At 37.9% G+C, this 72,089-nt stretch overlaps 3 protein-coding genes and 2 pseudogenes across 5 annotated transcripts; 1 reads left to right on the top strand and 4 right to left on the bottom strand.

Moving 5' to 3' along the window:
• Positions 1-20,969: 20,969 nt before the first annotated feature.
• Positions 20,970-22,282, bottom strand: LOC143541554 (ubiquitin-conjugating enzyme E2 28-like). The gene is made up of 3 exons (XM_077034351.1): positions 22,126-22,282; positions 21,916-22,020; positions 20,970-21,212 (listed from the first exon to the last, which is right to left on the bottom strand). The coding sequence occupies exons 1-3, from the start codon at positions 22,234-22,236 to the stop codon at positions 21,069-21,071; spliced, it is 360 nt and encodes a 119-aa protein (XP_076890466.1). The 5' UTR covers positions 22,237-22,282; the 3' UTR covers positions 20,970-21,068.
• Positions 22,283-25,126: 2,844 nt separating this feature from the next.
• On the bottom strand, positions 25,127-34,104 carry LOC143541583 (putative inactive receptor kinase At4g23740; annotated as a pseudogene). The gene is made up of 3 exons (XR_013136776.1): positions 33,709-34,104; positions 27,915-28,835; positions 25,127-25,857 (listed from the first exon to the last, which is right to left on the bottom strand). The product of XR_013136776.1 is annotated as a putative inactive receptor kinase At4g23740 (transcript).
• A 12,916-nt stretch (positions 34,105-47,020) lies between these two features.
• Positions 47,021-48,347, bottom strand: LOC143541551 (putative glucose-6-phosphate 1-epimerase; annotated as a pseudogene). Its single transcript, XR_013136770.1, has 6 exons — positions 48,228-48,347; positions 48,048-48,104; positions 47,794-47,957; positions 47,494-47,731; positions 47,295-47,394; positions 47,021-47,212 (listed from the first exon to the last, which is right to left on the bottom strand). The product of XR_013136770.1 is annotated as a putative glucose-6-phosphate 1-epimerase (transcript).
• A 1,139-nt stretch (positions 48,348-49,486) lies between these two features.
• LOC143541553 (hydroxyproline O-galactosyltransferase HPGT1-like) lies at positions 49,487-53,265 on the bottom strand. Its single transcript, XM_077034350.1, has 12 exons — positions 53,171-53,265; positions 53,038-53,101; positions 52,323-52,372; positions 52,003-52,196; positions 51,234-51,295; positions 51,079-51,153; positions 50,876-50,999; positions 50,690-50,777; positions 50,557-50,607; positions 50,396-50,467; positions 50,186-50,298; positions 49,487-49,632 (listed from the first exon to the last, which is right to left on the bottom strand). Exons 1-12 carry the CDS (start codon positions 53,263-53,265, stop codon positions 49,610-49,612), a joined length of 1,011 nt encoding a protein of 336 aa, XP_076890465.1. The 3' UTR covers positions 49,487-49,609.
• A 3,452-nt stretch (positions 53,266-56,717) lies between these two features.
• Positions 56,718-59,598, top strand: LOC143541552 (V-type proton ATPase subunit E-like). The gene is made up of 6 exons (XM_077034349.1): positions 56,718-56,901; positions 57,931-58,031; positions 58,126-58,294; positions 58,377-58,570; positions 59,203-59,302; positions 59,387-59,598. The coding sequence occupies exons 1-6, from the start codon at positions 56,800-56,802 to the stop codon at positions 59,420-59,422; spliced, it is 702 nt and encodes a 233-aa protein (XP_076890464.1). The 5' UTR covers positions 56,718-56,799; the 3' UTR covers positions 59,423-59,598.
• Positions 59,599-72,089: the final 12,491 nt, after the last annotated feature.

Genomic DNA, 72,089 nt, shown 5'->3' with positions numbered 1-72,089 from the left:
AAACCTTTTCTTAGTACAAAGAAAAGCGTAAAGACGTTATGAAGCTAAGCTTACCTGCGACAACGCTTCTCGTAGAAGCCATTCCTTGGTAATCAGAGCCTCCTGGAGGGCAGCTTGAGCTTGGTTACGGGCGCGTTCGGCTTCACTTTTGTTAAGGTTGGCAAGCAACACTTCTTTAGCCGCAGCCTCTTCGACGCCCTTTAGCTTACGCTCAGTATGTTCAAGCACGCCCCTCTGGTCCAAGATCTCTTGGAGCTTCTTGGCGTCTTCCATGGCCAAGGCATCATGAGCCTGTTGGAGCCTCTCTAATTTGGCTTTAAGCTCCTCATTCTCGGTGCGTAGAGGCTCAGCAACAGCTTCAGCCCTGGTGGCCCTCTCAGTTGCGTTCCGAGCGGTTTCCTTAGCTAACCGAAGCTGTTCGTTAACAGCTTGGGCAGCCTTGGAACGGGCCTCGAGACGGGCCTGAACTTCAACCTCAAGGGCCTTGAAGGCCTTCTCCTTCTCCGCAGCAACGGCGGAGAGCCTCCTGTTCTCCTCCCGGACAGCCCGCGCTTGAGCTACTTCTTGGATACGAGCTGCTTTTAACTTGTCGTTTTCACGACAAAGCAGCTCGACGCGCGGCTGCATCCGGACAAGGAGAATTCGAAGCTCGTTTGTCAGCCTACCCTCCTGGTAGCTTGACATAGCTTCTCCCAGTGCACCACTGGGGGCGGCGTGGCGCGCCCACTCGACGCAGTCCACAGCCGCCCGAAGGGTGATTCCCCGGCGGATGTTCCACCGCGGAACAAACACCTCATTCGAATCCGACACTGCAAAAACAAAAAGCAGTTAGGAAAAGATAAAAAAAAAAACATAACAGGCCAAATAACCCTACGCACCTGTAGGGTCGACGACAGGCCTGTAGCCGCCAAACCCATCACCCGAACCTAACGGATATCCATCCAAGAGGTCAGGCAGATGGGAAGGAGGCAGAGATTGGCTAGACGCCCCAACCCCAAACATACCTGCTGAACCGGCCGGGGGCGAGGTGGTCGCCGGTGCCGGAGGCGCGGTTGAAGCCGCCGTCGTAAAAACCAACGGAGGTGAACTCACCGAGGTGAACTCACAATCGTGGTCGCCGCTGCGGAAGAGCCCGCAGAAAAACTCACCGCCGGCTCAGTGAAAGAATCAGTGAATATGGCACTGACAGCCGGCGGAGACGACGTCACAGTTGGAACAGTTGCCTCAACCGAGTGAGCAACTGAACCAACACGTGAAGCAGGCGCAGTCGCCTGGGTCATCGCCTCAGGTAGGTTGACCAAACCTACCGTCATGGGTCCGGAGGTGCTCCTCCCCGCTCCACCCTGGAATGCGGTAGCATCCACGCCTGCACAAAGGATATATAAGTATAATGGCGGAAAGTTATGCAGTTAAAAGTAAAGGAAGTTTGTACTTACGAGTCCTCTTGAGCTTGAAGGTACGAACAGGCGGGGACGAACCCGATGGAACCGGCCTCTTTACGCCGGTCACCGTCGCTGTACTGGGCTGCCCGGAGGTGACAGCCGTCTCAACCTCCGGAGCAGTGATCTCAACACCCCTAGGGTTCCCCGCCACCTCCTCGCTTTCGGTCTCTGAGTCAGACCGATTCACCGGATCGGCAATGGAGGAAACCTTCGCCTTCCCCTTCCCGCCAGCAGCCTTCTTCTTCCTCACGAAGAATGGACCATCTGCGGATTCCTCATCAGAAGATGACAAGATTAGAGGAATTCCAGCAGAGGTTTGAGCATTGACAGGTCGAGGGTTAAACAACTCCTTACCTGGCCGCGTGGCGCTTAGAATCGGGTGGCCCGGCGGGTAGACCTCCACGAACCGATCCGCCGTTTGCTCAAGGATGGGCAACTCGTTCTCATCTAGAGCACGAGTACCCATCCGAGCGGGACCATCACTCTCCCGCGGCTGCAGGAGAGACTGCAAGTCGTTTCCCTCTGAAAACAAAAAGAAAAAACGGTTAGAACAAAAACCCTAAATTAACGGATAATATGAAGCATACCGTAAGGGACAGAGTTCAAACCGTATTCGAGGACGATGGGAATCTGTGACGCCTCCTTCCACACCCGGCTCATCCCGAGCATCACCATCCCGGACTCCGCAAAGCGGTAAACCGGAGACTGGATCCGGGAAACCTTGGAGAACCATTCCGCCTCCTGGTAGTTTGGAGGCGTGAAGGTTCGGGAGAGCTCTCCCGTTCTTGAACGTCATCGCTATGGGGACGACGCGAGCGGAGATATAGAAGAACTCCCGCTTCCAAGATCGAAGACTGCGCTCGGTAGCGCAAATCTTCAAACCCTTGATCCGATTGACCAAGGTATACCACCCCTGGATGCACCTCCAGGAATAGAAGGTCATCAGGCGGTCAACATGGGGCTCCACACCCAGAATGAGACACACCCACTCGAAATGGCGGATCTTAGCGATGGCCATTGGGTGTACCTCAGTCAGATGCACACCGTGTCTCTCCAGAACACGGTATACAAACTTCGTCAATGGGAACCTGAGATTCCCATAGACGAAGAATGCAGCGTACACCCCTATCTTGCCCTTGGGGGCATCGTGCACCGTCTGATGAGGTGCAGGAAACTCAGGCTCGAAAGGCTCGAGCATGAACTTCCTGACGACGTACTGATAAAGGTCGACCGGAAGAGCACACTGGCACTCGCCAACAGTACTCTTGTCATCCTTGTCCGACGTGGACGACGGATTCTCGGCATACACGTCAGACTCCTCGGCGGTAGCCTCAAGATCATGAACAAAAGACATGTTTTGGATGTAAAGAAGAACGATTTCAGGAGAATGCTCGACAGAAAAGTTAGAGTATTTGCCGGAAATCGTTTAGAAGAAGAAGAGAGGTGAAACTGTGAGTTGAGATGCAACCTCTCCTCCCTTTATATACTCATCGCAATGAATACGATGAATTTAATGCGGAAGAGAGAGGAAAACGCTGGTGCAATGAAACTATGACACGTGGAAAAAGCAAGCTGACAACAGCTGTTGACAGGACGCGTGCCGTAAACTTCGCGGCTACGCGCCCGAAAAATCGCGCCCACGCGCCTGAAAAAGCGTCTGGAATGACCATATACTGTCACGTCGTCATAACTTCCTGCACGTCCTGACACTGCCAGAAGAAACCGTCGGACGACGTTTCAACAGTTTGGACTGTTCTTATCCTTTCACCAACTCTTCGAATTTCAAAAAGATTCAAAAGTAAGCGGGACTATACCCCTTACCTTGGAAACCAAGTAACTATAAGACGTGTGTGGGTACAGTGTCAAGGCAAAACCCTTCACATACTTAGCACCCGCAGGGAATTGAAGCCAGGAATACCTTGAAAGTAAAGTAACTATAAGACGAGTGCGGGTACAGTGTCAAGGCGAAATGTTGGTACATAAATGTCAGTAGTTCATAGTCTAGCGTTTGTAATCGAGTCTGTAATGTAATTATGTTTAAGTTTAAGTTTATGTATGTAAGCGATGTTATCAACAAGGTCGCTTAGGCGAACTTGTTGAACAAGCGAAGTTGTTGACAAGTTCGCCTAGGCGAACTTGTTCAACGAGCGAAGTTACTGACAACTTCGCCTGAGGCGAAGTTGTCGTGTATTTAAGTAACCTACGGGTTTACGAGATTAGGGTTGGTCAGTTAGTGTTTTGATTATTCACGTGTAATCCAGTAGTTCAGTGAACGTGTCGAGAGTCTGTAATAGACGTGTTTCAGTTATATTACATAACGTGTTCGTTTGTATCGCGTGTGTTTGTTATTAGTATTCTACGCTCGTATCTACCCACGCAGGGATTCCGCACCTGCGTAGATAGCGATATCCCGTGTAAGATCCGTCCGGGAACCTACAATTGGTATCAGAGCGTTGGCTCGATTGTGTGGTTCGGGATTTCACGCGGGTGTAGAAAACGTCTCGTTTGACCTATTCGCGGGACGCGTTTTCGTTGATATTGTGTTATACTCACCTTATACAGTCATATTCAAGCCGTTACACCGACCGGAAACTGCTAAATCGTCGAAAACAGATCTGAATATTTTCAGTGTTCTTCGGGCGAAGTTGTTGTTCTTCAGGCGAAGTTGCCGTCACTGGAAGTAGGGTTTCGGCGAAGATATAAGGTTGAGCGAAGTTATCCACAACTTCGCCTACCTCATAAGTTCGCCTAAGCGAAGTTATCCTCAACTTCGCTTACCTCCTAAGTTCGCTTACCTTAAGCGAAGTTATTCTCAACTTCGCCAAGTCACGCGAATTTAAGGTTTTTCCAGCGAAGTTAACACTTAAGCGAAGTTATCCTTAACTTCTCCTATAGTACTGTTTGGAAGAATTTTTGATTTTTTCGGGTTTTTCGTGTTTTCGAGAAGATGTCGCCGATTAACATCTCAGAGTTAGTCAAAATGGAAGTTGAAGCGGGGTCGGCCACTAAGGCCCCAAGGTTGATGAAAGGAACAGACTTCGTAGCGTGGAAAGATAGATTCATTCAGTATATTAAATACCAGGATGCAAAGATGTGGGTGTGCATCCAGGATGGATATATTCCACCGACAATGGAATACGAAGGTCGGGATGTGATAAAGAAGTACAGCAAGATGGAGGAAGAAGAGAAGAAGATGTATGAGACCGAGAGCAAGGCCCATGCTGCAATTACTATGGCTCTTCCTCAAGAGATTCTCCATACATTCCGGAAGTACACTTCTGCACGAGAGCTTTGGGATGCTCTTGAGAATAGATTCGAAGGGAACGTGGGTATTCGTGCCTCGAAGATTAAGCTGTTAAAGACCCAGTTCTCTGTCTTCAAGTATTTGAAGAACGAATCGCTCGATGATATTGTCACCCGATATTATCATCTAATGACAGTGCTGAACAACTATTCTATTGCTTACAGAGAGGAGGAAATAGTTGAGAAGCTTCTCGATGCTCTCCCACCGAAGTGGGAAATGTACACTGTTCTAATGAAGGAAGACAAAGACTTTCCTAATTTTGACTTGGAGATAGCAGTAAACAAGCTCAGAACCTTTGAGCTTAATATGGTTCGTAAAGAGACACCAACGGATCAGGTTCAAGACCCTGGTATGTATGGTGCCAAAGTTAACTCATGCTCAAGTTCGAAGTCTGAATCTGCTGCTTACTACTCCAAAGGAGAGTCAGGATCTAACTCTTCTCATGAAGGAAATGTGTCAGTAAACATGAACGGTGATGTTTGCTTTGTTGCTGGAGGATCAAGTGCTTCGAAACCTCAAGCATCCAAGAGTAGTTTCTCTCCCAGTGCTTCAAGCAATAACTACACTAAGATGCCAATGAGTGTCAAATCTGCTGAAGAGCAGTTTGCACTCTATGCATCTTTTATTGCTTCTTACGAGAACTACATACAAGGGAAGATTGTGGACCCTGCTGCTTTGGAAGAAGACTATGACCAGATCGATCCTGATGATCTGGAGGAGATGGATCTGCAGTGGCAGATGGCGATGATAGTCAGAAGAGTGAAGCGTTTCATGAAGAAGACTGGCAGAAAGTTCGTAGGTGGAAAGCCAGGATTTGATAAGTCAAGGGTGAGGTGTTACAATTGTCAACAAAATGGACACTTTGCAAAGGAGTGCACTAATGCACGGGTAGAACGTAGTCAAGGGAGGACTACACAGCAAAGTGGGAATAACAATGGGAATAATGCCATGATGTCTGATGCTGGTGAATACAACTGGAACATGTTCTCTGGAGAACTCTTTGAGCAGGCACACATGGCGAAGGTTGCAGCTGAAGAATGTATGAAAGCTGCTGAAAATGAAGAAGCTTTTATGGCTAATGACCAGAACTCCGAGGTATGTACTAAACCAATCTGTACTAAATGTGAGAACTTGTCTGAACAGCTTGCTACAATTACTGATCAGTATGTTAAGTTGGATGCTGAATTTAAAACCTTGAAAGAAGATCATCACTTCACAAAGACAAGAGAAAATAATTATAAAATAAAAATTAAAGCTTGTGAAAAAGACGTTAAAAGTTTAAAAACAAAATTGGCTGAAAAAATTGATGTGATCGATCTAAGCTACGAGGTTTTAGAAGAGAAAACCAAGTTAATCGCTGAGAAAGAAAAACAGATTGCTGATCACCAGGTAAAAGTGGTGGAACTAAATAGGAAACTGGAGCAATTCCGGAATTCCTCTGCTATTCTTGATCACCTCGTTAGTGATCAAGGTTCCTCACCTAAAAGGGGAGGAATTGGTTACCATGAGGTTCCACCACCTTATAACCATAATTATACTTTCAATCCTAGTGTTCATGAATCTGTTAATTTTGTAAGTGATCAGACAGGTCCTGCTAAGGAAACTGGTAAAGTACCGGAAGTTAGTAAAGGCGAAACATGTTCGCCTGTCTCAAAAGTTAAAATTTCTATTTCGAGTCCAGTCTCATCTGATTCGGATAAGTCATCCGAGTCGGGTAAGACAAAAGAGAAGGAAGTATTACCCACTAGTGGAGAAAAAGTTAATTCAACTAAAAGGAGTTCTCCACTCAACCCATATGTCCCACCTTATGTGAGATGTACGGTTGGTAATACTGCCTCCACATCTAAAACATCTGCTGAAAAGAAAGCTGAATATAGGTGTTGTTTTAGATGTAATCAAACAGGGCACCTTGTTGCTGATTGCCCTCTGAAGCAGCGTTTCAGAGAGGTGAGGCCCTCGAAAACTGAGACTAAGGTTTTTGGTAATCGTTTAAATGTTAAAAATGAAAACCACTCAAATTTGAAAGATAATACAGGTTTTCAAAGAAACACATCTCGTTTTTACACTACTAATAACCAAACCAAATGCTATAATTCTTTTGATTATCTTAATGTACGTCGGTTTGGTTGGCCTCACTATCAGTCTCCAAGAAGGTATCCTGTTAGGACTCATGGAAATTTTTCTAATGCTAACTTTAGTCAGCCACGATGTGTGAGTTCTGTTAAGAAGGTTAATCGACCCAAGACCAAGAGGTCTTGGGTCCCCAAATTTTAATAATCTCTTTTGTTTGTGCAGGAACAGTTGAACAGGGCGTCCAAGAATCTTTGGGTTGTGGACAGCGGCTGTTCCCGGCACATGACTGGTAACAAGGATTTGTTACAAGATTTAAAACCTGTTCAAGGAGCAAGAGTCAGTTTTGCCGGTGAGAGTGGTGGCAAAATAACTGGAAGGGGTACGGTAACTAACGGGAAGATGACGTTAGAAAATGTGAACTTTGTTGAAGAACTGAAGCACAATCTGCTGAGTGTGTCGCAGATTTGTGATAAAGATTATACCGTACACTTCACGAAGACTGATGCGATTGTGTTGAAGCCTGGTTTTCAAATACCAGAGGAGTGGATAGTAATGAAGGCTCCACGTGATCGAAATACTTATATGATGGATTTAAGTTCAACTGAAATGTCAACGGAAGAATCGTGCCTTTTGACGAAAGCAAGCGAATCGGAATCTGAACTGTGGCACAGGAGAATGGGGCACATTCATCTTCGGAAGATGAACCATATTGTCAGACATGGGCTTGTGTTGGGTGTTCCCTTAAAAAGTTTCAATTTTGAAGACAAATGTCTTGCGTGCAAAAAGGGAAAGCAGCACAAGAAGTCCCATCTCACCAAGAAAGTAAACTCAATTGCCAGTACACTAGAGCTGCTTCACATGGATCTCTCCGGTCCTGTGAATGTAAGAAGTCTAGGTGGTACAACTTATTGCTTGGTGATCACTGATGACTACTCACGATACTCGTGGGCATACTTCCTGAAATCAAAGGACGAAACGGCTCAAATGGTGAAGAATCTAATTACCAAAGTTGAGAACATTATGGATAAACGAGTGAAGTTCATCAGAAGTGACAATGGTTCCGAGTTTAAAAATTTTGAAATGGAGATCATCTGTCTGTCAAGAGGGATTGAACACCAATTCAGCGCTCCGTATACTCCGCAACAGAATGGAGTGGCTGAAAGGAAGAATAGAACTTTAATTGAAGGAGCCAGAACTATGTTGGCTGATTCGAAGCTTCAGGTGGTGTTCTGGGCTGAAGCTGTTTCTACAGCTTGCTATGTACTGAATAGAGTTTTAACCGTAAAAAGACTTAATAAAACATGCTACGAGCTTATGCATGGGAGAAAGCCCAATTTGTGTGGACTTGAAGCTTTTGGGTCCCCGTGTTCGATTTTAAAGGCACATTCAAAGTTTGGTGAAGCAGCCGCTGAAGGAATCTTGGTCGGCTATGAAGTTGGGACTCCCAACAGGCGTGTCTTTAATACAACGAACGGCAAGGTTGAGGTGGTATGTAACACCGACATTACGAGTTACAGATCACCAAGACCGAGCATCGGACCTCCTGGGATTTTCGACTATGATAGGCTCTTCAAGTCTTTTAACATACCTGATTTGTTTTGTACAGAAGAAGAAGAACGTGTTGCTACGAAGATGATTCTAGATGAGGAGGAAAATTTGGCACATAGACAGCTATTTGATGATAGTCAACCTTCCTCATCAAATTCTATCGATTCCCCTGCTGTCTCTCCTGAAGAAGAGTTTATCAATCCATTTCACTCTCAGCCAGAAACAACCATTGATGAGCTCTCTTCTAATTTAGAAGATAATTTGCATGTCGGTGATGTTCCGACCACGAGAATTCACAAAAATCACCCTCTGGAGAATGTTATAGGTGATGTGTCCTCCAGTGTACAAACCAGAAGTAGCTTGAATCAGCACACCTGTGTTTATACAAGCATTAAGGAAACGGGTATAATGAACGAATGTTTGTACTCATGCTTTATTAGCCAGATTGAACCGAAAAATTACCAAATGGCTCTTAAGGACAGCTCGTGGGTCGAGGCAATGCAAGAAGAGTTGGCTCAATTTAAGAAGATGGAAGTTTGGACTTTGGTTGAAAAACCAAGGAATGTGCATGCGATAGGCACAAAGTGGGTGTTTAAGTGCAAGAGAGATGAAAAGGGGATTATAATACGAAACAAGGCGAGGCTGGTCGTTAAAGGTTTTAATCAGCAGGAGGGGATAGATTATAATGAAGTGTTCGCTCCGGTGGCCAGGTTGGAAGCGATAAGATTGTTTTGGCGTTTGCTGCTTTCAAGAAGATGAAAGTGTTTCAGTTGGACGTGAAGAGTGCGTTCCTCAATGGAAAAGTTGATGAGGTTGTGTATGTTGAGCAACCTCCGGGTTTTCCTGACCCAGACTTTCCTGATCACGTATACAAGTTGAGCAAGGCGCTGTATGGATTACATCAGGCACCTCGTGCCTGGTATTCAACGTTATCGGACTACTTGCTAGAGAATGGTTTTGAAAGGGGTTTGATTGACAGCACACTGTTTGTGAAGAGAGATGGAAGTGACTTCCTGCTAGTTCAAGTCTACGTGGATGACATCATATTTGCTGCATCAAGGGTCTCCATGTGTCAGGAATTTGAGGCCGTAATGAAGAAAAGATTTGAGATGAGTGCCATGGGTGAACTAACGTTCTTTTTAGGATTGCAGGTTGATCAAAAGAAGGATGGGATGTTCATTCATCAAACAAAATATGTTCATGATGTCCTCAAGGGCTTCAAGATGGAGGACTCTTCTCCATTTGACACTCCAATTTGCGTCAACCACAAGTTGGGAGCTGAAGTAGACGGTGACGCAGATGTGGACCCAACTCTATATCGGGCTATAATAGGTTCTTTGATGTATTTGACTGCTTCTAGGCCTGATATAATGTTTTCTGTTTGTCTTTGTGCTCGTTTTCAGGCAAACCCAAAGGAATCTCACATGAAGGGTGTGAAGAGGATTTTGAGGTATCTCAAAGGCAAGCCGAAGCTAGGGTTGTGGTACCCGAAGGGAGGAGACGTGGAACTGGTTGCTTATACGGATTCTGATTATGGCGGGTGCAATCAGAGTCGGAAGTCGACAACAGAAGGATGTCAGTTTCTCGGTGGATGATTAGTTTCCTGGCAGTGCAAGAAACAGACATCAGTCGCAATCTCAACGTGCGAAGCTGAATATATGGCAGCATCCAACTGCTGCTCTCAGGTTTTGTGGATTCAGCAACAATTGCGCGACTATGGTCTGAATTTCTTACTCACTCCTATTTTAATTGATAACACTGCTGCGATCTCAGTAATTAACAATCCCGTGAAACATAGTAAAACTAAACATATTGACATTCGTCATCATTTCATACGGGATTGTGCTGAGAAGAAACTGATTAAGGTCGAAAAGGTCGATACGCTAGAAAATTTCGCTGATTTATTTACAAAAGCGTTTGATAAATCCAGATTTCAAAACCTAATTGAGCTGAACGGGATGATCAATCCCGAGTAACCATGTTTGTGTGTTAAAAAAAAAAAAAAAAAAAAAAAAAAAAAAAAAAAAAACGTCACTATTGCTTAAAATTAGTCGGTTACATCAGTTTGATGGACATATCCTCGGATATGTTTTGGTCCTCGTTTCTACTTGTAGAGAACGAGGGTCGCCATTAACCAGATGACTGAAAGTGACCGGGGCGGTTATGATGAGTTTTCTTTCTGTCGCTGAAAATTAGTCGGTCATACTTAGTTAGAAGGACACATACTTGTATGTGGTCGGTCCAGTTGATCCATTGGATCTTCAGGATTGCCGTTTACCTGAAGACTTTGACGTGATTGGGGCGATTGAAGTCAAAATTCTCAGGGAAATGAAATTACTTTTCATGTCTGTTACTTCATAAGAAGTTAGTTAGCTATGTTGAACGGAAATTTGATCCAACCCTGGAAAATGATATATATACTGATTGTGTGTGCTTAACTAGTGAAGTTATTAGGCTTAAAAGGCTTTAGGACAATCATTGTATGTCATGGTAACTTTCTATGGTGCGTAAAAGTAGATGTGATACAAACTAATTTTACTTGATTTTATGTGGAAACTCCTTAAGAGTTTTGCGTGTCTTCATGTATATCTTTTCGAATGATAGGCAGAAAAGCGATTACCCAGTCCTACACGAGCCCATGTGTGTTCTGATTCCCGTGAAGAAAGCGTTTCAAGACACTGCAGTGATCCAGATTCGGGACTTGCAGTTGTTTATTACTCCGAAGTCTATAAGTATGTTTGTAAGAAAAAAAAAATATTATTAGTACTTATGAGTTATTGTAACATTCGAGAGTTTAAGATATCGAGACTTCTCAATCTTAGAGTAAGAAGAAGAACGGGAACCAGAAGAAGAGTACATACAAGTCAATCAGACACTATGGGTCGAAGTCAATTCGGGGTGACTTGGGGAAAGCCAAATACGCTTTGAGGATAGATAGGAGGCATCAATATTTCTGAGTTGTTGCCCACTTAAATTTTAAGGATTAATTGAACCTAACTCGTATCACAGAAACGATGAAAACCATTTTAAGTTATACCTGCTTACAACCTGTCTCTATATGTCATAATACAGCTAAACACGAATCTATGTGACAGTCACGGAGTTAGTATGATTCCTGTTCGGATCTTTTCTAAAACGTAGCAGTCCCTACCGAGACTGAAATTTGATCCCTTATACTTTAAATTTTTAAGTTTTTAAACTTAGATAGTTTTATGATTGTTTATCTGGTTACTTAGAATTGATCATGTTGTTTAATTCTTAAAGGACAATTTTTAACTTAAAGGACAAATGTTAAAATCTTAAGGGTTAATTTTTGAAATTTTAGGCGATGTTATTGAATAGGCGAAGTGCCTAGGCGAAGTTATCCGTAACTTCGCCTGTATATCAGAGCCTCTATATAAAGGATTTTAAGGATTGAAACTGTTCATCAGAACTCCAGCGAACTTATACGAAAATTTCCGGCGAAGATATATAGGTTTCCGGCGAACTTGATTCGTTTCCGTTTCGATCCTTTTTCTCAGTTTCATTCTTAGATTCAAGGTGTGTGTTATCGATTAACCAAAATATCCAAAGACGGTGGTGCTTTTCATAGGTAGTTTTGAACGGTTACGTGACCTCGGTTCGGTGACCTTTCAAAACCGAGATTTACAAACTTGTGTTACGTGTTCATGGGCGATCTTTTCATCTAACCATTCGTAATATCATGTGTTAGAGTCTCCTGGATCGTCAAATCTTTGCCGAATCATCGGATTCCGGCTGTTAGAATCCTAACAGTCGCCGATTCAGTTCAGGCGAAGTTAGGGTTTCGGCGAAGTTATCCGCAACTTCGCCTGACGATTAATTTCGCCTGAGGCGAAGTTATCCGCAACTTCGCCTGAGGCTTAATTTCGCCTAACCCTTATCTTCGCCTGAGGCGATGTTGTGATGAGGCGAAGTTATCACTAACTTCGCCCAGACCATTTTACTTAAAATTAATTAGACGAACTTAAAGATGAAGCGAAGTTGTTCCCAACTTCGCCTCACCTTTAACTTCGCCTATACAGGTTTGATCACAACTTCGCTCCTGTTACTGAAGCGAACTTTTGTAACACTTTAATGTTTATCTAACTTGGTTCGTTTAGTGCAGATATGGCTGCTGTTGGAGGTGCAGGAGGTGCAGGTGATGACGGTGATGATCACAGACAGTTCTTCCCGGCTCATAACCAGTTCATTACACTTGACCCAGATGCAAAGGGCGTGGAGGACTATCGGGAGATAATTACTTTTCTCCTGCGCTCAAGGATATATCATGCTATAACCACTACCCTGCCTATTTCCCTACCGAATATTGAAGACTTTTGGGAGACGGTAGAGTATGATTGCCGGGTTGAGCCCCCGGTTATGCGAGCCACCGTAAACGGTCAAGTTGTTCAGTTTTCCTCTGAACACATACGGGTGGCGTTGCAGTTTGGTGAAGAGACGAGGGATGACCCAACGGAGTTTGTTGCGCCATTCCGTGATGGGGCGTTCCTCAGGATGGGATATTCTGGTCTCTTAGGTGACACTCAACGGAGGAAGGGATTTCTTTTAGATCAGTGGCGCTTCCTTATGCACGTCATGATCGTATGTATGTCAGGACGGAAGGCAGGCACTGATGGAATGGGTGCGACAATGCAGTCTGCTATGACTGCATTGACATATAATAAAAGATATTCTTTCAGCCAGATGATCTTTTACGAGATCGATCGGCAACGAAGGGCTGTGGCGCGTGAGCGGTTTACTATGTATCCTCGATTCCTACAGATGATTTTCAATCATGTGGCTCCGACGCTGCCTCAACGACGCCCTATTCGATACGTGGAAAGTGTGACAAAACGTATCTTTGCACAGTGTCGCACGTCCAGCGCACGAAGCAAGCCTGAGCTACGTCCCAGGCATACTCCGCTCTTTGGGTACCTTATCAACCCGGAGTATGTGCCTGCGGCAGGGGACGAGTTCAGAGACCCAAGACCACAACAGGCGGCAGCACCCCAGGCTGTATCAGCTGCGCCTGCTGTATCTGCTGCTGTGTCAGCTGCAGATATTGATCTTGATGACATGTTGGGAGGCCATGGAATGTTTGATATGGACCGAGTTGATCCACAAGAGAATATTCAAGTCTCGGGTCCACAGGCAGATTTTGATGATGTGATGGAAGAGGCTAGAAGGATGATGGTTACGCATGAGAGAACAGTTGGTAAACAAAAGCGGATTGTTGATGACGACGACGAGGAAGATGATGAAGAAGAAGCTGTGCAGTTAGTGAGAAAACGTTCACGAAGGGAACGGACAGGTATGGGTGTAGAGGCTGGAGAGACTTCACGGTTGGTACGTTTTGCTCCACCTGCCCTGTCTGGTATGTCCTTTGTTCCTACCTCTGTGCAGGTATCGAGTACAAGCGCTACGGTTGTTCCCGTAGTGGCTACATCTTCGGCTGTCATTCCACCGATCACGGCCGTCCAGACGTCAACTCCAGCAATTGTGTCTCTACCACCTCAAACGCATACTCCATCGGTGGTAGTAGCACGATTTGTCGAGTCTACGGTCACCACTACTGCAGGGTTATCGGGTACGGTACCACCTGCGGACACGCCCAGTTCAGACTCGGAACGAATAGCTTCACTAGAGCGGATTGTAGCTGAGCAGTCCAAGACTATACAAAGCCTAGTGGAAGCAAATCAACTGCAGGCATCCCTCCTGGCTGAGCACGGGAAAATCATAGATGCCTTGAAAGCGTTCTTGGCATCTCAGGGGGAGATGAGCTGTAGAGGAGATGAGCTGAGGACCAAAAGAAGAAATGATCAAGACGATGATCCCAATGCACCGGAAGGTGCAGGTGGTGAGTTGCCAAGAACTACTATAGCTCTTGGGGCTTCCACAGCTGAGGGGGAGTCTGCAGCTGGTGATGATGTGGTTGAAGATGTTGATGATATGATTGATGCGCTGAAAGAGATAGACGAGATGTTAGAGGATGATGAGTTGATGAATGAAGATGATGTTCTGCCAATCGATGAGATCGAAAAGATTGGTGCAGAAATTGTGGTTGAGAATGTGATAGAAGAAGGGGAGATTGTTGAAGAAAATGTAGAGCATGAGATCCCTGTGGTTGAACAGTCGACTATATGTGAAGATGCTGCAGTTGACAACACTGAGTGGGAAGATCAGCCAAAATGGAAGGAAGGCTGCGCTCAGTGGTTTGTAAAAACGAAGAAGCCAGCAGTACCGACGATGTTCAAAAAGTCGTATAATATAAAGGGATATGCAGAATCAAAGAAGGGAATCATATGCTGGTTGTACGATGAAGAGTTGAAGTTATTTGTGATCAAACGGTACGACGGCATTCAGTACTTCAAGAAGATGTTAAGATCCCTGAATACCTTACCGGAGTGTGAGGTGAAAGACTTAGCAAGACTGGGGCTGATAAACAGAAGCGATGATAACATGGCGAGAGTAATTGGGAAAATTGTTTGGAAGGAGGCCATTAAAGATAAAAAGTTTGAACTTCTGAAGCCTCAGAAAGGGAAGTTAGTAGAAGACAAAGAAAGAGGGATGCGGGCAGACGGCAAACCATGGATGGTTATGAAGTATAAACCAGTCCGTCATTTAAAAGAAGTGCCGATGAAGGTGATGCCCAAGAACGTCTTGAAAGACTTGAAGTGGTGGTACGTGGATTGTGAAACTGCCGAAGCGGTCATAGAGGATGAAGATGAGCAAGAGATCATGAGAGTGTATGATCCTATGCACTTGGTCAATCTGTCTCAAGCTGACTTGCAGGTACTACACGCTAAGAAGATTTTCTACATTCCTGCTTGGAAAGAGGAAGCTAAGAAGTACCAGAAGTTGGTTTCTGTATGTGTTATACAGGGAGTGCATGCTTGAAGAGGTGAAGAGAGAAGACGAAAGATTACAAGACTCAAGCTTTGAAGATCAAGATATGAAGCTACTGCCAAGGGGGAGTCTGTTGGTACATAAATGTCAGTAGTTCATAATCTAGCGTTTGTAATCGAGTCTGTAATGTAATTATGTTTAAGTTTAAGTTTATGTATGTAAGCGATGTTATCAACAAGGTCGCTTAGGCGAACTTGTTGAACAAGCGAAGTTGTTGACAAGTTCGCCTAGGCGAACTTGTTCAACGAGCGAAGTTACTGACAACTTCGCCTGAGGCGAAGTTGTTGTGTATTTAAGTAACCTACGGGTTTACGAGATTAGGGTTGGTCAGTTAGTGTTTTGATTATTCACGTGTAATCCAGTAGTTCAGTGAACGTGTCGAGAGTCTGTAATAGACGTGTTTCAGTTATATTACATAACGTGTTCGTTTGTATCGCGTGTGTTTGTTATTAGTATTCTACGCTCGTATCTACCCACGCAGGGATTCCGCACCTGCGTAGATAGCGATATCCCGTGTAAGATCCGTCCGGGAACCTACACGAAACCCTTCACATACCTAGCACTCCGCAGGGAATTGAAACCAAGAAGGAGCTTCTGGGCCATGCTTGCGGAAACGAGAATAACATCCCCGCATAGCGGGAACGTCGAGAACTAGATTGATTGAAGCTCCAAGATGGAATTGGTTGTTTTAACATAATTGATCACTATGTTCAAAACTACCAAAACCTCAGGGAGAATCTATACAAGTGGAACTCAACGCTCCTGACTTGCGAGGAGGTTACAGACCTACCCCGCATCATACCCAAATATCAAGCAGAAAAGTCGGGAATTTCTGCACGTGACATTAGGACTTCCGCGGGAAGAATCCCCATGGAAAACCTTAAAACTAAAACCTTTTTCAAAACCCTTTGCTTAAGTCCAAAAGTTCACCTCACTTATTAACAATTCATGAGAAGAACATTGGACTGGGGGGACTTGAAGAGGTAGGTCCCAGCAAAGCCCAGTTGGACCCGCAAGACTCACCTCAAAGAGGGACGTCTGCGCAGTTGAACCCGCAAGACTCACCTTCAACAGGGACGTCTGCGCAAAGGCTAAACTCGCAAGACTCACCTTGAAGAGACGTCTGCGCAGAAACCAACTGGATCCGCAGAACCCACCATGCTCAGAGACGTGACGTCCTTACGCGCAGTACGCAAGCTGTTCCCGCAGGAAAAGCCTCCCAATGGTCGACGTACTCCACCTGTTCCCGCAGCAACGGATACTAGCCATCAGGGAAGGCTACCCGCGCAGCAAGGCTACACGCACAAGGCACTTAACTCTTAAATAATTCAGTAATGTCACCTGAAGAAGGAGTGAGCAAGCCGGGAACACTCCCGCACAAAGCCGGGGACACTCCCGCACAAATGAGCCAGTCCGTACGATACTGGAGGATCTTTTGTACTGTACCTGACGAGGTATGGACAAAAGATCTGACCAAAGATACGACAGCTCACTGACAACAGTATGACGAGCAGCACGCTCTTGTACTGTATGTCACTATCAGCCACTGCCTACTCACCAACCTGTCGGAGGACGTGCGTAGCCTGCAGTTGGTGGAACAGGAATAGTACACAGCCGGCCTGGTCACTATCAGCCGCTGCCTACCCACCAACCACCAGCATGGCACGTGCGTAGCCCACAGTTGGCAGAACAGGAATACTATTCAGCCGGCTGTACCTTCTTGGAAACCTACCTTCGGCTATAAATACTCCAACACCTTGGAATGGTATGGACAGATTACATTATCTGATATCTTGTTTCTTACCTTCACTAGCTATTTCTCTCAATATATACTTATATTCAGAGCAATCTAGTCTGATTCTCACGCCGGAGGGTGGTCACAAGGAGGAACCCCCCATTCTCAGTGACGAGCTCACGGTGTCTGTTTTGCAGGTCATCTGAAGAACATCCTTCTTTGCCGGACCTAACCCTCGTGGGAAACATTACTTAACCCCAAGATTATCCATAATCTGCCCGGGGTCACTTAGTGTTTCTTCAATATCACAGTTAAGAAAACCTCAGTTTGATTCACTTAACTCTAAATTAACAACCTTTAGATCAAAACTAAAAATATAAATGGTAAATAAGTTAAAACTTGAAATTGAAATAATATTATTACCAAAGCATGAACATAAATATTCTTCTCTGATAGTAACAAACCAACCCAAAGCATTAAGAGCATCCCTGCACAATTAAAATTTCAAACCCTAGATGAATCATCCTTGAGAAATCCAACTACCCCTTATAATAAAAAAAAAAAATCCTTAAAAGTCCACACACATTGAATGAAGACCTCATGAATATGGAGCAACTGATTTGAACCAAATACCTTAATTGAAACCTGTAAACACCCGAAACTGAAACATATATCCCCGAGTTAGCTCACGATAATACGAACAAAGATTGAAGTGGAATAATGGAAAACATACCTGTATTAAACAAAAGAGAACCAAGCGGGGAAATTGCATTAGGGTTTCTCACAAACCTGTAGTTATGCTTGAAATTTGAAATTGGAAGAAAGCGACTGAAGAATCAGTGTACTGAGAAAGCTTTGGACTTTAGAAAGTGGAAGCTTTCAGAAGAAGGAAGCATTTGTAAAACAATAGACGTGGTTGGTTGCCACATGACTTCTTTGCTTGACAAGTGTCGCAACATGTTCCTCTTATTATATAGGGAGATACATATATTTTCAAAAAAATATAGGGAGATACATATATATATATATATATGTTAAAATTTTTGTGCCCCGAACCGAAACCGTGCACGTGCGCTGAGCCCAGGATGCCCTTCTCTATTCTGCCCAAAAAAAAAAAACAACACACCGCGAAACAACACCCTTTATTAATGTAGTCTTAATTATACAAACTAGTCTATATAAATATATATCCATATGAACCCATACACAAGATTTCATTTAATATAATATTATAATATAAACTTGATTACTAAAACAAATTTACACAATCAGGTTCGTATAAATTCCTTCGCATAAATGTGAATATGTGATCATAGAGGTGTACAAAACCAGTTTTTTCCCAAACCAAAAAGATTTGGTCAAAACCTGTTTGACCCAAACCGGTTTAGGAGCAAGAGAGGTCGACCTGGTCCAGCTTAGTTCGGTTTAGAACCGGTTTGGGTCAAACCGGTTTAAGCCGTTTTTTTCTCAAACCGGTCCGGTTTCAAAACCGGTTTGGTAGATCATAAGAGGAACCGGTCCCAAAACCGGCAGTTTGGGTCGGCTTGGGTGAAACCGGTTTTTATTGTCAAACCGGTTGGGTTCGGTTTGCATAGAACCGGTCCCAAACCGGTTTTGTTAACACCTCTATGTGATCATACCAATCTATTGGTTTAATTTGTCCACAAAGTGTCATCCACATAAACTATTCTAGCACATCACTTACCATTCAATTCATATCACATTCTAAGACAAACTTAACCATTCAAATGTCAATAGAAGAACTCAAATCATGGAGATAAATGATTACTTGGTTGCTGTTTTACCAAATTACCCTTTTAAAGACAAATTGGATTTTAATATTCCCACATTTTTGCAATTGGCCGATAATAATCCCACCTTATAGAATGGTTACCACTATAATGGGAAACTAAATAGTGAAGACATAATGCAGATTCACTGCTTATCTTCTTGACATTATAAATAGGTTGCGTACTTTTAAACTTAAATCACAATCTTACGAAACTCAAAGAGAGATCGAAATGGGTCAAAAGTGACCAACGTTGTTATGTAACGATTACTAGTAAATATAACAATATATAATATCGGATTTAACACTTGAGAAATTGTGTTATATAGTGCAACATACTCATTTTTAGTGTGTTATTTATGTATCCAATAGTCTATTGGTGTGTTTGTGACTGAATTGAACTTCTAGCTAAATATAATTTATGTTTCATGTCTTAACTTACCATATGTTTATGCTTATTATATATTGCACCTCTTTGTTGGTTTCGTAGGCCTTTTGTTTAGGCCCGGTTTATTAGTTGAAGTCAAGAGAGGAGACGGGTGCCGGGCGGATGGCCCTAAGCCCAGCCCGATTTAGATTTCTTGATTATTAAGTTACAAATATAGTCTTGTCTATATATTTCACGTTATATACTTGTAATCGTTGTCACTAATAAAGAATACCTGGTTGCTACTGTGGATGTAGGACAGTTTAGAATTTAGAGTGAACCACATCAAAATCCTCGTGACCGTTTATTGCTTTCGTGTATGTAGATCAATATATCCTAACACTCTTCACCTTGATGTGTTTTTGAACATGAAGAATCAAACTGTTATTTCATCCGATCTTTTCTATAATTAGCATGTAGTACTCAAACGGTTATACGTACCATCATGATATGAAGATGCTTACCTTGTCAACAATCTAACTTAACAAAGAAAAAGGTTGATTTCGACTTTAACGCTCTCTGTAAAAAATTATGAATCAATCGTTACGCTCTACCAAAAAGAATCACATCGACTTCTTTTTGTATTCGTTTGTAAACACGTTAGTTAGCGCAAAAGTTATCTATCAATCAAATATTAACTAGGTAAATAATAAGGCTCGTACTTGAGAGTTGACAATAAATATAGGTTTGCAAAATTAATAGAAAGAAATACTTTTAAATTATGTTAGATTAAATTGATCATAAAAGAGAAAACAAAATTTATCATTTGTGTGACCATGTAATATAAATATCTAAATACTTTCTATGAGATATTGCGAGCTAATAATAACAAATGGACAAAGCAAGAAACAAGATCGCACATTGGATCCCCGAATCTAAGAATCTAGATCTACTTGCGGTGTGCGCCTCATTCGAACACAAATAATTAAATATTTTTATCTGAGAGACGTTATGTTAGACCTCAACAAACCTATACTAGAAGAAAAAATAAATTTTTAACTCAATAATGCTTTAAAAAGCTGATCTATCTTCTATGACAGCACAATCACTATGTTAGACCTCAACAAATATTCATAATAATTTATTTATTAATGAATTTATATATGTTTTTTAATTCCTTTTATATATTTTAAGAAAAGCCTTAAACGAGTCTAAGATCTGCTGTGCAGTGTGAGAAGGCATTTCCACAATACAAATGAATTAATTAAAGTTTTTTTCCTCAAATCATAGTCAAAGCCAAATTTCAGCACACAAAACGTATATGACTCTAAACAATGCATTTCCACAATACAAAATGAACTAATTAAAGTTTTCTTCCTCAAATCAAAGTCAATGCCAAATTTCAGCACACAAACATATAAGACTCTAAGCAATGCAAGATCTAATAATAAAAAAAAAAGAATGGTACCGAGCTAATCCCTATTTTTAGTACAAGTGAGCGGATTTGTTAAAAAAGAAACAAATGTTTGAATACCAACCAATGCATGTTTTGATGTACCATGCAAATGCACCTGTGGATTACTTTAGGATTTGATCAAATATTTAAACGGTCAACGGATAATTTTTCGGGTGAAATGGTACTTGATGTTGCCAACACTGAACCTTGAAATGAGCGGTCCAGTCCCAAGCCCAAATGACCATATTTTTTTTGTCATCCCTACAACACATCACAAACAAGAAAATTGCAAAAGAACATAAAACATTGTTTGAATCCCATAACAGATGAAAGCATAGGAGAGAATTTCATCCATCTTACAATAGCCGATTACCAGAATTTTCATTCATTACATTTTCATAAAACAAAAAACCAAAAACCATATGCGCATTCCACTCCTTCCTCACTACTAACCCATTGCATACTTCTGGGTCCAGCTTCTAGCCGTTGTCTCATACTTGCTCCTATCCGTCTTGTACATGTGAGCAATCTCAGGCACCAACGGGTCATCTGGGTTCGGGTCGGTCAACAAGGAGCAAATTGACAGCAAAACCTACAAATCATCCCAAAAATGTTCATTGCAAATCAAAATATAGCCATAAAACCTTCCTTTCATCATCAAACCTCCTAAACCGATTTTGACCCGCTTACTTATGAACGGGTCAATTCATGTAAAATTAGGCCTGTAAAAAAGGAACCGAACAATCATGAACTATTCAGCACGAAGCTTTTTTATATTCATTTATTTAATAAACGAATAAACATGAACAAATTTTTTTGTTCATTCATTTATATTCGCGAACGTCCATTTATGTTCATTCATTTATGTTTGTTCGTTATGTTCATTTAAATTTTAATAATGATGGATACTTTGAATACATCCTTCATTTTTTTAAACCACTAACTTAGATATGTTTCTGAATGAATTGTGATTTATTAGACTTTTTCGCTTGTGTTCATTAATCCTAACTTATGTTTGTTTGTATTTGTTTATGTTTGGTCAATTATGTTCATTTGTGTTAACGCCGTTAACGTTCGTGAACCGTTTGTTTAGGTTTTAAACGAACGAACATGAATGAACTGAACGAGCACGAACATGCTCATTTTCTTAATGAGCGAACATGAACAAAAAAAATGGTTCGATTGTGTGTTTGTGTTCATGTTCGGTCAAAGTTATACGAGCAAACACGAGCATGTCCTCATTTGTGTCCGTTCGGTTTGTTTGCATGCCTATGCAAAATGGGTAAAATGCTAACCTTGGAAATTGTAAGAGCCGGGCTCCACTGTTCCTTCAAAATGTCAAGACAAATGCTGCCATTGCTGTTGATGTTCGGGTGGAAAACCTTGGTCCTAAAAGCCACCTATAGAAACAGAATCAAGTTCAATATCTAAATCTCAAAAATATTTGAAAACATAAAAACAAATAAAATCGCGTCTCGATTAAAAGAAACGAGGTCAATAATTACCTTAGGTGGTTTAAACGGATAGTCTGGAGGGAAATGAATGGTAACAAGAAACACTCCTCCTGAATAAGGACTGTCGGGAGGACCCATGATAGTTGCTTGCCAGTGAAACATGTCTTCTGCCACAGGGCCTGAAATCACATTACAAAATTAAGGTAAATGCAAAAAAAGATCCACAAAATTTATTGGCAGAGGGGTTATGTCGTGTTTGTTGTTCACTTATTTGATCATAATAAGGGTGCAAATGAGCTGAGCCTCTAGCAAGCTACTTAAGATCGGATCGGCAAAAAGCTTGAAACAAAGCAAAAGCCTTATCGAGCCCCAGCTCGAGCCTTGTATGGGGAGATCATTTCTATGTAGTAATTTCACACTGCATAGTTGAGCTTAGGCTTGTTAAGGCTTTCTAAAAATATGTATTAAAACTTAGTATTATGTGATAGATGTCCGAAAACTGAAAAGAAAAGCATACTTGTCTTAGTTAAAAAGGATCGATTAAGGTAGGTTAATTTATTGATGATACGTATGCATAAGAATACATCAATTAGGCACTCACATATGTTACAACTACAAACCCTAATCATGATAATTTGAGAAAATATTCCATATGATCAGCAAATAAAAATCCATAACCTACTACTACCTGGTTATTACCTAAAGATCAAAGTAACAATCCCTAAATTTCAAAGACAATCAAGCAAGTAATCAAGGAGATCTGAATCGACAATAATAATACCTGCACTGCAGGAGGTATGGGCGTTTGTTTATTTATATGTACCAGCCAAGAGATATTTTTTCCCACCCATCCGCCACTCACTCATTTCTTACCTTTCTCTCTTTCTTCCTTATATTTACTACCGCCTTTTTTATTACCAACAATTCCACTACATGGTGCGGTACTCCGATGGTAAGGTGCATCTACGGGTGCAAATGAACAGACTATTCGAGTCTCAGATAAAACTTGTTTAGTTATTAACATCTATCTCATGCCTTATGTTTTTTCTTTTTAAGTGTGATCTCTTTTGGATTTTATGTATGAATTTCAAATTGCATAGTTGAGCTCAAGCTTATTAGAGGTACTTGCGATCGCATAATCTGATACATCTTTTGAAGAACTGATTAATCGGACGGGAATAAAGTTAGAGTGCCGTTCTACATGTCAATACCGGCAACAATGAAATTAATGGTAAGAGGAAAATCCGTCGATTTAAAAAATCATGAGGGTTCAAGTCCCTCTATTCTATCCCCAATTTGACTCCCTAATTCTTTATTGTATCATTTTTTTACTTTTTGCATTAGAGGTTCAAATGTAATTATCTCTCTCATTCACGACTCTTTACACAAATGGATCCAAGCGGAAAGCCATTCCTAGCAACCATTGCTTTCGAAATAGTCTGTCTTTACTTTACCAGCTTCTCTAAGATATCAATCACTAAACTAAACAAAGTAGCAAAAATCATAAAATAAGAAAAGTTCACAGAAGGTTGAGAAGTAGTACGCCCGGTTCACCAGGTTCTACCACTGTAGGGCCAAATCATAGTCAAAAGAAGAGTTTGATCCTGGCTCAGAAGGAACACTAGCTATATGCTTAACACATGCAAGTCGAACATTGTTTTCGGGGAGCTGGCCAGAAGGAAAAGAGGCTCCTAGCTAAAGGTAGCTTGTCTCGCCCAGGAGCACATGTCACATGTGGCATATAGGATACATGTACAAATGAACATCTTTGATCAAGAATCCCCATTTAAATGGTTCACGATCGATCTTTTTATTCATATTGAAACCTACAAAATTGTTCTTTTGACAAATTATAGGACCTGGGCGAGGCTTTGGAATACGCGTTCAATTAACATTGACCCATGTTCTCTAGTAAAATGAAATGAGGATGAGACATCAGGAATAGTCGGGATAGCTCTGTTGGTTTAATTATGAATAAAATTAAAATTTTTCTCAAAATGCATAAAATTAATTAATAAATAACAAATGTGTCGAACCCCTAAGCTTGAAAATAGTTCATGAGCCGAGCTCAAGCTTCAAAAAAAAAATAACTCAATACAAGCGCTCGTTTAAACCCCTGGGTATCTCCCCTCTATTATACAGGTAGACGTTTAAATCCTACAACCCGTATGTATAGGTGTAGGTAAAAATATTTAGGAGCAAGATACTTTGCCTTAAAAAATCTTTCTTTTTTTTTTAACTAATAACAAGTTATTGTAAAGTTAAATACTTTCGTTACAAAAAATACCTTTTTGTTATAAACATAGACATATAAGTGCAATCCAATGTTGGTAGGCTTAGGCATAAGCCGATAGTTATAGGCTTTTGCGGTTCTCATTGCACATGCTGCATATATATGATGTATGCAGTATGTATGTATTATTATTTTTGGATGAAGGACTGATTTGTTTTGTTGTCTAGTTTCTCTTTGTGGTTAGCACCGTTCTTTTTGAAGACTTGAATTCTACTCTCAACACTATCTACTACGGCTAGTACACCATAAGGTGAATGTTATGCTTGAAGTTCGGTCCTCCGAAGCTCTTCAACAAATTAGAGGTGGCTAACGAGAGATGCTTTCAGTTTCAATACCTCCGCTAACAATCATCACCGCTAAAAACTTATAATACATCCGATCAACTTAATCTTCTATGACAGTTGATTTGACTTGATACTTGTTGTCACATATGCCTAGTTATCCTCAAGTGTAGAATTTATTTATACTTTGGTTGTTTTTGGCTTAAGTTATTCATTCACCTATTTTATTAATAACATAAATTAAGTATCATATATAATATTCATACTTTTAGCATTTCAATGAAATGAAGTAATACACAGTTGATATAGAATTCATTTCAAACAATGCAACAACAAAAAAACAAGATTATCATTAACTTATAAACTAATAATTGAGATATCAATAATCTCATTAAAAAACATTACTATTTTTTAACTTAATTAAACAAACAGACCAAATAAAAAAAATAGAAACTCAATTCAAATTGAAACTAAATCTTGCATACAAAGTTAATAAATTAAAAACTTAGGATACAAGTCACACAACACAAAATAATGCCATGAAAGTATACCATAAATCAATTTCATCAAGTTAATGAAACCACCAACAGCCAGACCCTTAATTACCTGATGACTCCGTCTCAAAAATCTCCGGTCGTCCCTTGTTCCGTCTAACATCTTCCAACATTCTAACGACCTCGGCCATTTTCGGTCGTTGATTGGGTACCCTCGCGACACACGACATCCCAATCTGCAGCATCTCAACCATCTCCTCCTCAATGTTGGGGTATTTTAGCAATTCCACATCAAAAACCTCCCCGGTCCACTCTTCCCGCACGACCGAGTGGACCCACCTAACCAAATGGATGACCTCATCACCACTTGTTGTGTGGACTGGTGACTTACCGGTCAACAGCTCGAGTAATAACACACCAAAGCTATAGACATCTGACGGCTGAGTGGCTTTTCGGGTGTCGGTTATTTCTGGGGCCCGGTACCCTGCGGCCCGGGCAATCGGGGTGGCAATTTGGGACATGACGGTTGATAAACCGATATCTGAAATACACCCGTAGTTTTGGGAGTTTAGGAAAATGTTTGATGATTTGATGTTGCCGTGAACGAGTTTTGTGCCTGGCTCGGTGTGGACCCGAGCTAGGCCTCGGGCCGCACCGACGGCTATTTGGAGACGGGTTTCCCAAGTCAACGTGACCCGGTCTTCGCCTCGGTTACCTATAGAGTATAATAACAGTTAGCAATAATTAGAAGGTTAGGCATGGTAATGTGAAGGAAAAAACTATTAACTATTCAGCATTTGACTTTTGTGGGGCATTAAAGTAAATTTGGATACAAAAAGTGACAATGATGAATACAAGACAAATGCAAACAACAAATGGACCAAAAATTTTCTAGTAAAGATTCCCTTATCCCACATGGATTGATTCTTATCAATCAAGACCTCATTTCTCTTTCATGTATAATTCAATATGCCATCAATATCAAGCATGCATACATATACATATACATATACATATACATATACATATATCAATCAATCAATCAATCAATCATACCCGGTGGAAATCCCACCAATAGCAAAGCTATAAGTAGGGTCTGGGGAGGGTGGGCTGTAGGCACACCGTACCTCTATCCAAAAGTATAGAGAGATGGCTTCCAGAGAGACCCTCAGCTCTGAGAATCATATGTATGTGGGGGGGGGGGGGGGGTAAAAGGGAGTCAAAAGTCCACAATGATATAATTAATAACAACACTTATTAATAATAATGGTAATAGTATATATATATACACTGGAATAATAAGAATAGCATGCAGAAAAGGGGCTACATAATATATGAGAAAACAAAATGGCCCTAAGGTATTACTTTCTCCCTAAAAATCATTAACCTTAATTCTACGTCTCCAAGAATTCCTATCATCAACCATGTCCTCAGAGAGGTTTAGTTCTAGCAAATCATGTCTAATCCTCTCATCCCAAGTCAATTTAGGTCGACCTCTACCCCTTCTCCCCTCTATAGTAATATTTTCTACGGACCTAACAGGATTCGTTGTATGTCTTCTCTTCACATGATATATGTGTACACACGCACACACGCTTATACATATACACATGCATATACATCTATGTGTGTATATACATATAGAGTGAGTTTCGTTAAAAAAACTAAATTATTGCGAGAACAAAATAACAAACCTAAATCATTTAATTTTTAAAGTTTTGTACTTTTTACATACAAAAGTATTTTATGTACATAAAAAAACCATCAAACTAATTTTTTCATATGTTCTTATCTTGTTAACGGTTGTTACCTATACTTGTGTAGGTTATATATATAAACGAAATATGTTCATTTTTTTCTATTAATTTCTAGGGAGATGAATAAACATTAAATTTCGAAAATTTCTTTTAAAGATTGAAAAAACGAATGTTCCATTTGATCTGCGGGTTCTCACAATATTTAGTTTTATGCGTAAATCCCTCCCCTATAATATATTAATATATATTAAAAAATGGATCGCTTTTCATAATATATTCCTGAATATGACTTAAGAAGCTTGATCTTGAACCTTTCTTTTTCAAGACATATTTGGCATGATCCTGGTGTGGCCATACACACATGTACAAAACGGATGAACCCAACTGGTTTTCAGGTTCATTGGTATTATATGATTGGACAATGTCGGTCCATTCACCTTCGGTTCGTGGGTCCATTAACATCCAGATAAGATGATGACCGACATATTACACCAAACAAACGAAGCCAAAAACTTAAAGAATAGTTTGAACTCACTTTACCACTATTTCTTCCTATCCTTGAACCTAATGCAGTAAAATACAAACACTATAAGTCCATTTTAGGTTCATCCATGTTGTGTGGTTGGCACGCAGTTCCACCTGTAGTGACATGAAGATCGGGCCCACTAACCGAAGAAAGTTTGTGTGAATATATGAATCATAAGCTTTCAAGAATACCTAACTAACTTGGATTCTTGTTAGTTGTTACCATTATTTGTTCTTAAACCTTAAAAGTAATAAGATCAAGAATCAAGATCACTACTTTAACTACCATTTAAGGGTCTTTGATTTGAAGGATTAGAGTAAGATAATCAATCTCAATAATTGATTTTATTATTACAAGTTTACCCCTTTCAAGAATCTAGACTCAAGAATTAAATTCACTGTTATTGAAGCACTAAAATGCAATGATAATATTATAGCTATAACTAAAACAAGAACATAATTAAACGAGTTAAACAGATCAAGAACGTACCGTGTAACATAGTAGCAACACTCCCTTGACCATAATACTCGCAAACCGTTGGCTTCTCATCTTTCGAATAATAATAAGCCCTCAACTCGATCACATTCTCATGCTTAATACTCCCAACGACCCCCATTTGCTGCTCGAATTCCCGCTTCCCGACACTCAAATCTTTCAACCTTTTCACCACAACCGAAGTCCCGTCTTCAAGAATCGCCTTATACGACATTCCAAAAGTACCCTTCCCCAAAACCTCAGCAGAAGCCCTCAACAAATCCTCCAAATCAAATGCATAATTACACCCCTCAAAGAAAACCAACCGGTTATTCGCATCTTGCGTTCTCGAAATCGCCTTTTCGGGTGACATTCCGCCCTTTTCAAGCTTTGAAGAAATCCCATCTCTATCATTCCTTTTCAAACAACAAACCATCCAAACAACAATAATCCCAATTAACCCAACTGCCGAAACCGCCACAATTATACCCAAAAGTGCTTTCTCACTCAACCTTTTACCATCTTTTCGGTTTTGATTCGGTTTATGAGGTGGCATAACTATTGGAACCTCATCAGATGAATATATCATAGACACATTGTTACCTTCAAACACTTATTTTGGGAACTTGTGGAGTGATTTTGGGACCACCCCGGTGAGATGATTATTCGAAAGATCAAGACTTTCAAGATAATGCATACCCAAGTCAGGAATTTGACCAACAAGTGAGTTATTAGCAAGATTCAAAGCAGAAAGATGGGTTAGCTTTGAAACTGAATTTGGGATTGGCCCATTAAACATATTGTTTGAAAGATTAATAATTGTTAAATTCTTCCAAACAGTGAAATCAAAAGGTAATGGCCCAGAAAACTGATTAAACTGAAGGTATAATAAAGACAAATTCTTGAGGTTAATAAAATCATCAGGAAATGGACCAGTAATACTAATAATATGTATAATTAGAATATTTTATATATATTTAGAAAGAGATAATTGTGTAACAAACTCTAGGAATTATCTCCGTGACTTGTGCATAGCCATTCAATGTAATCTGTATTATATATTCTAAATGAAAGGGAATGGGAAGGCAAGCTTTTCAATTCTTATATGGTATCACTTTTGGTACCGATCCTTACCTTTTAACCACCTCTTCCGCCGCCGCAAACTTTTCTCAGTTTACTTTCTCTGCAATCCCCCTTCCTCCTTCGTTCTTTTCCTCTTCATCTTCTTCCATGGATTCCAAACAAATACACCCCGCCCTCACCGTATCTAACATCAAGACCCACATTCCTCTCCTCCTTGAAAAAGATTCATCCCACTTCAATACCTGGAAAACCCTCTTCCAAGTTCACTGCCAGGCCTATGAGGTCGCTGACCACCTGCTCCCCCGGCCTGCACCTGCTCCGGCTACCTTACCCTCTGATCCTGCCGCTGCCGCCTTGGCTGAAGCACAGGCTGCTGCTGCTGATCAGTTTTGGAACCGCGTGGATGCCCTCGTGAAGCAGTGGATTTATGCCACTGTTTCGCAACCCCTTCTTCGGATCATAATCCAGCCGACACAAACTGCTCACGACGCCTGGTTGGCTGTCGAACGGGAATTCAATGACAACAAAAATACCCGTGCCATTTTTCTGGGTCAGGAGTTCGCGAACCTGTCTCTTGATAATTTTTCTTCGATGGGCGACTACTGCGATCACGCCAAGCATCTTGCAGACCAACTGGATAGTGTAGGCTCTCCGGTGGATAATCGGATGCTCGTTCTCAAGGTTTTGACGGGCTTCACGGAACAATACGATAGCATCTCCACAGTCTTACAAAACCGTGACCCGCTGCCATTTTTTCCTGAAGTCCGTTCTCGCCTCAACTTGGAGGAAAGTAAAAAGAAGAGACAACTTTCTCGTGCCTCCTCTACTGCTGCCACGGCCCTTCTTACCTCAACCTCATCTCACTCGACAGGCCCCTCTCAGTCCTCCAATACCTCACCATCCAAAACCGGCTCCAACAGACCACGTAATAACCGTGGACGTGGACGCGGGTCCAACAGGCAATCCAGATCTTCTGCCGGCAGCCAGCCCACTCCAAACCACCCATACATAGTGTTTCCAAACAATTGGACCACCTCTCATTGGGCCTCGGTTATTAATAACAAAACGGGCTCCCCACCATGTCCTTACCCATCACGGCCCACCTCTCAAACCTCTCAAGGGATATTAGGCCCGCGGCCCGATCAAGCCCTTCATACCACTTACTCTCCCACTGACATTGAACGGGCTCTCTACTCGCTGGCTCTCAACCCACCGGACCATGGCGTAATGGACACGGGTGCATCTTCTCACTCCGCCAACGAACAAGGTATTTATTCCCCGTCTAATTTTAATACTTGCACTAATAAAAATATTGTTGTTGGAAATGGCATGTCCATTCCCGTTGTGGCCCAAGGCAACCAAGTCCTACCACCACCCTACCCACCCCTAAAACTAAATAATGTTCTTTTTGCTCCACAAATAATAAAAAATCTTATTTCTGTACGTCGCCTTACCACTGACAACTTAGTTTCTGTGGAATTTGACCCCTTTGGTTTTCTTGTGAAGGATCTCAAAACACGGGCTCCTATCCTACGATGCAATAGCACCGGCGATCTTTATCCTCTGACTAAACCTCTACCCCTCAAGACCTCCCAACCATCCACGTTTGTTGCTGTTTCTCAAGATCGCTGGCACCAACGATTGGGTCACCCAGGAAATAATTTGCTTCAGTCTTTGAAATTGGACTCTTTTATTGATTATGGAAAACTTGATAAAACACTTTGTCAGTCTTGCGTTTTTGGCAAGAGTGTTAAATTGCCGTTTTATGATTCTGTTAATTCAACTAGTTTTGCGTTTGACATTATTCACAGTGATTTATGGACATCTCCCATACTTAGTACGGGTGGCCATAAATATTATATCTTATTTTTGGATGATTTTACGAATTTTCTGTGGACCTTCCCAATGTCTAATAAATCCCAAGTATTTCATACTTTCACCATCTTCCACAACTTAATCCAAACACAACTTGAACGTAAAATCAAACAATTTCAATGCGACAATGGCACCGAATATGCAAACCAGAACTTTAAAAATTTTTGCAATCATAATGGCATGCAATTTCGTTTTTCATGTCCCTACACCTCCTCCCAAAATGGTAAAGCAGAGCGCAAGATCCGCACCATTAATAACATGATCCGTACCTTACTTGCCCAAGCCTCCCTACCTCCCAACATGTGGCACCACGCACTTGAAACCGCCACCTACCTTCTTAATATTCTACCCAGCAAACTCCACAAATTTAAATCCCCAACATCCCTCCTTTACAACTGCACCCCTAAATACGAACACCTTCGCGTTTTTGGGTGTCTTTGCTATCCTCTTACCCCCTCCACCAAACTCCACAAACTCAACTTCCGATCTCACCCGTGTGTTTTCCTTGGATACCCCAATAATCATCGTGGGTACAAATGCCTTGACCTCACCTCTCATCAACTTATCATTGCTCGTCATGTACACTTTGAAGAGTCAATTTTCCCATACGCCATTCAATCTCCCAAACCTCTACCTTCTTATGATTTTCTTAATCCCACTATCAACCCTCTTGTTTGGACCTATTTACAAAACTCACATACACCAAACACCAACACTCCTAACCCCGCTGTACAACCGCCCGTTACAGGCCCATTATCATCCAGCCCAATCCATAATAGTACCCAACAATTCTCTCCCCCTCATACTCCTAACGCTGACCCACCATCCCCACTTCCTTCATTTCCCCATTCTAACACACCCGGCCCATCCCACAGCCAAACACCTCATCACCCTTCACCCTCAACTCCTACCCAGGCCCAACATACCCATCCACATATACAACACCACACGGCCCAAACATCCCAAGGCACTTCAGCTCCTACGTCCCATCCCACAACCAGTTTCCCACCACCGAACACTTCTACCACTACTCAGCCTTCACCACCAAATCCTCCTCCTCCTCGTACCATGCACACTCGCTCCATGAGTGGCATCCATAAACCTAAACAACTTTTCAACCTTCACACCTCTACCATCGTTCCTCTCCCCAACAATCCTCAGGTTGCCTTGACCACTCCTGAATGGCACAATGCCATGACCAATGAATTTAGTGCACTTATTAAAAACAATACCTGGGAACTTGTACCTAGGTCCCCTGACATGAATATTAAACGATGCATGTGGTTGTTTAAACATAAATTCAGGTCCGATGGCAGCTTGGAACGCTATAAAGCCCGTTTAGTGTGTGATGGTCGCAAGCAGCAGACAGGTATTGATTGTGGTGAGACATTCAGCCCGGTCGTAAAACCCTCTACCATTCGTCTCATTTTATCTCTTGCTCTCTCCAAGTCTTGGCCAATTCACCAGTTGGATGTCACTAATGCCTTTCTCCATGGCAACTTGGAAGAGACAGTTTACATGCATCAACCCGTGGGTTTTCGGCACAAGGACTTTCCTGATCATGTTTGCCGACTACGAAAGTCTCTATATGGTTTGAAACAGGCCCCTCATGCCTGGCGCCAGCGATTTACAGATTTTGTCACCACCCAAGGTTTTCAGCAGTGCAAGTCAGACAACTCCTTATTCACTTATCATCACGGGTCCGAAACTGCATATCTCCTTATTTACGTGGATGACATCATTCTCACCACCTCCACCAATGCTCTCCGTATCCGTCTAATCGATACTCTATCGGGTGAATTTGCTATGAAAGATTTGGGCTCTCTCTCTTACTTCTTGGGTGTACAGGTCACTAGGACTGGTAACAAGATGTTTCTATCTCAGCAGGCTTATGTCAAGGACATCATTCATCGGGCTGCTATGGACTCATGTAAACCAGTTGCTACCCCAGTTGATACTCAGTCCAAACTTTCTGCTGACGCTGGTCCTCCTCACGAGGACCCCGTTTCTTTTCGCAGCTTGGCTGGTGCATTACAGTATCTTACCTTTACTCGACCTGACATCTCCTATGCAGTTTAGCAGATCTGTATGCACATGCATGACCCCAGACAGGATCACTGGAACGCGTTGAAGAGGATTATTCGTTATCTTCAGGGTACCATTGACCATGGCCTTCATCTAGGTCCGGACCCTAATCTGTCATTAGTCGCCTACACGGATGCTGACTGGGCCGGATGTCCTGACACACGCCGCTCCACGTCTGGGTATTGTGTGTATTTAGGAGATAACCTTATCTCCTGGTCCTCCAAACGCCAATCTACTATCTCTAGGTCGAGTGCTGAAGCCGAATATCGGGGCGTTGCCAATGTCGTGGCAGACATTTGCTGGTTGCGTAATCTCTTACTCGAGCTCCGGCATCCTCTCCCTCGTGCCACGCTTGTTTACTGTGATAACGTTAGTGCCATTTATCTCTCTGGCAACCCCGTACAACATCAACGTACGAAACACATCGAGCTCGACATACATTTTGTTCGTGAACTGATTCAACGGGGTCACATTCGAGTTCTTCATGTCCCTTCAAGACATCAGATTGCGGACATCTTCACCAAAGGGCTTCCTCGAGTTCTATTTGATGATTTTCGCTCCAGCCTCAACATCAGTCCTCCCGACATTTCGACTGCGGGGGTGTAATAATATGTATAATTAGAATATTTTATATATATTTAGAAAGAGATAATTGTGTAACAAACTCTAGGAATTATCTCCGTGACTTGTGCATAGCCATTCAATGTAATCTGTATTATATATTCTAAATGAAAGGGAATGGGAAGGCAAGCTTTTCAATTCTTATAAATACCATTGGATCTGAGGCTCAAGATCTGTAAAGCTGAGAGTCTGCTAATGGTGTTGACCGGAATATGGCCGTGAAAACCAACTCCGGGAAGCCGGAGAGCAGTGACACGTGACCCATCTTCACTGCACGTGGCACCAGTCCAGTGATTACACACAGTGGTTGAGTTGGAGTCCCAATTTAGAGACCTGGAGTGTGCAAGATTGTTCTTCAAATCCAGTAATGCTCTTTTGTCATCTTCAAGAACAGCAGCATTCACTCCAATCCAGAGTAAACCCATCAAGAAAACCTTGAAAATCATCATTTTTTATAATCAAGATTTGATTTTTTTTAACTGAAGTTACAAATCACACTTCAAGATTCACAAATACAGCTGAAAATCAAAGACCCATATAATAAAAGGCGAGAAATTTAGTGTTTTAAATCAAACCCATCAAGAAAATCTTGAAAATTTCCAATTTTTTCAGAAAGGGGTGGCGGCGCAGCTTGTTGCCCGCCTACCTGCTATATTGATGTAATATCTATGTTTCATCAGTAGAAATAAAATAAATCAGAGGAAAAAAATTTCAATACTAAAAAAAAAAAAAAAAAAAAAAAATCAAGATTTAATTTTTTTTAACTGAAGTTACAAATTACACTTCAAGATTCACAAATACAGCTGAACAACAAATACCCATATGCTAAAACCTTGAAAATTTAGTGTTTTAAATCAAACCCAGAAAGAAAAGAAGCTAAAAATGTTAACTTTTTTTCAAAATGGGTGAAGGAAAGCTTGAAAGAAAGTGAGGGTGTTTGTGAGAAAACAGGGTTTAAAACAAGGGTTTGAATTGGGAGTGGTGAGAGATTAGTCAAAAGGGATGCAGTGATTTTTAAAGTAAATGGGTTTAGAAGTTGCAGCACAAAAAACAGAGCTTTTACTTTTTGTTTTTATTATTTATTTTATTTGTTGTTTGTTTGTCTGTTCATCATGTTTAGGGGAGACCAAAGAATGTCCTCTAGGACAGCAAAAATGTGCTAGGTGAAAACAAGTTTAAAAAAATCAATAGTTATTTGTCTGATATATAACTTCTTCTCTAAATATAGAATAAAATGACAGCTTAATTTATATATTTCATAAATGGAAAAATCTTCAAAGTTCAAAATAGCCCATTTGAAGAGAGAGGTTTCTAAAATAATCCTTCATTTTCATTTTGAAAAATTCCCAAACTACCACGTCTTAACGTCATCTTCGCACATAAATTTTGAAGTCAATGATAAGATTCAAATGACCCAATTAGAGACTAGCACGTGTCCCCCCAATCTCATCATACGTCATCATGAGATTTGAAGTCACGTAGCAGTCCCTCATTCTCCGTTGAATCTCTTCGTGAAGATGAGATTGGGAGAGGTCCTTGAAAATTTTTAAAAGGCTGGGTCATTTTATGAACCTCTATCTTCAAATAGGTTATTTTAGGAATTTCCTCTTTATAAGTAGGTAATCTTATGTGTTTCTTCTAATGTTTTTGAACGGCCAATGAAACCTTCAAATGGCTACTGACTAAATTCACCACGCTGGGATACATTCGCCTTTTGATCCTAGGAAAACCCTCACTTGAGGACAACGCCCGTGAACACTCACTCGAAGGCACGACAGTGCGATGAGATAAAGCTCGTTCAGTTCAATGATCCAACTAGTGAACGTCACTACTCGTCTAATCTTCAGTACCCGTTTATTCCAAATCACGCGAGCATACATTAACTATTACTAAAAAATTTTAATATATTCACATTCTCTTCCTTACTACTTGGCCGAAACTATATTTTTCTTCTAAAATCAAATTTCTTCAAATCATGTTTTAATATTATGTATTGAAAACTTGTGTTTTCAAAATAAGATATGTAAGAGTTTAGAGACATGAAATTCTCTTTCTCTAAACAACACAATTATGTACCTGATTTGTATTGGTTTCTATGTGGATTACTCTAAATTTTTTATTGATATCTTTGTTGTTAATATATAAACTCAACTTAAAACATGTGAGCGTGTATGTTATACGTTTGTGTTTGTGAACACACATCGCCGCATAACATATACGCTCACAAAACAAGAACTTGAAAATTTGTTTATTTAGTTGTTAGTTGACGATTTGTATTATGAATATATTTATTTTTATTATATATAATTTGTGTGTGTTTTTTATTTAAAACTTAAACTCATAACATGATGACAATGAAGACGTTTTACCCAAATCTACGTTAGATACTTTTACCCATTGTGAACCAAACGCAATTGAGGAGTACTCATTACAATGACGACTTGATTGGAAAAATAAATATAACTGTCAAAGACTGGGTGTAGCTTTTAATCATGAAAAATCAAAGGACAAAACGAAATAAGTGCATAGATGATACATGTTTTTGGGCCCTGGCTCTAAGATATGCGGTGCAAGTTCATTATAAGAAAATTAGTAATCGGTTGTTTGAAGTAATGTACTGCTCATTTGACGTTTCTTTAGTTAGCATGGGAAGGTGTAGGACGACATAAGTTATGTTAAATAAGATAATATGTTGAGATAACATGTTAAAATGACTTGTTTATTAAAAAGACATGGTTTCATACCTTGTGTATTATTATTTTTTAACTGTATTTAGTGAATCACTAAAATTAAGTTGCTTAATTATTTGTGTTGAATGGGTCCTATCATTGAACTAGCTACCTAATTTAGTCATGTTAAATGTGTGTAACCTGCTAATTAAACATGTTTGTATTAGTGTTTAAGGAGATGACAAATTTAATTAAATATGTTATACATGTTACATGTGTCATGTTATGTTCAACCCGTTTAACACGACACGTTGTAGCTTTAAGTATAATGTATATAAGGTTCCAACCCAATCCCCAACTTAAATGACATTCATTGTCAAAGGCCTTTATGCTCTTATCTCTAGCGACCTTGGCAATTGATTTTTTTCACATCTACATGCGAGTTAGAAAATCTATAGTGTTTGATCGCTTTGTTGGCCATCTCTTGATCAACGTTGGTATCCCTTGCATGTGGATGAACCGAAGAATCATCTCCAAACATATGCGATTAAGTCCTCTTGACTATTAATATGTGCATCCTCAATTTGAAGTGTGGGGATACTAAAGTTCAAGAATACAACGAAGCCATTCGGAGAGCAAGGGACCGGCAAACTGAGCAACTTGCGAATCTCTTATGATGTAAAGTTGGACAAAGGTCATGGAAATGGAGTCATGTTCAATGATGATGCCTTGTAGTGCACTTAAATTGAAAGTAAGATGACCAAAGATGCATGTTTATTACATCATCACTGCTATGACAAAAAAATACATGTGAAAAATATGCTATATGTATAGCAATAAACAAACGTCGGAGAAGAAGTTTATTAAATGTTTTTGTTTCACACTTTCACATATGGACCCAAGTAATGCTAAGATCATGCAAAATATTATATGATTGATGTCTTTAGTCCACTTGTTTCTTTTTAAGATCTTTAGTTGTAAATGTTTGTATAAACATGCACAAATTTGACTAATAAATTAATAATACTTAATAATTTTAAATAAGTATTTTTTGTCTATATATATGGTATTCAATCTTTAGTCAACTAAAAGTTCAAAAAATCAAAAGACAACTGTTATTCACACACTCTAACACTGTTATAGCACCAAGAGAATTAAAATTGAATCTTTCACCTAGGTAACATTCATACAAAGCTCCAAAGAGGCTCAAATCGAGCTTGTAAGAACCGAACACACACACACATAGCTTTCTAATAATTCTATTAAGAGACCATATTTGAATCGGTCAGATGTAGAGTTTGTTCGATTCATCAAGCCTTTAAAAGGGTAAGTTTAAAAACATGCTAATTGATTCAAATGCTACCTCTTAATCAGTTAAATCTCCTAGTGACTCAGCACAAGGTTGACAAACAGCCCTTAAGTCAGACCATTATATACGCCAGGGCACTCTCACACGGCCTAAGTTTTGAACGTATACAAGCAGATAAAACATGAATTTGATTATGCGCTATTCGAACACGCCACTAATAATATGAAAATATAAATAGAATAACGATCATTAACTAATTCATATTAACATGAATTTTATGTATTTTAAAGTTCTATTATAAACTATGATAGTAGAGTTTTTATTTAACACGAATGGTATTGGTGGCCATTCGGAAGGATGGCCCTAGTAAGAAGACAACTCAAGCCTCAAGCCATCCAATGTGGCTCTCAACCACTCTCCTTTTAGTAATTGAATTCTATCTTTTCAATTATTAAGGTACACATGTTTGTATCAATATAAAATTATAAATTACTGAACTATTTTGATTAATATTGTAACTTTTTAAAAGTCAAAATCAAATAATTATCATAAAAGTAAATAAGTAATTATTTAGAGTTATGTATAAATCAAGCAATATTACACTCATCTTGAAAAGTTATCACCATAATGATTTATGTGCTATTTAAATCTTATAAAATCAGAATTGGAATGATCAAATACTACAAAATCATTCTTGAATCTTGATAATGATCAATCAATCAAATCCAATAAAATGCAACTTTTGATTTGACAAAAGAAGTTACATAATTATTCATATATTTAAAAAATCATAAATATATGTGAGTTCATGTATCATGTAATGATTCATAAATAAAAATTAAAAGTCCAAAATGTTTTTCTTTCTATATTAAATTTGAAACAAACAAAATTATGAATTGTTCTCTTTATTTGGAAAAGGAATCACTCACCTTTAAAATAACCAATTCCAAGTAATGATAATCATAATGAATTAATAATCTGTAGAAGATACACGACACATCTTTTTATTTTCTTATGTTTAGAAAATTAAAAGTTATTGATTTTGTTCATGTGGTTGTGCCTAAATAAAAAAGAAACTTTATTTAAAGGTTGCATTTCTTTAATGGTTAAGACCTTAGAAATTTGTAATTTAAACTCCACTATAATAAAATATAACAAGTTGTTTTACCCGCGTGTTGCGGCACAGAGAGCGTCTGTTTACAGATAATCATTGATTAAAAGCAGTTTCAATAATAGCAGACAATGGAGTAATGCGCGTGGGGTTGATAATCATACTATATATTGTGTGGCTATTATTGAGAATTTGATGAATAGTGAAATTAGTGAGAGAAATAAATGTTAGTTTTTAATATCTATAATATATATAATTGAAAACCCTAAAATCCTACGTGTCACGATATAGTCGCTCCCCCTTTTATGGAAGCCACCAGATTGTTTGCTTTTTAAATGGAGGCCTCTCATTGATTTAACCCAAATTCATGGGTATGGGTCTTACCAAAACCAGATAGCTCTTAACCGGGTTATAACATCTCATTAAATTAAAAATTAATCTTACCAATTATTTGATATGAAAATCCTATAAAATAGGGATATACTAAAATTTAATATCCAATTTAAAAAGAAAAAGATATTATTTATAATTAATAAACAATTTTATAGTAAAAAACATAAGCGGGTCATGATCACCAAATCTAGATAGCTTTTAAACGGGTTATAACTTATCATTTTTTTATGAAACCCTTTATCATCAAATCCTAAGTATATTATTAACTTTCTTATAATAAAAAAAATTAAAATCCAAAAAGTAAATATTAAAAAATGAAAAATGTAAAACAACCATTCTCTCAAGCCATCATGTAACGTCCGTAAATTTCCGATAAAAGGTTTAGCCTTGTAGTGTTGCGTACACCTTCGGGCTTGACCCGACATTCTTCCGAGAGCTCCTGGCCACCCTCGTAAACGTTTCACACTTAACTTTCCACCCAAGTTGCTACACACTTCATACTGGAGGGACTAGAGTGTAAATTATTATTTTATATCATAAAACAAATGTGACATCTGCCCCGATCCGACCCGACCCAGGTACCCCTTTCTCTGACCCGATCTCTTTCTTTTATGATTTAATATTTATTTATACTTATATTTTACTTTTAATAATAATAATATATTTTCCTTTCCGCCTCTTTCTCTCTCTTTCTTTCCGCCGTCCCCTCCCTCTTCTTCTCTCTTTCCGCCTTCTGTTCCCTCTTGTCGCCGTCCCGCCCTTAAGCCTTGTTTCCTTCTTTTTCTCCTCTCCTTGTCCTTTGTTTCTTCCCGCCTAAGGTTGTCTGCGCAGCTCCACGCGCCAGACTCCTTACACGGAAGCCTGCGTGTAGACCATCTGTTCCAGCGATACGCGAGACGAACTCTTCTCGCAGCGCGCTAAGAATTGTAATTCTTCTCGCAGCGCGCTAAGAACGGTAGTTCTTCCCGCGACGCGCTAAGGATTTGTAGTTCTTCTCGCAGCGCGCTAAGAATCGTAGTTCATCCCTCGACGCGCGAAGAATCGTAGTTCTTCCCGCGGCGCGCTAGGAATTTTAGTTCCTCCCGCGGCGCGCTAAGAAATGTGATTCTTCCCGCGGCGCGCTAAGAAATGTGATTCTTCCCGCGGCGCGCCTTAGCCTTCTCGCGCGCAGCTTTCTCGCGCTAACCCTTTGAGTTTTCTTCTGTTTAATCTAGCCGTTTGCTTTTGTGATGTCTTATCTTCTGTGCTGTTGACCTGACCTATCTTATGTCTGAAAAGCCACTTTTGGCGCAGCATGCGCACCAACCCCATTGGTTGACAGAAAAAGTGACTGACATTATCTTTTGAGATCTGCTTTTCCATGCTTAACCAGTACCTTTATCTGACCCGCCCATGCTTTTTACTGTTAACCTGTCAGCTTTTTCTCTTTTTCCCTGCTACCATATCTTTTGATATCTTTTACTTTTGGAATCTTTTGCTTTTTGAGATCTTTTCCCCTTTTCTAGGGATTGTGTTCCCTAGGGTTTCTCTATAAATAATAATCTTATTTTTCCTAACACATCACACACAAACACTTAATCTCTCCTATTCTCTCTTGCTCCTTGCTCTCTGCCGTTAATCCTCTGTCGTCTCTCTCTCTCTGCCTCCGTCTTCCTCCCTGTTCTGCCCTGTTTTTCCGGTAATATATATTATATATAATAATTTCCTTATTAATTATGCTAACTTGTAATCAAGACTTAAAACAAATCATTAAAACAATAATCTTATTTATAGGTTAACTTGTGCTTGTTTAAAGTTGGTTCTTGCTTTATCTTTCACCGCATCGTTTATCAAGTGAGTAATCTCGTACCTAATCCCTTTTTGCTTTTAATGTTTTGGGATGTTCATGTGTTCATACAAACTTAGAGTCTTAAACTTGTTTATGAACTTTAGTCGCGCAGTATCCCATGTGTTGAGGACGTAGACTTGGCTGTTTATTTGTATGTGTGGATCATTAACCGTCTTGTCGGTCTATTCCGCAGTTCTCATGGTACCATTAGATGAACACGGGAGAACTATCGTTTATGATTTTCTCTTTTGTTTACACTTGCACAGTCTTTCTTGTTTGTGAGCTCAATTGTGAGCACTGGCAGTCTATGAATCTTAGAGTTGGTCCCGATCAGATTACACCCTTGTTGAAAACCAGACATACACATGTTGCGCGCAGATTTATTGTTATCTATTATCTATTAAACTTGATTTCTCACCAACACGCAAGTGTTTGACGTTTATTTTAACACATGTTCAGGTTTGCTGTAGCTACATTTGGAGCTTGTGGACACGTAGGACGTTTTTACTTTTGGACCTAGATTAAAATGTATCAAGACAAGTTATTGTTGTTCGAATATTTTGCCTTATAATATATTAAATTATGTTGCTTTATGTTATCTTGTGTTTACTTTGCGCGTGCGCGAATGAATGTATTTATTAAATATTGACACCCAATAGTGTCACGAGTAATGAAACAATATGTGGCGCCCCGATGTATAATCCGCCTTTGGTCGGGGTGTTACAACAAACCCTAGCCCTTTTTTTCCTTTGCCTGGCCGATCGCACAGCAGCAGCAATAGACCTGCGATTTTCTTTTTTCCAGCCAACATTAAGGTGTTAAAATCTAATTCAAGGTTAGTCCCATATCCCCTCTAGTCTTTTACACCTTAAACCATCCTTATACATCGCGTATTGATCGTTAAACCGCTTGTTTTAGGCTTACCGGGTGGCTGTCCAATTGGGCAGTTTCGGGGCTGTTTCGGCTAAGGTTTTTGCACCACAATCTTCTTAGGTATGTCACTTACATCATATTAAAATTTCGTGGCCATTGGAGGTGTTTAGGTCGGTCAATCGATTTTAGTTCGAAAATTAGGGTTTATCGGGTGTAGAATCGTCAATTGTTGAGTTTGATGCGTTAATCGATTGAATGGCCAACCGAATCAGTTTGCATGGCCCTAGGGGGGTTTAAGGGCTGTGGGAAAATCATTTTTTTGGTACTCGGGGCTGATTAGCTTGGTGATTAGTTAATCGAGTCGGTTGTGCGCAAATTGTCGTTTAAACATTAAAGTGAGTGTTGTAAAAAGGAACCGTCGACCCTATCAACCCGGGGGACATAATTATGATGTTTGAAAAGATTAAGATGGGAATTTGGTCTATTTGGGACTGATTTGTTTGACAATTGGTTTTTAAGATTTAGTACGCGCGTATTCGACTCGATTTGCATACCGACGGGTGAGTTGTGCATCATGGTTAGCCCCGACCATGATCGTAGGGTGGATTTGGTTAATTGAAAGGTTTTAGGGGCTGAGGTAAAGTAATTGGGTAGGGGTTGGGCCTCGGGCCAAGTTGTTGGGCCTCGGGCCAAAGTGTTGGGCTTGAACGGCCCATTAGGCAAGTGTGTTCTTACGGTCTAGTTTAGTGACGCGTTGTGTACAATTTACGGGCTCTTACTTGTGAGTGTGCACTTAGGGAGTCCTTAGCTTGTTGCTGGTGTTTGGTTGACCTCATGTGAGTTCTTGATGCCCCGTTTAACTCTTTTTAAGTTTTGGGCTAGCATGCACACCTAAGCGATTTTGCTTGATGAAATGTTTTAAACTATTTTGCATAGGCTTGCTAGTATTGGTAGGCCTTGGAATGTTATAGAATGTGTGTTATATATATTATTTTATGGCTAATATTTGGCGAATGTTGTAGTCTTTATCGACTACGGAATTTTATGTATGACTACTTTGTGTTTGCATACGGATGGATGGTGATCCTGGCCGGGCCAAACTATACGACTCAGGTTCTTAAATCCTGTGGCGGGCCCTGAAAAGCCCGTGAGGGGGGAGGCTCGTGTGGCATGATCATCATCGGAATGTTACGTGTTTGGGTTGTACGTTTGCTAGACCCTGAATGTTATATGTGGATGTTATATAAATATATTGTTATATATATAGGGATGTACTTAAATGATATTATATATGTATATTTTGTATATGTACATATGTATGAGAATGTTTAGTCTTTGGTAATTATGACTTAATGAATGTGGCCTAACTGTTCGTATCCCGTATTATATTTTAAACTCTTGGAATGTTTTATAATCTCGTTTTTATATTTTAACCATTGGAATGATTTATTTAATTGTCTATTATTAAAACTTGAACTCACTCAGCTCAAGCTGACTTTGTGTGAATGTTAGTGTGAGTTTTCAGGTCTAGAGAAGGATGCTTACCACTTGGTCGTGCTCGAGACTACTTGGACGGTTGAAGGCATAACTAGTCGGAGATTAATGCGCAAACTATTTTCTTTTCATTTATTACTTTAAACATTTAAATTATGGTTTTGGGAACTTGGTTTTAGTACTTGTGATTTTCCGTTGTGTATTACTCTGAAACTATTTTAATAAGACGAAATTGTTTGACTTTACATTTTTGAGAATTTTTGGATATGATTACCAACTGTAGGATTCCGGGGATTCGGGGTCTTACACATCAGATTGCTTTATTTGTAAATGAAGGCTTCTCACGTATTTGACTTGAATTCACGGGTAAAGGTCTCACCAAACCCATATAGCTCTTAAACGGGTTATAACATCTCATTATATTAAAAAATTAATCTTATCAAATATTTGATATGAAAATCCTATAAAATAGGGATACTTAAAATTAATAGTCTATTTTATTTAAAAAAAGATATTATTTATAATTAAGAAATAATTTTATAATAAAGAAAATAAATGAGTAATGGGTATCACCAAACCCAGTAGCTTTTAAACCAGATTATAACATATCATTTATTTGTGAAACCATTTCATCATCAAACCTCAAGTATATTAATTATTAACTTTCTTACAATAAATAAAATTAAAATCCAAATATACATATATAAATGTTGAAAACGAATAATGTAAAACAACCCACGTAATACGGGGGATAAAATCTAGTTTATATATAATGTAAATCATATCTTTAGTTAAAAAATTTCCAAAAGTTTTAATAGATATGTATATATACATAACGAAATTTTAAAACCATAACTAAAAAAGTTTATGTAAACACAACCTTGTGAGTTGTGATAACATATATATGAGTTACACATATCACATAGACATATAGTATTTAGCTAAATACTTTGTTTAAATCTATCTACATCTATCTATAATATATATAAATGAAACTTCTAAAATCCTACGTGCGCGATGTGGTCGCTCCCCCTTTTAAGAAAGCCACCGAATTGCTTGATTTTTAAATGGAGGCCTCTCATTGATTTAACTCAAATTCATCAGTATGGGTCTTACCAAAACCAGATAGCTCTTAAACGGGTTATAACATCTCATTAAATTAAAAATTAATCTTACCAATTATTTGATATGAAAATCCTATAAAATAGGGATATACTAAAATTTAATATCCAATTTAAAAAGAAAAAAATATTATTTATAATTAATAAACAATTTTATAGTAAAAAACATAAGCGAGTCATGGGTCACCAAATCCAAATAGCTTTTAAACGGGTTATAACTATCATTTATTTATGAAAACATTTCATCATCAAATTCTAAGTATATTATTAACCTTCTTACAATAAAGAAACTTAAATCCAAAAAATAAAGATTAAAAAAAATGTAAAACAACCATTCTCTTAAGCCATTAGATTGCTTTATTTGTAAATGAAGGCTTGTCACGCATTTGACCCGAATTCACGGGTAAATGTCTCACTAGATAGCTCTTAAACGGGTTATAACATCTCATTATATTAAAAATTAATCTCATCAAATATTTGATATGAAAATCCTATAAAATAGGGATATACTAAAAATTAATATCCTATTTTATTTATAAAAAAAAAGATATTATATGTAATTAATAAATAATTTTATAATAAAGAAAATAAACGGGTAATGGGTATCACCAAACTCAGATTAATTTTAAACCAGATTATAACATATCATTTATTTGTGAAACTATTTTATCATCAAACCTTAAGTATATTAATTATTAACTTTCTTATAATAAATAAAATTAGAATCCAAATATAAATATATATATATATATATATATATATATATATATAAATATTAAAAGCGAATAATGTTATGGGGGGGAAATCTAGTGATATATATTTAATGGTCTTGGATGCTCTTTTATTTCTTTCTTTCAAAATCTAAATTACAAAACTGAGATGAATTAGAAGTTGCTAGACAGAACTTTGTTCAGCATAGTCTAAATAATTAACTTATTGAACTATTATTAATATTATCCGTTTGAAATATCGTTAATCTATTGCTTCATATGATATTTTTATTCGAAGCTAATCTCCGTATAAGGTAACCGGCTAAATGCTTAACGCCACCTAGAGGGTAAATCGTAAACTTTATGATATTTTCAGGTTAATAAAGAATTATACATGTTATGATAATACCATAAAAATATAATCCATTCTATTTAGTTAAAATCTTAGCTAATAATACGTTATTGATTTATAATAATTTTCAAAGGAAAGTGCATTAATGTTAGTAAAAAAATAAATTAGAACTAAAACAGCATAAATTTTATAGCTTCATTATAAACCTAACTACTTCCGGACTTATATTAAAAAAAGAGGAAATATAGACGTCAATCAGAGTGGCGCAGCGGAAGCGTGGTGGGCCCATAACCCACAGGTCCCAGGATCAAAGAGTGGCTTCCGTATTAGCTTTTTTTTATAAACTTTGTTTCAAAGCTACAAAAATACAAATGGTATTTAAATAAAAGAAAAAAGCTTTTTCATCACCCCTTTCTAAATAACACAAATGGACCTCTACACTAGTTTTTGTTACAATTTATTTAAAAGTATAACTTTATCGAAATATAATAGATGGAACGAGTTTTGTAATTTGAGCTCAAATGAGTGAAATATATGAAACTAAACATATACGAGTTCATATGTTTAATTAATCTATATATATGATTGTTTATTGGATTACATCGAAACAGAAGGCAAGCGGGCAACAAGCTGCGCCGCTACTCCTTTTTGAATCGCAAAACCCAATCTTTTAAAAACTATTTTTGCTGATCTTGGAGTCATAACATTACTATGCATGACCCGCTGAACACGGGTAAGTAGCTCCATAGCTTCAGGCGCGAGGAAACCAAAAGTGTCAAAAGCAAAAGGAATAAATACATGTTGGTTGTCAAGACACGCCTTTTCAAGTTTTGCCACCTTACCTGAAGCAGCTTTTAATGCGGCTTGACCGACCGCGAAACCACTACTCCCTAAGCCCACCAAAAGCTATAGCGGATATTTGTTTGTCTGAAACAAATACTACAACATTTTTTGTATTTTGAGTAATTACGCTTTTAACAACGTGATCATTGTATGTAGTGAAATGAAGAAAGGAGACGGTGAAAGATAAAAAGGCGTGAGCACATTTTATACTTTTCTTAGATGATGAATCAAGTACAGTCAGAAAGATATAAAAACATCTACAATGGGTTCTGTTGATGCTCACAAATTTCAATGTGGAGGAGAGTTGTAGATGTGGAAGAGAAACGGAGAGTTGCGGGCGGGTTCTTGGCCACAAAATGTCGGTGACACAGTCAGGCTTACTTTCGTGAGAGGGAAGGAGAAAGAAAGATGTGCAATCTAAGAGATTGGCGAAGTTTGTGGGACACTGTTAAGAGAACATTGATGTTGTACGTCAGTACGTCCATGAGCCCCTCGAGTTTTGCAATTGCTTAGCATTTGTTCTTGCAAAATTGAGTAATGTGCATATTATGGTCATGATCTTAAAAGAATCACCATTAAGAGTAGAACGAAATACAAACTGAAGGCAAGAAAACACAAATTTACAATACTGGTACAATTATCCATCCTTATTATGCATTCTGCATTTTGATATTAAAGTATGTTTTTATTTTTTACATCCAAATGTTCACTTTTAGAAATCTATTCAAATTATTTGAAGTGAAAAAAAATCAATCTATAAAACTTCATTACTGTTTTCAAATCGAAGGAAGGGCGGATATCTCTAAACGACCCGTCCATTCCTCTCCAGGTTTTAATGTAATCGGCTTCTCAACCGCGGCCCCATCCACACATATTGTTTGTCGATACTCGTCATCACCCATATCCGCTATAGCTTTTGCTTTCTTCTCCCACGGGTTCCATACCACTATATAAAATTATAATCACGTTTTCAAAAATATTTAAGATATCTGATAAATAGTTATATAAAAGGTGACAAACTGTTTTACCAGCGTCAGGAAGGCCTTCCTTTCGTATAAGGAAAGTCCGCTTCTTTTCATGATCGAACACTCCAATCATATGAGGTGAACTAATGTAGACTCGATCCACCTGTGTGATAATTTTTTTTATCAGTCGTTGTCACGAAATAATTGTCCACTAGACAAAAACATATGACTTGTTACTCATATATTAAAATTTTGTTTTAACCTCTGATTCAAAGGTGAGGGCATCTCCTTGCTCTGTAAATCGCTCTTTATGGTGTAAATTATCGAGATAGTCGAGTGTTTCCAAGCCTTCGACTCTTACTTCACTGATATCAGACACTGCGAAATACGTGTGGTATGCAATTGAGAAACTAAACGCCTTACAACCGATGTTTCTCACACGCGATATTAGCTTTAAAGCCCCATCAGGAGTCAACAATACTCTCAGTCGAAATTCAAAACTGTTAACAAAAAGTTATTAGTCACCAAAATGTTAATAAATAAAAAGACAAAATAATGTCACCTATGAGGCCAAACTCTCATATCTTCTTCAGATGGTTTAAGTAGCAAGTCGATATACGCTTTCCCGTCACAATCTTTTTGATGAAGAGGCGGAGGGTTGTGGTCGATTTCCCATATCTTGTTTCGGGCAAATCCATGTTGCTCAAGAGAACCGCGATTTCCAAACTTTAAACATATGACATTTAACACGTTAACCACGTTTAATATGACAATTGTGACATAAACAAACTAATGTTATGAAACATCTTTAAATACCTGTGGAAAACAAATGGGGATTCCAGCTCTCACTGGTGCAGGTGGTTTGGTGTTTGCCTACAAAACATATTATATATTGAAAATGTCTCTAGATTAAATTTTATAAAATGATTGATGCATATGGTATTTATTATTATTTTTTATTAAATTGAAGAAAGAAAGGGAAAATTAATATGCCACCTTACTACTTCTAAATAACAGTTCCTCGCCACGTTCGTTTTTCCAAGATATAACTTGACCTCCATGTAGACTGACCTACGCGACCAAACATTTTTTGTTTTGTTTAAGGTTGTTTCGCATTTTCGCTTTAGTCCAAGGTATGATTGTTTGGTGTGTGAACAAAACAACAAAATGACAGCACGAGATAGTATAAAAAAGATAAAGAATGACCAATATTAACCTTAGCCGAAAAACCTTTAGCATTTCGAAGTGTAATAAGGCCAACACCATTCTTATCTTTCGTGATTTTAACAGCTTCTATGTCCTGATCTCCTAACGAAGAACTCATCGTGGGTTCTTCTCACACACATTGTGTCGCTAGAATAATCGTAATTAAATAAGAAAAATTACATTGGAATGACTAAAGAAGATGGAAATGTGAATATGTGCTTTTGCTTTAATGTGAGATCTCTTTCTTGTGACTTCAAAGCCCATTTCTTGTGAAATGTTACCAACATTTCAACCACCAACACTTGGTTTATGGGTTGTAATTCCCTTTTGAAAACGTTACTACATGAGTCTGAGTATTTAGCAACAAGAAAATAAAGTCACGTCTTTACTTTTTTAGGCATAAAATTATATCCATGTAACAACCATTAACAAGTTCTTCTGTAGAGTGTTGTAGACTATCTTTGATCATAAATAGAATATACCAGTACTAGTATGATTGTATATGATTTATCTAGCGAAACATGATAATTAATGTATGCCGGAAAACTCGAACAACCTATGACAAAGTAAATGGGCCGACCCGACTCCAACAGACTCGACAATGGGCTTACTAGCCGGTTATTGAAAACAATAAATGGCCCAATGTTTTTTAGAGTAGAGGACATGGAAGCAGGATGAATATGTGACAGTCCCATTACCAATGGAACACTGTGCCACCCACTTAGCACCGTGCAAAATGATGCGCCAAAGGTAATGCCAGACGGCGCATCACATATTAAAGAAAAGTTGTGGGATGGGAAAGATAAGACATGGCTCGGGGATGGTATAAGGAAACACAGGAAAAGCTGATTTGGCGCTGATGTGAAAGAAGAGAAAGGGGCATAGGACCAGAGAGTTGTGAAAGATACACCCCATGCTTACAAAACCACTCTTCTATCTTATATCAAGGTTACAGGTTGATTCAAATAGATGAAATCACTCAACCTATAAATGAGAACTTTTCTTTACATAAATCTAGTCTATTTCCAAATTTTTGAGACAACATAATGGAAGTCAAATATTGTATCAAACTTATAGATAACATATATTTTCAATGAAGGGGGAGCAGAAATAACTTGCTAACGATACATGACTCGAAATTCAATCATGAGAACAAGTGTATCCTAAACTCCTCACGAAGCCGCACATATGGCCCCTGGAAAATAATCATTTACCGAGTAATTGTAAGAATAATTAAACACACTAATGAAAATATTTACTTGATTCAACAATTTGACTATTTGAGTACATTCAGACCGCATAAATTGTTATTAATATTAATATCATTCCTTGAATTTGGTAGTAAATAAATGATTAGTTTTTTTTAATATTATTTACTGTTTATTTTTTCTTTGTGTAATAGTTGAGAACACCCAACCTGTATTTCCACATGTCTGTACAAAAACTCACAAATACGCCCAAAGAGGTAGCGACTCGTTGAATCACTTAAACTAAAAGAGCAAAATGGTCAAGGCAGGCATGTTGTGACGGGCCAAAACATGTCGTTTTGATCCAAAACAACTTTCTATAAACAATCAGTTTGACTCAATAAAAATCTAAGTTTTGGAATAAAAAGATTTAGTAATCTCTATGCTTTAAATATCACTTCAGATGACTTTTGACCCATATGACATTTTCACCTTTTATCTATACTTTAATTTACCCAAATCAACTTATACATAAGTAAAATGGGTGTTAAGAGGAACAACCTGAAGACCAAGACGAGCAACAAAACTTCCCTTCGTCTATATGCTTCACATCAAGACCGATGAACCATGATCCAACACTGACATCATCATGAGCATATGCACGAAGTATTGATCTAGCAAAAAGTGGATTAAATCAGTAATCATAAAAAGATCACAACAAATGACACATAAACAGGTGCGTTAAAAGTAATATAAAAAGTAAATGCTAACTTGTTTATTGAGATAAACTGAGCCAAGGCCCGAGATACAACAAATATTTCCCCAGAAGCATGTCGAAAATATCTGCGTGTAAGAACAAGTCAATTTAGTCAGTAAACACAATACATACACTGACACACGCATGAAATGATATAATGTTATTGGGAACTTACGACTTTTTATCCCCAAATTTCCACCACTCGGGTTCATACCATCTGTCACTCCTGCAAAACATCAAGGGCGACAACTAATGAAACTATAGTTTAGATAAAAATACATATAAAAGAATAACAGAAAAAAGCTCACGGTTTGGAGAAAACACCGCCAGATTTCATACACCCAATATAGGCCCGAGGGGTGTTCACATGGTTTGAAAGAATAGCACCAAGTGCTTCTGCATGATAAATGATAAATTGTGCAAGTGGCAATGTAGCTTCAAGAGCAAGTGAACGAAAAGAGACAAAATAACAAAATATTGATTAGACTACATACCAATATTTAAATAAATGTCATCATTGACCTTCACATAGAACCCCGCGTCCCAGTGTTGTAATGCATCAATAAAGAACAACTTGGTTTTTACTGGCTGTTCTTCTAATGACTCCACATGATCGTTCTGTTAAAGTAATGATGTATAAAAAAAAGATACATATTATGTCAATGAATAACTAAGGATGCCAGATATTTGAGCATACAAGAATAAGGAAGTCGTTCGTCCTTTTGTTCTCATTGCTGATGTCACTGTCCGAATTGTTTCCACGATTAGAGCTGCAAACGCATGTTAATGATGTCAAATTAGATTTGACTCTAAATCATCTTCGGTTTGTGTTAATTAGTAAAAGACATATCTTCTGCCAATAACAAACCGTATGACTATGCCTTTTTCGTCTTCAAGCTTTTTTAGAGTCGTTCCTGCATGAAGTGTTTCAGGTAATTGTTAACTGTGATACGTAAAAGTGAATGAGATATATATTTAATTGCAATGAAGAGAAAGCCTCTATATATACAAGTGAGAAACTTTAGAAAAACCTATATTAGGCAACGCGAGTGGCATATATAGCAAAGAAACTAGTAATAAAATGAATTGTACTCCACGGCATCATAGAAGCTTAATTCACAAGCAACAACAATATAATTTATCTTATCTTCGAAACCTATATTGATTGCCCTCAGGTTGTTTCATCTCGATCCACATTAGATAAGAGAGACGATATATATGCCTAAAGAGCAACCAAATGCCACTTGGCATTCATTCATGCAGTGTGAGAAAGTGGATCCTTTTCTTTTCTAGACCTCATAGATAGAAGCCAAGTGACATTAGGTAGAGATCTTTAGGCATATGTACCATTTCTCAAACAACAAAAATCTATGTTTGAATATTGTTATATAACTTGGTGTGACTGTAATCAAACATAAATAGAGCAACTAATCAAGTGACATAAGAACAACCCTACACAAAGCTCATTTACCATGTTAGTTGTTGTTACTCCTACATAATTCAAGTTTGAAATCCCTCTCTTTACATATAGAAACTAAAACAAACCAACAATTTGAAGTTTTAGTATACTTGAAAGAAAGTTGAGTTAGGATGAAACTCACAAAAGGAAAGGGAATTCTACCAGTAGGCATCCATGCCTTACGGATCGCATCTCTATTATGTCTGCGACCAAATCCTGTAAGAATCCCTACAACTGCAAGAAGCTTCTTTTTTTCACCATTGCCTTTAGTTTCTATCACACTCTTAGAAACAAATCCTTCCTTCTTAGCTTCATCTAACTCCTTATGAAGCATAGATATCTTCTTCTGCTGTTCCCTGTGCATAATAAAAAGTAATCCATAACCCAGTTTGAACCTACTTTTCTTAGATCTCGGGTTTATAAGTAGGCAAATTAAATCTGAAACTGAAAGTAGCAAAATTGGAACGGATAGAAATACTAGCCTGCATTCTATAACTTTTAATGTGTCATCTACAGATATGGCAGACTCCCCCTGCAAATGCAATCATATGTTTAAATTATTGTGTTTCAATATGATATGATTACAACAAGCAGTAGTACTCTTTGAGATAAATTCTTAAAAATGACTAGGGGGGCTTGAAAAACTCGAGAGTTGAATAGAGTTTGAATTCCAGATTCGAATATTCGAACTTTTCTAATAAAACTTTAAGCTCTGATATTTAATATTTAATCTAATGATCAACAAAAGAAAGGATCACCGTAAATCACAAAATGTGTAAAATTCTAAATCCATAATCTAGTGATTGACTTTAAGTTTTGATTTTTAGTTTATTTAGTTTGTTACTTGGCTTAATGGTTTGCTATTTAATTCTGATTTCCAAATTGAATCCGAATCCAGTTTTAAACTTTCAAATTCAAGTCCAGCTTGAAAAACTCAAACTTTGATTCGATTGAGTTAAGTAAACGGATCCAGCTTCGAAATTTCGAATTGAATTCGAATCCAGCTCAAAAAATTCAAAATTTCGATTTGAGTTAAGCAAACAAATTTCAAATCCAAACTTTCAAATGAAATTCAGTAAAGAAAAGAACTTGGATTCGAAGTCGGATCCAGCTTCAGATTTTCAAAATTCGAAATTAAAATTAGATTAGTTGTACAACTACACAATGAATGAATATAAAAGCAGTAGTACTTACTACCTGACCGGTTCTTCTATCAAGCTCTTTGACTAAAAAAACCCTAGACTCCGCCTCCTGCCACAATCTATTAACAAAAACACAGTTGTTATTATTATTAGTTATTAAACAGTTCATATACAATAGTAGGTTAAACCTGCAGGCGACGAAGAAGGCGGCCATGGAGAGAATGAGCCATTGAAAGGCTGATCGAGTAGAAGGTAGCCGGGTGTTGGAACCACGCCTACGCATTTGTTTTGTTATACGACGGCAAGGTGGTTGATGTTAACGAACGAGTGAAGGATTTGATCTGTGACTTGTCCGTGGATGGTGGTGAAATGCAAAGTGCGTTTGGTGGTGTGATTCATCCACAACAAACTAACTAACTAACTGATGTGGAATAACAACTGTATACTGGTTACTTGATTTATTATACCTTTGTTCATATGCTAAACCACTACACCATCTAGTTAACTAGTTTTGTTCGGTTATTAGCGGTTAATGCGGTCCGGTTCGGTTCAGTTAAACCCACACTTTTAACACAGACAAAACCATGAACATTATAAGCATATAGTTTATACACACTGGTTTTAAAATATACAAAAAGGATTAATCACGAACTCAGTTTTAAGTTTAGTAGGTGAAGAGCTATTTGTCAAAACCTATATATAAGATAATAAATGCAATTTAAAATAACTCTTATTTGAAACAAATTAATATATGTTACTAATTGAATGAAACATCCAATATCAAGAATACCGTGTCCAAAGAAATATGGATACGTATCATTTTGAAGTATTGGAACATCATTAGAAGAGGATAATTGTTAAAGATAAAATTATTGGTTAATCGGTTTGGTTCGGTTATTAAAAAAAGGTAAACTATAACTAAACTGAAAAATCGATTATTCAAAAAATTATAAAAATAATCGTTGGTTAATGCTTCCGTTCGGTTTTTTCGATTTGGATTTTTAGGTTAATTCGGTTTTATGCTCACCTTAATTGATAACAAGGGGGGCTTAAAGGTGTGTACACAAGCCAAGCCCGAGCTCGGCTTGTAAGTTGTTTTTCAAGCTCTGGCTCCACCTGTTTATTACTTATTAATTAATTTACATATGTTTTTAATTATATTTATATATTTTGAAAAAAAAGACCTTTAACAATCATACGCTCGTCTTGAGCTTGTGTAGTGCCTTAGACGAGTTAAAGTTCGGCTCGAGCTCGATTATGCAATGCAAAATTATACATAAAAGTCCAAAGAGGAAAAAACTTAAGAAATACACATGGCTTGACGAGCCTAAACGAGCTTCCTATACAAGGCTTGAGCTTGAGCTCGTTAACTAAACGAGTTTTATTTTGAGACTCAGGCTCGGCTTATTTTGAATTTTTATCAACCCAAACTCAAGTAGCTCACGAGTAGGTTGGCTTGTTTGCCCCTTAGGCTTAATCACTAATGTAACTATTAACTGTGGTTGTAACCTTATGTGTTTTTCATAAAGAGATGGAACATTTCGTTATGTTTGTCACTTGCATAAGGACGAATGGACGATATTTGATTTTGTTTCTGGAACGTTTTTAAAACATAAATTTCATATTTGTTACTGGATTTTTTTGAATTATCTGATTAAATATTTGGTGTATAGTCAAATTACATTTTGAAAGTGATCTACATGATTAAAAAGAACTGTCTAAAGAACTCAAATCTACAAATCCCATATGAAGGAATGAGGCGACATTCATGGAGGAGAGGGAAGGCCTTGATTGTGAACCGGGCATGATGGAAGGGTGTGTTTTGTGAGTGGGAGGAGAGAGGTTGATTTGTGGAAAGTTAGCAAGGTCATTAGGTTTTTTTGTTGGAAAATTCAAGTGAGACGACCTGTGGGCTTCAAATAGTTGCCCATAAGCTTCGAATCATTGTCGATGCTCTAAACATTCCTTACAAGAAATTAATACTCTTTTTCAAAACAAAACTCTCATTTAGAAAAGAAAATGCTCGACAAAGTTTTAACTATAGTAGTAGACTGATCCAGCAATAGCCTCATGACTTTTCTTGTTGGAGGTCGTGGATTCAAATATTGCATTGAGCAAATTGTCAGGTTGAGCCAATTGGTTTTCCCTATTATGGGGTTTCTTCTTAGGTGGATGGGCTAGGTCATCACATTTTGTTATTCAGACGGAATAGTGATCTATTTGCTAGGATTATCAGGTATTATTTTTCTCAATTGGTAAACTCATTGCTCCAATAATCAATATATGAAGGGAAACAAAAGATGTTCTACTTGATATATGTTAACAAAATCATTTGAACATGGATCATCGGTAGAAAAGTATATGTTGTCACTTTAATATATAGAATTATAACCGTTGCATCAAACCCACCCAAACATGACAATGAGTTCACACCCAAGGGTTATAAGTGAAGTTTTGGAAAAAGACAACCATGAACCGTGTCACTTCAAAGACCAACCATGTGCCACTCCAAGAAAATGTTAGATCAAGTTATATCATTGTGATATGTTAACGCTATGTCTTATCGGATAGTTAAAAGCCAAAAAATCCGTATACCACTACTTTATATTTATATAGTAGGGTTTTGATCAAAAATATAAATTATTTTCATCGTAAGAAGTGTACAAATAATTAAAGTAATTACGCTAACATTAGAGTATTTATTATTGCACTATAACTTTTTAATTAGAGTAATTATTATTACACTATTTCATAATATTCTAGTTCAAAACGGTAATTACTCTAGTTATTTTTATGTGTAGTATGTTAAATTTATTTGTACCAGATTTCAACCGTATATAGTAAATTCTAATTTTTAAACTCAAAAGCTTTACTTTACGACAAATGTAATAATATGCCTTATCATGATTTTCTTTTTGTTCTAAAGTTGAATTGTTACAAATGGTCTAAAAATATTCAGATAATCCTTTGTCTTAGTAAATGATGAAGGTTCAAGTTGTAGTAAATGATAAAGGTTCAAGTTGTAGGGAGACGCAATTGTACTTAACTATATAAAAACATTACATAGTTATATAAAATAAAAATTAAATATCTGGTAACTAACAGGTCAAGCCTGAGCTTGACAATCATACACGACTCAAACTCGAGCTTTAGAAATACTGCTCAAACGAGCCGAGCTCAAGTTATTTTACGTTAATGAGTCTAGCTTGAATTTCAACAAGATCGCACTCAACTTAACTCGTGTACACATCTAAGTACTCTGGTGGAGGGTATCAACTCGAGAATCCACATAGCAGGGTTGAGGTGGCACACACACTTCATGAAAACACCGCCCCACGGACTTCGGTATCACAAGATCTTAGCCGAAGCGAGAAGATCTTGTTGAAATTCAATTTCGGTTTTGAACCTCAATTTAAGGGGGGAAAAAAGGACAACTTTGTAAAGATACTGTAGGAGTATGCTTGAAGCCGAAAAAACCGATTCAAAACCGAAAGCCCGAATCAAACGGCTTTTAAAACTCAAAAACTAAAATTCCTTTCGGCTTTAGCCGCAAACACACCCAGACCGACCAATGCACACCCTAAAGAACACGCTTCAATTAACATCACCAAAAATAGAAAAGTGAGGAACTGTGTTTGTACTTCCACGATACTAAAAGGACTAGTTGTAAAAATATAATAACACGTTTCATGTGACACTGGACGATTAAAATTCTAAATAAATAGTAATATCATCAATCACCACTCCTTGATTCATTCAATCTGACATCTGCCTCAATCTGATACAATCAATCAATCAATCAAATTCAGATCCGAAGATGAACGATGCGGATGTATCGAAGCAGATTCAGCAGATGGTCCGATTCATCCGCCAAGAAGCCGATGAAAAAGCCAACGAGATTTCCGTTTCCGCCGAAGAAGTAAGTCTCCAATCAATTCAATTCAGTTCGATTATTATTATTAGTGAATTGTTATGAAATTAAGTCGGAATACTTGACTAATTATTAATATCATGGTGTTTGGTAGCAGGTATAAAGGATACGGTTATTCCTTTATTTATTTATTAGGTCAATTGTTACAGGAAGTTAACTTTAAAAATTTTCGTATATGAGAGTTTATATCGATATCCTGACTATTTAATTTATGATCTATAGGTATAGTTAGGGTTACATCACCGTGAAAACATATACCGAATGAATATCGTACCGAGTTTTCCGGTTCGGTATTGATCGGTATTGGTACCATTAAGAATACCGAAACTGAGTGCCAGTGGTACTGATACTGAAAACATGGCAATCGATTAACAGTTGCGGTATTAAGTGAAAATGCTCATGAGCTCATCTCGAATCTTAATCTGGCGGTTAGCGAATCACAAAAAAACCTTGGTCAAATTATCCTACTATAGTTTTAATTTAATAATTTTTTTAATGAATGGTAGGGATGGTCATGTATGATTGTATGGTAGAACTTTTGTTCATTTAGTTGGTTGATTGCTGCAGGAGTTAATTGAGAGTTTGTAAACAAATCCAGTCAATTCAGTTTTATGATGAGTAGTGGATTTTTTAAGTTTACTTAACTGTGTATTTGAATATGACAGACTATTAGGTTTTTGGTTGAATGCTGCAGGGACTTAAGTGTTTGGTGGTTTTTCAATTAATAACTTATATTGAACTTAAACGTCAGACTATATAACTAAGTGCAAGTTTGTATTTTGTAGTAAAGGGTTTGGCAGGTATATGCTCTTTAATTGAAATTTGTCCGTTTCTTATCGGTTATTGTTGTGGGATTGCAATTACAAATTGAACTCAAATCAAATCAGTTTTACACAGTCAGTTTCCATCAATCTAAGCCGCATTTTAACGATTAAATAACTACGATTATAATAGCAATTAGCAAGTACACATCTCAACACTGCATATTAATAAGTTATAATTGTTTGACTATTGCAGGAATTTAACATTGAGAAATTGCAATTAGTTGAGGCAGAGAAAAAGAAGATCCGACAGGAGTATGAACGGAAACAGAAGCAAGTTGAAGTTCGTAAGAAAATGTAAAATTCCCAAACATTTTTACTCGATTTCTTTTATGTGCATACATTCTATTAGAAGTTTGTATCTAAACACTTCTCACAACTTTTATTACAGTGAATATTCCATGCAACTTAATGCTTCTCGGATCAAGGTTCTTCAAGCACAAGATGACTTGGTTAGTGCCATGAGAGAAGCAGCATCAAAAGATCTTTTAAACGTGAGCCATCACAAGCACCAACACCACCATAACTATGAAGGACTGCTGAAATCTCTAATTGTTCAGGTACTAATTAACCATGAATTAACCCATGCATAATATTCTTAACAATACCATAATAATATCACAACATGCTATGTGCTTCTAGGGTTTACTCAGACTGAAAGAACCATCAGTGTTACTGCGTTGCCGGAAAGAAGACGAGCATATTGTTCATTCGGTTCTTGATGCAGCAAAAGCCGAATATGCAGAGAAAACACAAGTTCATGAACCCGAGATCATAGTTGACAGTATCCACCTTCCACCTGCTCCATCTCATGATGATCCTCATGCTCTTTCTTGGTACATTTGTATTATTGAGTTATTTTTTTCTATCTATTTAATATTAGGCTTGTAATTGAAACAAACAAAAACGAACTGGGCATGCTTGTATTCGTTTGTTTAACTTTAACCAAACAAACGATTGAACTTGAACAATTAAACAAACGAGGATTTTTTGTTCGTGTTTGTTCATTAAGGAAATGAGGGCATTCGTGTTCGTTTATGTTTGTTGATTGATTGTATAAACGAACAGTTTACACACATAAATGAATGAATGTAAGTGATCATAGATGAACAAATATAACCGATCGAATACCAATTAAATTTAAACTTGGACACTAATCTATCTGGCCTAAAAGCCTAATTGTGTGTCTAAAATATTTAGCTGAATATATGAATGGACGTAACGAACGAACTTAAACACACATAAACTAACAAACGCAAATGAATGTTGACTAATGAACATAAACGAGCGTAAATGAACGAACTAGACGTGCTCATGTTCGTTCGTTTAATAAATGAACATAAACAAACTTCTTGCTGAGCAGTTCACTGAAAGTTTTGTTCATTTACAGGCCTACTTTTTCTTTGAAAAGTATTTACAGGCCTACTTAACATTGAAAAAAGTGTCTTATGTTGATTTGGATTTTCAGCTCTGGAGGTGTGGTTTTGGCTTCTCGTGATGGTAAAATTGTGTTTGAAAACACGCTTGATGCTCGTTTGGATGTTGTATTTCGTGGGAAACTTCCTGAGGTACCATTTAATTACATTTTATGCGGTCAAACATTTAAGGAAGAAATTTGTGTGTTTTTATTCTCCTTTTGAATATGTTTGCAGATTCGCAGGCTATTATTTAGCCAGGTAGGTGCTTAAAAGAGGCCGGTGATATGTTGTACCTATATATCTATTCGTTTCAAGCCTTAATGAGAAGAATCGGAATCGGGTGTCATCAACACCATCATCATGGTATTTTAAGTATTTATGTTATTGTGACACTTTGCTTAGTGGACCACAAGTCATTTGTTTGAATAAATAAACGTTGCTTGCTACATTCTTTTAAGACTTATTTTATTACCCTTGTTAAGTGTAATGTTTTAAGACCTCGTTTGGATGTGCTATTTGGTGTTTTGTGTTTTTGTTAAAATTGTCTTTTTTACAAAGATCAGAATTTACTATCAATAAACTTGATTAGGAAGGGAAAAGTTGATGTTACTTTTCCAGAGATTAATCTTTTATTACGTTCTTTTTTATTTCATTTAATAAGCTTCTAGTCAGCATGTTATGTAAATTGATCAAAGTACTTTTAACTCGGAAAATGTATTACAAATATTCATTCAAATCAAAATGTATATAGAACGAATGTTGATACAAGCTAATGGAGCTAGACGTGCACAAATCGGGTTCAACTGGAAAACCCGAACCGGTTCGAAACCGGTTTTTTCACACCGGGTTGTAAAATGGAACCGGTTCCAATCAAGAACCGGTTCGGTTCCCGACCCGAATCGATGCCCAGATATGCTAACTTTTAAGAACCGGGTAGGGTATGAACCGGAACCGGTTTTTATGTAAAAACCGGTTCCACCGGTTTTTTTTGAAATTTAAATATCATAGCCGTTAGGAACCGGTTCCAACGGCTATATAGCCGTTTTTGACCGTTGAAACCGGTTTTTTAACTATAAATAGGTTATTTTTTTACTCTAAGTAGCAAGGTTTGTTTGTGTACTTGTTAAACCAATTCCAAAACTATAAAACACACTCCAAACCACAATTAACCTTAAACCGACAACAAATGGCAACTAATGATGACGTTGTTATGGTGATCGAAACAACAAGATGCCCCGATGTTTGGGTTCATTACGATTTGTGTCTCATGACCGACTCACATGAGTTGGCATGTTGCAAATATTGCTCGAAGTTTCTTAAAGCAGGGTCCAACTCGACATTACGAAAACATACGAATAAGTATTGTCGAGAGAAAAGAAGGTTGGAAGCTAAAAAAACGGAAGTGGGAGAGTCGTCCGGCTCTACAACCCAAAAATAAGTATTCCCGGATTAAAACGACGGACTTTGTTTTTTATGTTTTAGTTGTTATGTTTAGTATCGTTTATGTTTTAATAATGTTTGTAATAGTTATTTTTTAAATACATAAAATGTTCGTCGTTATTAAAAAAGTAACAAAAATTAATCATGAGTAACAAAAGTAATTATAATAAAACAAATCAAAACTAAATATTAGTTGAACAAGTTACAAATAATTTTACCAAAACAAATAATTACAACTCTTCTTCGTCTTCATTCTCGTCTTCACCCTCGTCTTCGTTATCGGAAGAAACCCCGTCCTCCGCCTCCTCATCATGAATATGACGTTCTATTGGTATTTCGTCTTCAAAGTTCGTCTTGTGTTGTACACGATCCACCGCATCCAAATGGTCCTTTAGGCAAATGCAAACCTCTAGAGACTCGGGAGTTAGTTTTGTTCTTCGCATAGATAACACCCTCCCACTAAGAGAAAAAACCGATTCGGAAGCAACCGTTGAGGCTTGTACGGCAAGCAAATCACGAGCCATGGCGGATAGAATGGGAAATTCGTTTTGTTTACCTTTCCACCAAGCCAACAAATCAATATTGCGAATTTCGTCGACCGTTGCGCCCTCAACATAGTTTGCTCCACTATATCGACCAAGTTCGCTACTTGGTGTGTTTCCTCTTTGCCTCTTAGATGCCGATTCACGAATCCCATTCATCAAGTTTATAAGTGGGTCATTGCACGGCCTACTAGTTGTTTTTTTCACAAAAGACGATCTCGTGCTTGGACCATACATTTGAAAATAATGGTCATAAAGGTCTTGAAGGTTTTTGTTGAACTTGTCCTTCGCTTCCGTCGACAACTTCGGGTCAATCTCGTGCATACCTAAGTTGTCGAATATTTCCTCAATCGTTGTTTCAACCCCATTAACATTCCAATAGGGGTTTAATGCGGCGGCACAAGTAAAGACCGGCGGTATGTTATCAAAATATTTTATGAACTTTTCTTTCATCACCGCAACAATATTTTCGAAGAGTTTGTTCTTCTCCGCAAAGCTTTTAAAAACACAAGACATATAGTACAATTCTTGCAAAACCCAACAACTAGTAGGGTAATAGACTCCCGATAATTTTGTTGTTGACTTTTTGAACACGTCAAGATACTCCAACAAATAACCGACTTGGACCCAAACACTTTCCGGAAACATATCGGCCTCGCGTTCTTCAACAAGATTGTTATGAAAAGCTTGTAAAGTTTGGCGTTGGGCAAAAGCACACTTTAACATATGACAAGTTGAGTTCCAACGGGTTGGAACGTCCCAATTCGGCCCCAAATACTTTCTTTCAACCGACTTGCAATAGTTATTATATTCAAGATGTCTTCTTTTACCACTTTTGAAGACATCTTGTAACATAAGTCTAAAGTATTTTAAATCATCACAAATGTGTTCATTGTCAAGACCTATTTGGACAACCAAGTTGATGATATGTGCAACACATCGGACATGAAAAAAATCCCCGAAACAAGGTGGTGAATATTTAATGATAAATTTTTCAGCCGCCTTAGTATTGTTTGAAGCGTTGTCAAACGAAATCGAAAATATTTTATTTCTCAAGTTGTAAGTCGTTATAACTTCATCAAGTAATTCAAACAATTTTTCGGCGGTATGTGGGAACGGGAAGTTTTCAAAAGCGATGGTGCGTTTCATCAATTGCCATGTCACCGGATCAACCCAATGAGCGGTGACACATATGTATGATTCGGGCAACCCGTGTGGTGCCGACCAAACATCGGTAGTTAAACTAACCATGGCTTCTAAAGAATGAAAAGACTCGATTAACTCTTTTTTAGCACACTCCCACAACCTGATACAATGACGTCTTAAGGTAGTACGACTTACATGTGTGTATCTCGGTTGTAGAGTTTCGCGAATCAACGAAGCCAACTCCGGGTCATCAAAGTGGTTAAACGGCAAACCTCGTTGAATAACGAACTTTGCCATTCTATCTTGAACTTGAGTCGTGTTGTAACGAAATAGTGTACCATCTTTACCCAAGTCAATTTGATCGGTCGTGCCAATCCCTTTCAACGCCTTGCAATATGGCTTCTCGATGTGCTTTCGCAAAGTAGAGTTGGAATCGTGCTTTAATATTGAACCACATAGTTTGCAACGAGCCTTTTGATAACCTTCGTCATCCACAATCAAATCCCAATTCTTCCATATGTCTTGGTTGCGGTTATGGTTGACTACCGTAACAACCCTTGGGTCCTCCGTAACAGGAACGGGGGCAACAAAAGCACTCTTCTTAGCCTTGTTGTTAGTTTTTTTGATGGGTGCCATAATAATATTTAGTTGGATGGTCGGGTAAAGGAACGGGTTTGCTAAAGGAGTAGTATTTTAGTTTGTTTTTGAGTTTGGTGGTGAAACAAGTGGCGGAAACAAGTTATATATAGGTTTGGGCATCAAAAACCGGTTCCAACGGCTATATTACAGTTGGAACCGGTTCCAACGGATCTATTGTCTCAAAAACCGGTTCCAACGGCTATATTACCGTTGGAACCGGTTCCAACGGCTAATTGGTGTCTAAAAAACCGGTTCCAACGGCTATATTACCGTTGGAACCGGTTCCAACGGCTAGTTTGACTTTTGTTTGACCCTTCAAAAAAAACCCGTCGGAACCGGTTTTTCCAGGTACGAACCGAACCGGTTCCAATTAAGAACCGGGTAGGAACCGGGTTGGAACTAATACTGACATACAAATAGGAGAACCGGGTACGATTTTCGGGTACAAAAATACCCAAACCGGGTATTGTACCAACCGGGTTGGAACTGGAACCGGTTCCGGTTCGGTTCCACCAGTTAGGTTCCGGAACCGGTTTTTTTGTGCACGTCTAAATGGAACAATTAAAATGAACAATATCGATTGGCGGAATATTTAGTTGTATCTAGGGATGAGCAAATTCGGTACTGGTACCGGTACCGAATTAGTACCAAAGTTTTGAATATCGATAACGGTACCGGTATTTCCCATTTTTTTTACCTTCGGTACCGAGCTGAAGATTTCGGTACCAATACCAAAAATTTAGAATTTTTGGGACTGGGATTTTCGGGACCGGTACCGATCTCATCCCTAGTTGCATCATGTAGATTTGCTCAATCGTGTGGAATGGTAAAGCCAGCTGGTATAAGGTGCCAACTATTTTCACATTTTCAACTTGTGATTCGCTGGAGTTGCACAAATGCTCATTGCCTACACGAAAAGTGAAGGCATTCCATGTCGCCTGCCACACAATGATTTGGTGTATGGTGCTTGAAAGGAAACCAGCTCAGGCAATTTTATTGATTGGTGAGATCAAAGCATTGAGCTTTTTGTGGGTGCGGAACAAGTCACATAGTCTAAGTTTAACATGGAAATGGTGTGAATGTGTGATTTTGAATTGTATCTGTTGTAGGGGTGTAAAGGGTTTGTTTTGGGTGTTTATTCTCTCTGTAAGAAATGTTATGTGTTGTTGGACATGGTGTGTTAGTATGGTGCTAGTAAGCACATTAAAATTTAATAAAATCACTTTGTTGGTCGTTCATAAAAAAAATGAACAATATGATGCCATTTTTTAATAAGGAATAGGAGAGTTATGTTTGCACTTCGTGTGCTATGGACCGGGTAGCATTGGGCTTCTGTTTTATATTAATGGACTAATATTTTCTTGGGAGATTTTGCTTCATAAATTTCTTACAAAAAATTAGCTTATAAGACTATAAAAGCATTGGAACAAAATTAATTGTTTATATTTTCTATCCATGGCTAAAATTTTTTAAAAACTTTTACTTCTTACACACAGATGTTATGCTACATACATAAAAAATCATTAATATTTTTTCACTACTTTAAATTGTTTAGCTACACAATGTAGGTATTGGTAGGTAATGTGTAGGCAATATAGTTACACATGATGCACATAACCAATACATAATACATGTGTAGGTTCTATAAATAAACAAGTTTGGCTGCCTTCTCTTTTCTTTCTTTTTTTAAAGATAAATAAACAAGTTTGGCTTCTTCTTCATCATTTATGTCATATGTTTAACATTGCATATAAATAAATTTATTATATATATTAGTTTTTATCTTCGTATTATGAGGTTGTTTTACATTTTTCGTTTATAATATTTATATATTTTTGGATTTTAATTTTATTTATTGCAAGGAAGTTACATTTTTTTTTATTTTTTTTAGAACGGCGACTTTCTTTTTATTTAGGCTACCGCACCCTCCAAATTTGGAGAGCCCCGGTGCCCCACTTTGGCCAGACTATGTTGTCTTAACAGGGACCATGCTGGCTTCAAAGTTTGGCTTTGGCGTTCCCCCGGGAAACCATACCGCCGACTGCCACTTGACAGCCGTTGTGCCACCATAAGAGTAGAACTCTCTGGCGTAACACACGGTGGGACGAAAACCCGGGTGGGCTCAGGATTTGAACTGACAACCTTTGCACAAGGCCTAGCTCAAATCCTTCATTGCCAATATCCACCCAAATATGTCACAAGTGGGATTCGAACTCAAGTCTCCACTGGAGAACCCAAGACCTCATACCATTAAGCCACAAGAGGGGGATTATTGCAAGGAAGTTAATACTTAGGGTTTGATAATAAAAGAGTTTACAAATAAATGAGATGTTATAATCCGTTTAAAAACTATCTGGGTTTGGTGAGACCCCATGACCCGTTTATTTTTTGTGCTATAAAATTGTTTCTTAATGTAAATAATATCTTTTACAAAAATCAAATATTAATTTTTAGTATATCCTTATTTTATAGGATTTTCATATCAAATATTTGATTAGATTAATTTTTAATTTAATGAGATGCTATAACCCGTTTAAGGGCTATCTAGGTTTGGTGAGACACATACCCGTGAATTCGGGTCAAATGCATGAGAAGACTTTGCTTACAAATAAAGCAATCTGGTGGCTTGAGCGGATGTGATGAGCGACCAGAGAACTTTTAAAAGTTTTGTTTATATATATATATATATATATATATATATATATATATATTTAAGATTAAGATGTAATATGAGATATTACCTATAGAATAAAGAGACAACTAAATACTTAATCCACATATTATGCAACATATATTGAACTATTGAAGCAACAAGGTGCATGTGATCATAGAATATTAATAGGAAAACGTCACATTCAGATTATAATAAATCAACAGTTATAAAAATAACAGTAAAAATTAAAAGGTTACAAATCAAATCTCTCGTGGCTGTGATTGTTGTCGAGATAACACTCTCACTCATGCATTATTGAATTGTTACGACATTAAATAATGATTCACACTCATCATCTATTTAGAAATGCTCCTTTCTTAATAAAAAAGAAGAATATGAAAAGATCAAAATAAATTACTTTTTACAAGTTTATTTAAATTATTTTAATTAATCATAGTTTGGATTCTTTAATTAATTTCAATATAGGTAATTTTTGTTAAAATAAATTTGGATTAATATTTAATAGCGTAGACAAATGATTTTAATATAAAGTTATTTGGATTTTCAAATAATGTCTTGTACCTATGGTACCGAACTTAGGTGGTTTGAATAATGAAACTACAAAAGTGATGTGCTTGTGTAGGCAATTGTTGTTCATATGTAGGATTGTATTATTTTTGCCTTTTTAAATCATATGGAAGTATGGAACGTTGTTGTGTGTAGGTGTGTGTGTGGGCATGTGTAACTACGAGAAATTACTAGCTAGAGTATTCTCAGCAACTAATGCGAATAATGCGAATTCAGTCCAAAAAGTGTTATTTTCGTCCATGTGGTTTGACAAATAATGCGAATTTAGTCCAAAAGGTTTATTTTTTGTATATGGACCCTCCACGTTTTTCAATTCTTGCCAATTACATCCAAATCACTAACTCCGTTAAATTGAATCGTTAACTCAGGGGTAGACATGTCTTTTCACTCTTTCTATATTACATGAGTACAGTGCCAAAATCGTCCCTGAAGTTTGGTCACGTTTGCTAATTTCGTCCAAAAATATTTTTTTTCGCAATCAGACCCTCGATGTTTCCCAACTGTTGCCAATTTCATCCAATTTGTTAACTCGGTCTAAATTTAACGTTAACTCAGGGGTGTTACTGTCCTTTTGCATATTTGTTTACATTGTTATTATTATTACGCTGAGCTAAACCCCTTATATGACTAACAATAAAGAAGAATAAACAAACGGATAATATATTTGATTCAAACATAGGAATCGTGAAATGTTATATATGTCATCAAACAAACACATAATAACAATAATGTAAACAAACATGTAAAAGAACAGTAACACCCATAAGTTAACGTTGAATTTAGACCGAGTTAACAATTTGGACGAAATTGGCAACGGTTGGGAAAAATCGAGGGTCTACTTGCGAAAAAAAAATATTTTTGGACGAAATTCGCAAATATGACCAAACCTCCTGGACGATTACGACACTTTATGTTGGACTTGATATGCCCAAGACACATATTATAGTTGATGTGGCTAGTACGTCATGATCCAAGTCGGGTCATACCCAATAACAAGCTAGACAAACACCAATAATATTTGTTTATATATGATATGATCGTTACAAATAAATATTAACACTTGAGTTATTTAGAAAGGGGTTTCTAAATACATTGTACTTGTATAATAAATAAATCATATGGATGATTTATATTTTGAGAGAAGACATTATATAGTGTTACTTAAGTTGGTTAAGTAACAATATATAAGACCAATTAAACTTGCATGACACTTATGTTATATGATTATTAAAAATAACATGGGGTTTTATAACATGGTTCTATATTATAAAACATTATATAAAATTTGAAAATGAAGAGAGAGAGCCCCCCCCCCCCCCTCTCCTTTCCCTCTTCTCTTTCTTTCTTGTTATAATACAACATGCAAGAGGATGGATTAGTTAGATGTGAGGTGCCTTTTGACACTCTCTTCTTTCTCTCTCACACACACTAGTAACACAAGAACTAGAGGAAAAATCCTCTACTCTCATCTTCCTCTCTTCCTCTCTTTGGATTCGGCCAAGAGCAAGGGTAACAAGGAGAAGATACAAGTGTGAAAATCCTAGCTACAAGTGGTGTTTGTTGGAAAGCTTGGGGTATGCTAGCTTGAGGAGCTTCATTTTCAAGTTCTTGCCTTCTTTATCATCATATCCTTCCTCTTCCTTGGATTTGAAAGGTAGCTTTAACATGCATGTACTTATAGTGACATGCATGTGTTTGATAGTATGTATTTCGTATTTGGATCCGGGCTTAGGTTTTGCATGTGTAAAATAGGTTTTATACATATGAAATTAATAAGATTTAAAACTAATTTCCGCTGCGTTTTTCATAAAATTGGGATTTTATGACTTTGATAATCTTGTTAAAACCCAACACTTTACTCATATAATAAAGAAATAGTGAAAAGACATGTCTACCCATGACTTAACGATTAAATTTAATGAGGCTAGTGATTTGGATGTAATTGACAAGAACTGAGAAACGTGGAGGGTCCATATGCAAAAAATTAATTCCCATTATTTGCCAAACCATAAGGACGAAAATGACACTTTACTCTTTTTATAATTATGTGAGAGAAATCTTTAAATTTTTTTAGATTTAGATGGTTGTAAATGATTGTGAGTGAAAGAGAAAAAAATTTAAAGAGATGAGTAAATTTGGAGTAAATGTGGAGAAACGATGTTCATCATCTGTTTATTTTTTAATATATTTGAAAGTGGTTGTGAGTGGAATGGAAAGAAAAAATAATGATAAAGATGTAAAAATATTATTTAATTATATATGAGAAAGAAAATGTAGTGTTTTTTAATATACAGTAGAAACTTTATAAAATAATACACTTGGGACCACCAAAATTTATTAATTAAAAGAGTTATTAATTAATCGATAAATTAATAATTATTAATTTATATATAAAGATGATATCGATGAAGAAGATGATGAAAGTTCTACAATGGAGCCCCCTTCGCAAAACGAAGCTATTAAAGCGGCAATCACATTGAACAATTTCTTGTTAAGCTATGAGAAAACAACACCAGAAGTGCTTACCATGCTAAGGAAAATTAGAGACGAGATTCAAGGGGAAATTGATTTCAACAAAAAACAAAAGACAATTGAGTCATTTTTCAAGAAACCTTCATAAATCATTCATGTAATATGCTATATATAAGGAATTATTAATTTATATTTTATATGGGGTCTAAAGAAATTATCAAAAATGTATTATCTTATAATTTTAGCGAATTATTAATTTAGCACCCTATCCCCGAGTTGGGACCGGCAAAAAATATTATCTTAGAGAGTTTATTAAATAATCGAGTATTAATTTATCGAGTTTCTACTGTAATTATAGAGATGGAGATAAAAATGCTGTTGGGAATGCTTTAAGATATAGGCTACTGGTCAACCTAATTATTGTACCTGGTGTGGGCCAGATAGGTCTAAGTCACATTTATAGTAAAATATGGAATTGGATAATCAGGATCGTCAGGTTGTGAATTTCATTTACTTGTTAAATTGGTTGCTGATAAAAATAAATTGTTTCATTTAAAGATTATTTTTGCATCACATTTTCACAAAATTGGCATTGTCATATAGAGGAGTTAACATGGGAGATATTAGTTGCATTGCGAAGAACATCCAGAATCCACCTTGCATACGATGGTGAATTGCTTGGCAGCTAAGATAAGTTGGTCCACTTCGCAGTCTCTGATGTTACATATTAGATGATTTGGAAAGCAAGAAATGAAATGGTCTTCAATGATAGTCTTCTCGTTGCCCAGTGTAACAACTGAATTAAAATCACTTCATTTTTACGGGTGAAGCATATAATGATCATTGAAATTGGCGAGGTGGTGCAAATTTAACTTTGTTAATTCCCCTTGTAAAGGTTATTATTAGTCTTGTCGGCTTGTTATCTTTGTTTTACGTTGTACTCGTTGGGGTTCTTGCTGCTTGTAAGCTGTCTTCTTTTCATTTTTAATAATATAATAATAGGGTAAGGACCCTAAGAAAACCCTTGGCAAATTGAGAATTTTGAGAATCATTTTGGACCACTAAAAAAAATCTCTAAAAAATATTTAAAAAGTTATAAAAGAAAATTTTAAAAAAGTAAAAAAACTAAACTTCTTATATTTCATTCCGGTTTCATTAATTTTTTTTTTAATTCGTGTTATACATATACACATATGTATACTTTCATTTAATCTTTAGTTTACGTAATGTACACATATGTACATTATCATTTACCTTAAATTATACATATGTGTATAAAAAACATACGTATACATATATATATTAAAAATAACCGAAAAAAAAGTTTTTTTTTTTAATTCGTGTTATACTTATATACATACGTATACTTTCATTTAATCTCTAGTTTACGTAATATACACATATGTACATTATCATTTACCTTAAATTATATATATGTGTATAAAAAAACATATGTGTACATATATGTACAATATTATACATATATGTATAATTTAGCTAAACCGAGAATTTTTTTTATAAACCGGAATGATAAATAAGAGTTTTGGTTTTTTTTACTTTTTTTATTTTTGTGTTTTTTTTTGTTTTATGATTTTTTTTTATTTTTGGGTTTTTGTGATCCAAAATGATTCTTATAGTTCTCAATTCTTAAAAGGTTCTCATATGATCATGATCATATAATAGTATGCTCCACCGATATTATATGCTTATAAAAAGAAGGAATATTGGTTTTAAATAATCCCAACTATGGCCTATTGGTAAATATCAGTCCCAACTTTACACTTGTTTGCTGACCGTCCCAGCTATTGATGTATTTGTTTTTAACGGGCCGCGACTAACGGATGTTAACTCCGTTAGTGATTTGCTGACGTGGACCATCTTCTCCGGCCGGAAACTTGCCGGAAACCTGCAACTCGCCTCCATTCTCCCTAATATCGTTACACCATCTCTCTCTATCTTTCCCCTCATTCGAAACCTAACCGACGTGCCGCCGTTATTGTCTCCGGCGAAGTCCACCCTCGTCAATCGTGCACCATTCGAGGTAATTGACACATTGATGCTAGACTATCGATATCTAGTCAAAAACAATTAAATCAAGGTCCTAATCACCTAAGCAAGCTAGGGTAAGTAAGGTGTCGAACCACGAGGAGTATGTGGTCAGTGTAAAGTGTAAACGATTCATAACATTATGAAGTAATTCAATTAAAGTGCTGATCACACTAGCAAACATTTTGTGTTTTATAATAAACGAACAATTAATCAAGTATCCAATCAATCAAACAAAGCAAATCACACCCGGGAATCCAAGTACATAACCTAACAGCAAACTCATGCAACTTAACCGATAAACTATCCTGTGTCAACTACAGACTGACTAACCGGTTAAACCTTAGGCATCCACGCTCGCTAACACACGGCACTGGTTATCAAACGGTCCCTGCCAGTGTGACTCAACTAAGGGCAAACGTTTGCTTTCTTGCAATTAACAGGTCAAAACAATCCTACAAGCAATTATCTTAGCAACTGGCACACTAATTGTTCTGATCGAAATAAACCTAAACTGACGTTATGCACAATCATACTAGACATCAATACTCATAGATTAACATCAAAGATAGTTACAATCAATTCGTTCTTAATGCATGAGAAAAACTGAAAGATACAATACTCTACATCCCGGGTATGACTCGAAGGAACTAGCTGTGCATCGGCATCTCTCGGGCTTCGGTTATGATCTGGTAGGCCATGTATGATGCTTAGAGATGATTGGAAGTGATGGGGGCTCTCTCTTCTGCTCTGAAAATCTCCTGGAAGGTGAAGAATGGCATATAGGGTCGTCAAAATATTGTATAAAACAAAACCCTAACTTTCCCGATTTTAGGGACCATCGCGTAGCGCGATGGTCCTCTCTCCTAGTCCATCGCGTTACGCGATGGACCAAAGTCAACGTCGTCATTTACAGGGCATCGCGTAGCGCGATGCCTCACCTTCAACACCCGTCATGCTACGCGATGGTTCTCTTTTCTCAGCAACTTCACATGATTGCCTCGGTAAGCGTGCTGGACAACCCGGGTCTTCATTCCATGCTCGTATAGGCCCAAATTAAGCGCATTAAGTACCTGTGACCTGAAACACAATAAACATGTATGAAGTACCCGTAGTTCCTAAACTAAACGAGTAAAACAAGTTAACACACATAAATATGTACAAATAAACCGAACATCACATCCCCACACTTATCTTTTGCTTGCCCTCAAGCAAAACTCGAAAGTAAACATTAACCGCCATCATAGGTCAACCAATTATCACCATTCATACTAGCAAGGTTTAAGGTCATACCCAGTTTCCCAGACTGACACTTTATAGATTGACAACCCACAAATAAAGTTAATGCTACCATAAAACTATAGAATCGCCCAGACAAGTGTACTTTTTTTTTCCGGTTAGAGCATAAATG

Source organism: Bidens hawaiensis, unplaced genomic scaffold (genome assembly GCF_021521415.1).
Source record: "Bidens hawaiensis isolate Kalapana, Puna unplaced genomic scaffold, B.hawaiensis_p1.1 tig00012613_1, whole genome shotgun sequence".
In the NCBI taxonomy this organism is placed as follows: Eukaryota; Viridiplantae; Streptophyta; class Magnoliopsida; order Asterales; family Asteraceae; genus Bidens; species Bidens hawaiensis.
The sequence above is the reverse complement of the archived record's forward strand: the minus strand, read 5'-3'. Positions and strand labels throughout refer to the sequence as shown.

Bases quoted from the DNA above. Each gene is read 5' to 3' on its own strand.
- LOC143541552 (XM_077034349.1), top strand. From the start codon at position 56,800: ATGAACGATGCGGATGTATCGAAGCAGATTCAGCAGATGGTCCGATTC. The intron at 58,032-58,125 runs GTAAAATTCCCA...CTTTTATTACAG, and splicing joins GTTGAAGTTCGTAAGAAAAT to TGAATATTCCATGCAACTTA. The intron at 59,303-59,386 runs GTACCATTTAAT...ATATGTTTGCAG, and splicing joins TTCGTGGGAAACTTCCTGAG to ATTCGCAGGCTATTATTTAG.
- LOC143541553 (XM_077034350.1), bottom strand. From the start codon at position 53,265: ATGCGTAGGCGTGGTTCCAACACCCGGCTACCTTCTACTCGATCAGCC. The intron at 50,299-50,395 runs GTTAGCATTTAC...ACTTTTTGCTAG, and splicing joins CAGTTTATCTCAATAAACAA to ATCAATACTTCGTGCATATG. The intron at 49,633-50,185 runs GTTGTTCCTCTT...ATTATTTTCCAG, and splicing joins TTGCTCGTCTTGGTCTTCAG to GGGCCATATGTGCGGCTTCG.
- LOC143541554 (XM_077034351.1), bottom strand. From the start codon at position 22,236: ATGTTTCACTGGCAAGCAACTATCATGGGTCCTCCCGACAGTCCTTAT. The intron at 22,021-22,125 runs GTAATTATTGAC...CTGTTTCTATAG, and splicing joins ATCCGTTTAAACCACCTAAG to GTGGCTTTTAGGACCAAGGT. The intron at 21,213-21,915 runs GTTAGCATTTTA...GATGATTTGTAG, and splicing joins CGGCTCTTACAATTTCCAAG to GTTTTGCTGTCAATTTGCTC.